Here is a 72089-nt window from a genome sequence, read left to right as displayed (position 1 = left end):
TATAAGGACAATAGGACTTCATTGAAAAGTTTATCAACTTTTGGACAAGGAAAAAAATTTATTTTAGAGAAAAGCGTCTTCTATGTTAAGCAAAATTTGCATTCGTATTTTAAAGACATGAAATCTTTGACCTCACGACAATATTTTTTTTAATGTAAGTTCCTAGTTTCCTTTAAGAGAATACTCTTTAACCTCCCTATATATTTCAAAAAAAAAAAAAAAAAACAAGTATATACGGCCGTAAGTTCGGCCAGGCAGAAACTTATGTACCCTCCACCATGGATTGCGTAGAAACTTCTACTGAAGACTGTCATCCACAAACGAATTACTTGGGTTGCGGCAACACTTGCCGATGGTAAGGTATCTTAAAACTTCCTAACACCGTAATATATACCACATAGTCCATACGTGGTATATATTAAACTAAAAAAAAAAAAGGCCGATTAAATACGTACACACAAAAAAAATATCAATTAATTTGATTGTCAATACAATTAAAATAATGTTTAAATTTGAGCTAACAACGTAATTTGTAAATACAATTACGATTTTAGTCACTTTAGCAACCAATTTTGTTATGTCAACAAATATTTTGTTATATCAACAAGAATTTAGTTGAACTTAAAAATTTCTGTAACAACAATTAATTGTTAGATCAAAAATTATAATATTATTTTCTGTGCATATAATTAAATTTAAAGTTTCTATAGAAATAAAATTTTGACAACATTTTCTATAGAAGTAAAATTTGGAAAAAATTTTCTATAGAAATAAAATTTGAAAAAAAAAAATTCTATAGAAATAAAATTTTGACAAAATTTTCTATAGAAATAAACATTTTGACAATGTTTTCTATAAAAATAAAATTTTGGTAGATTATTTTTGGCTCGAGTGGCAACCATGATTATGAACCGATATGGACCAATTTTCGTGTGATTGGGGATCGGCTATATATAACTATAGACCGATATGGACCAATTTTGGCATGGTTATTAGCGGCCTTATACTAACACCACGTTGCAAATTTCAACCGGATCGGATGAATTTTGCTCCTCCAAGAGGCTCCGGAGGTCAAATCTGGGGATCGGCTTAAATGGGGGCTATATATAATTAGGCTCCGGAGGGCCAATCTGGGGATCGGCTTATATGGGGGCTATATATAATTATGGGGCGATGTGGACCAATTTTTGCATGGTCATTAGAGAACATATACCAGCACCATGTACCCAATTTCAGCCGGATAGGATGAAATTTGGTTTTCTTAGAGGCTCCGCAAGCCAAATCGGGGAATCGGTTTATATGGGGGCTATATGTAATTATGGACCGATATGGACCAATTTTTGCTTGGTTGTTAGAGACCATATACTAACACCACTACCAAATTTCAGCCGGATCGGATGAAATTTGGTTCTCTTAGAGGCTCCGCAAGCCAATTCGGGGGATCGGTTTATATGGGGGCTATATGTAATTATGGACCGATATGGACCAATTTTTGCATGATTATTAGAGACCATATACTAACACCATGTACCAAATTTCAGCCGGATCGGATGAAATTTGCTTCTCTTAGAGCAATCGCAAGCCAAATTTGAGGGTCCGTTTATATGGGGGGCTATACATAAAAGTGGACCGATGTGGACCAATTTTTGCATGGTTGTTAGAGACCATACACTAACACCATGTACCAAATTTCAGCCGGATCGGATGAAATTTGCTTCTCTTAGAGCAAACTCAAACCAAATTTGGGGGTCCGTTTATATGGGGGCTATACGTAAAAGTGGACCGATATGGCCCATTGGCAATACCATCCGACCTACATTAATAACAACGACTTGTGCCAAGTTTCAAGTCGATAGCTTGTTTCGTTCGGAAGTTAGCGTGATTTCAACAAACGGACGGACGGACGGACATGCTCAGATCGACTCAGAATTTCACCACGACCCAGAATATACATACTTTATAGGGTCTTAGAGCAATATTTCGATGTGTTACAAACGGAATGACAAAGTTAATATACCCAGATCCTATGGTGGATGGTATAAAAAGAAAACAAAGCGGTTAAAGATGGACGTCCCCCGAACAGATATCAAAATTTAAGCTTCCTATTTACACACATAGTCATACTCGACGTTCTCTAGAAATTTGAAATAAATAGGTTCAGCCGTTTCCTAGCTTATCCTGAAAATACAAACAAATAAGTAAACATAATTCGGATTTTGTATATTATAAGATGATGGAAAGTATGATGAAGGTTGAATCCCAATTATAAAATTACAAGAACTTAAATATCGACCATTGTGGATAAGAGGAAAAAAATACAAAACACAATGATAGTTTATTTATCCCCAATCCAAGGAACGGTCCAAACGATATGAATGCTCAACTAAACAAATAAATTAAAACACCTGTCCGATAGTAAATATAAAACCCCACTGCGTTCATGTGAATTTTTGAGCTGAAAAAAATGGAGACTATTAAGGATGATTGTAATTACACTTCAAATTCCAATGGAATTCTAAGAAATGTTGAGCTATTGTCTTTTAATACAAAAACGATTAAATTTATATGAACCATTTAATCAAATAGGGACATCTCTGACCAATCCCAAAAGTCCCAAAGCAATGACAAATTATGTACACACACCTATGCAATGGTATTGGGTTAGCAGCACGGTAGATACACTAAAAAAAATGTACACAAAATCGCTGATAATTCTACCAAAAATCTACCAGATTAGAAACGAAAATAATTTTAAGTTTTTAAGGAATCTTTAGCGTTATTTTAAATTTTGATATTGATTCCGAGCCAAACATGGGGCTTCTATAAAATAAAGAAATTTTTTAGTGACCTATCTGTCTTTAAATTTAGGATTAATAAAATTTAAATTAGGATACAAATCTCATTTATAGAATTTTCATTCTCTTTTCGCAGTATATTATTCGAGCAAACAAATGCCAGTTAAACGGATATTTTAAAGTAAAAATGTTTTCTTAATTTCAAAACAAGTATATGCGGCCGTAAGTTCGGCCAGGTCGAATCCTATTTACCCTCCACCATGGATTGCGTAGAAACTTCTACTAAAGATGTCATCCACAATCGAATTACTTGGATTGCTGTAACACTTGCCGATGGCAAGGTATCTTAAAACTTCCTAACACTGTCTTCTAAATTGTAAGATAGTCCATACATGGTATATATTAAACTAAAAAAGGCCGATTACATACGCATATAATTCAGTTTCACAAAAATTTCTGACAAAATTTTCTATAGAAATAAAATTTTGACAAATTTTCTATAGACATAAAATTTTGTCAAAATTTTCTATAGAAATAAAATTTTGACAAAATTTTCTATAAAAATAAAATTTTGACAAAATTTTCAATAGAAATAAACTTTTGTCAAAATTTTCTATAGAAATAAAATTTTGACAAAATTTCTATAAAAATAAAATTTTGACAAAATTTTCTATAAAAATAAAATTTTGACAAAATTTTCTACAAAAATAAAATTTAGTCAAAATTTTCTATAGAAATAAAATTTTGACAAAATTTTCAATAGAAATAAAATTTTAACAAAATTTTCGATAGAAATAAAAAAATTTCTACAAAAATAAAATGTTGACAAAATTTTCTATAGAAATAAAATTTTGACAAAATTTTCTATAAAAATAAAATTTTGACAAAATTTTCTATAGGAATAAAATTGTGACAAAATTTTCAATAGACATAAAATTTTCTATAAAAATAAAATTTTGACAAAATTTTCTATAGAAATAAAATTTTGACAAAATTGTCTATAAAAATAAAATTTTAACAAAATTTCTATAAAAATGAAATTTTCTATAAAAATTAAATTTTGACAAAATATTCTATAGAAATAAAATTTTGACAAAATTTTCTATAGAAATAAAATTTTGACAAAAATTTCTATAGAAATAAAATTTTGACAAAATTTTCTATAAAAATAAAATTTTACAAAATTTTCTATAAAAATAAAATTTTGACAAAGTGTTCTATAGAAATAAAATGTTGACAAAATTTTCTATAAAATAAAATTTTGACAAAATTTTCTATAGGAGTCATATTTTGACAAAATTTTCTATAGAAATAAAATTTTGACAACATTTTCTATAGAAATAGAATTTTGACAAAATTATCTATAAAAATAAAATTTTGACAACATTTTCTATAGGAATAATATTTTGACAAAATTTTCTATAAAAATAAAATTTTGACAAAATTTTCAATAGAAATAAAATTTTGACAAAATTTTCTATAAAAATAAAATTTTGAAAAATTTTCTATAGACATAAAATTTTGACAACGTTTTCTATAGAAATAAAATTCTGACAAAATTTTCTATAAAAATAAAATTTAGACAAAATTGTCTATAGAAATAAAATTTTGACAAAATTTTCTATAGAAATAAAATTTTGACAAAATTTTCTATAGAAATAAAATTTTGACAAAATTTCCTATAGAAATAACATGTTGACAAAATTTTGACAAAATTTTCTATAAAAATAAAAATTTGACAAAATTTTCTATAAAAATAACATATGGACAAAATTTTCTATAGAAATAAAATTTTGACAAAATTTTCTATCGAAATAATATTTTGACAAAATTTTCTATCGAAATAAAATTTTGATAAAATTTTCTATAAAAATAAAATTTTGACAAAATTTTCTATAGGAATAAAATTGTGACAAAATTTTCAATAGACATAAAATTTTCTATAAAAATAAAATTTTGACAAAATTTTCTATAGAAATAAAATTTTGACAAAATTTTCTATAAAAATAAAATTTTAACAAAATTTCTATAAAAATGAAATTTTCTATAAAAATTAAATTTTGACAAAATATTCTATAGAAATAAAATTTTGACAAAATTTTCTATAGAAATAAAATTTTGACAAAAATTTCTATAGAAATAAAATTTTGACAAAATTTTCTATAAAAATAAAATTTTACAAAATTTTCTATAAAAATAAAATTTTGACAAAGTGTTGTATAGAAATAAAATGTTGACAAAATTTTCTATAAAAATAAAATTTTGACAAAATTTTCTATAGGAGTCATATTTTGACAAAATTTTCTATAGAAATAAAATTTTGACAAAATTTTCTATAGAAATAAAATTTTGACAAAATTATCTATAAAAATAAAATTTTGACAACATTTTCTATAGGAATAATATTTTGACAAAATTTTCTATAAAAATAAAATTTTGACAAAATTTTCAATAGAAATAAAATTTTGACAAAATTTTCTATAAAAATAAAATTTTGAAAAATTTTCTATAGACATAAAATTTTGACAACGTTTTCAATAGAAATAAAATTCTGACAAAATTTTCTATAAAAATAAAATTTAGACAAAATTGTCTATAGAAATAAAATTTTGACAAAATTTTCTATAGAAATAAAATTTTGACAAAATTTTCTATAGAAATAAAATTTTGACAAAATTTCCTATAGAAATAACATGTTGACAAAATTTTGACAAAATTTTCTATAAAAATAAAAATTTTACAAAATTTTCTATAAAAATAACATATGGACAAAATTTTCTATAGAAATAAAATTTTGACAAAATTTTCTATCGAAATAATATTTTGACAAAATTTTCTATCGAAATAAAATTTTGATAAAATTTTCTATAAAAATAAAATTTTGACAAAATTTTCTACAGAAATAAAATTTTGACAAAATATTCTATAGAAATAAAAATTTTGACAAAGTTTTCTATAGAAATAAAAATTTTGACAAAATTTTCTATAGAAATCAAATATCGACCAAATTGTCTAAAGAAATAAAATTTTGACAAAATGTTCTATCGAAATAAAATTTTGACAAAATTTTCATAGAAATAAAATTTTGACAAAATTTTCTATAGAAATAAAATTTTGACAAAATTTCCTATAGAAATAAAATTTTAACAAAATTTTCTATAGAAATAACATGTTGACAAAATTTTGACAAAATTTTCTATAAAAATAAAAATTTGACAAAATTTTCTATAAAAATAACATATGGACAAAATTTTTTATAGAAATAAAATTTTGACAAAATTTTCTATCGAAATAATATTTTGACAAAATTTTCTATCGAAATAAAATTTTGACAAAATTTTCTATAAAAATAAAATTTTGACAAAATTTTCTATAGAAATAAAATTTTGACAAAATATTCTATAGAAATAAAAATTTTGACAAAGTTTTCTATAGAAATAAAAATTTTGACAAAATTTTCTATAGAAATCAAATATCAACCAAATTGTCTAAAGAAATAAAATTTTGACAAAATGTTCTATCGAAATAATATTTTGACAAAATTTTCTATCGAAATAAAATTTTTAACAAAATTTTCTAAAAAAATAAAATTTTGACAAAATTTTCTATAGAAATAAAATTTTGACAAAATATTCTATAGAAATAAAAATTTTGACAAAGTTTTCTATAGAAATAAAAATTTTGACAAAATTTTCTATAGAAATCAAATATCAACCAAATTGTCTAAAGAAATAAAATTTTGACAAAATGTTCTATCGAAATAATATTTTGACAAAATTTTCTATCGAAATAAAATTTTTAACAAAATTTTCTAAAAAAATAAAATTTTGACAAAATTTTCTATAGAAATAAAATTTTGACAAAATATTCTATAGAAATAAAAATTTTGACAAAGTTTTCTATAGAAATAAAAATTTTGACAAAATTTTCTATAGAAATCAAATATCAACCAAATTGTCTAAAGAAATAAAATTTTGACAAAATGTTCTATCGAAATAATATTTTGACAAAATTTTCTATCGAAATAAAATTTTTAACAAAATTTTCTAAAAAAATAAAATTTTGACAAAATTTTCTATAGAAATAAAATTTTGACAAAATATTCTATAGAAATAAAAATTTTGACAAAGTTTTCTATAGAAATAAAAATTTTGACAAAATTTTCTATAGAAATCAAATATCGACCAAATTGTCTAAAGAAATAAAATTTTGACAAAATGATCTATCGAAATAAAATTTTGACAAAATGATCTATCGAAATAAAATTTTGACAAAATTTTTTATAGAAATAAAATTATGACAAAATTTTCTATATAAATAAAATTTTGACAAAATTTTCTATAGAAATAAAATTTTGACAAAATTGTCTATAGAAATAAAATTTTGACAAAATTTTCTATAGAAATAAAATTTTGACAAAATTTTCTATAGAAATAAAATGTTGACAAAATTTTCTATAGAAATAAAATTTTGACAAAATTTTCTATAGAAAAAAATTTTGACAAAATTTTCTATAGAAATAAAATTTTGGTAGATTTTTTTTGGGTCGAGTGGCAATGGACCAATTTATGTGTGATTGGGAATCGGCTTTATATAACTATAGACCGATATGGACCAATTTGGCATGGTTGTTGGCGGCCATATTCTAGAATATGGAGCCCAAGAGGCTCCGGAGTTAAAACCTGGGGATCGGTTTAGACCGATATGGACCAATTTTCGCATGGTTGTTAGATACAATCTACTTGCACCTCGTACCAAATTTCAACTGGATCGGATGAATTTTGCTCCTCCAAGAGGATCCGGAGGTCAAATCTGGGGATCGGTTTATATGGGGCTATATATAATTATGGACCGATATGGACCAGTTTTTGCATGGTTGTTAGACACCAGGGCTGTGGAGCCGAGTCGGAGTCGGAGTCGGAGTCTGAAGATTTTGCTGGAGTCGGAGTCGTAAAAATTTTCTATAGAAAAAATTCTTTAAAAAATTTGTTTATAAAAACTTTTTCCAAAATTTTATTTCTATAGAGATTTAACAAAAAAAAAAATACTGTTTTTGGTAGAATTGTAGCAGCTGTGGCAACCGTGGTGGTAATACAAATTTATTTTGTAGGTTATATACGTTGCATTTTCATGTTTTAAGATAATAAAGTACTTAGAACCATTTTTATTTTGTAAAATTTGTTTAAATTTAATGAAAAATATTGTAAGAAAAATTGTTTGGGAATGTATGGGAAAGTAGGGAACTGTTTTTGTCTTTGTAGGGTAAACCGAACATTTTCCCTGGCAACGCTGACTATGAGCTATAGTCATATTGAGACAAAGCACCCATAAACATGTACCCCTTAATTTTCTTAAATATGCAACTGCGGTTTATCTCCCAGACCTATGTCCATGTTACCCCACAAATGCTTATGATTACTAATTCAGTAAGGGTCGGCCCCGCCCGACTTTCTACTTTACTAACATGTTTCAGTGTGGGTCGGAGACCAATATTTTGATTCATAACCAACGGTATAACAATGTTAAATCCACCTCCCTTCATCCTATGGGGGATGATATAAAAAATAAAATGTAATTAGTTTTAGTATCTTAAATTATATGAATTTTTGTTTTCTATGTAAGTGGTTATTACACAAAATTTCTAAAGACCTTTATTTATATGGGAAACAAAACTTTCAAATTTACTCTATTTCCTATTTCATTTTGTTTTCGATTTCCTGTTTTTTTTTTTTTGTTTTTTTTTCATTCCAAAAACCACTAGCATGTCCCATGACAATACGACAGTAACTAAGATATGTCCTCCTTTTAGTATCTATCAAAATTGCATTTGATTCAATTTGCCCAAAGATTTGTTCAGATGACCAGAAGATTTGCTTTCTTGTTGAGGTTAAAGCCAAATTCTAACAATTAACAAGGAGGTATCCTGTTTTCGAAATTTAATTTTCTCGAAAACAACATATGCAATAATTTGCGGTCAAACCATCTGGTCCACATCTTTAGTTTCGTTGGCCACCAGCCAGTGGTAGACCAGTCAATGAGGGGTTGATGATTGGGCAAAATCTCAACTAAATTGATATAGGAACTTTTCTATACAGTCCTCTATACTAAGGAGACATATGCTATATAAGGGTCTCAATAGATTTGAAATATTACTCTTGATATGGCTTTAACCAGAGACCAAATCATCCAAACTGGTACCAATGGGAAATGTTAGATCTTTGAATATTATTAGGCCACAAGAGTAGATATGTAAATATGTGTGGGTGTGTATATGTGTGCAAGACTAAATGTATATGGATGCAACCAAGGGAACATTGTTTTATGTCTGTGTGTGTGTATGTACGTGTGGTATACATATCCTGTTTCTTTATGTCTTATAATTGTCATATGAAACTTTAAAGGACATAAATAAATGTGTCTAACTCTGTATGAATGTGATTTCTGGTGTGTATTTGTGTGTAAGCTTGTATATGAACATTATACCATATTTACTTAGATATGTATTTATTATATTTTATTTTTTCTTTGTTTGAATATTCTTTATATTTCTTGAATATGACTCTTTTTATGTTCATTCAATGTCCAAAGTCAAATACAGACACATTATTTGATTTTAAGTTTATTTAGATATCCTGGATAAACAAGGGCATTTATTTCATAGCAAACTAATTCATGGCTATTTATAATTTGCCATATTTATGAAAAGAATTTCCTACACAGAAAAAATAAAATAATTTTTTTTAATATTTCCCAACCCAATAAAATTTTCTCTATTGTCAATATTTTGTTTCTATAGAGAGTTTTGTCCACTTTTTATTTCTAAAGAAAATTTTGTTAAAAATTTATTTCTATAGAACATTTTGTCAAAATTTAATTTTTATAAAAAATTTTGTCAAAATTTTATTTCTAGAGATTATTTTTTCAAAAATTTATTTCTATTAAAAATTTTGTCCAAATTTTATTTATTATATTTCATGTTAGCCTGATACCGAAACAGGCAATTGACGTCCAAATGCATTATATCTAATTATACAATTATTTTTCGAGCTTTATGGACAGATAGACCATGTTCCTTAATCTATCTGTCCATAAAGCTCGAAAAATAATTGTATAATTAGAAATTTTATTTATATAGAACATTTTTTCAAAAATTTATTTGTATAGAACATTTTGTCAAAATTGTATTTCTATAGAAAATGTTGTCAAAATTTAATTTTTATAGCAAATTTTGTCAAAATTTTATTTCTTTAGAAAATTTTTTTCAAAAATTTATTTCTATAGAAAATTTAGTCAAAATTTTATTTCTATAGAACATTTTTTCAAAAATTTATTTCTATAGAAAATTTTGTCAAAATTTTATTTCTATAGAAAAATTCACAAATTTATTTTTATAAAAAATTTTGTCAAAATTTTATTTCTATAAAAAATTTTGTCAATATGTTATTTCTATAGAAATAATTAATTTTGGTTCTGTAGAAAATTTTTCAAAATTTTATTTCTATAAAAAATTTTGTCAAAATTTTATTTCTGTAGAAAATTTTATTTCTATAGAAAGTTTTGTCAACATTTTATTTCTACAGAAAGTTTTGTCAACATTTTATTTTTATACCCATATATTTATACCCGTAGAAAATTTTGTCAAAATTTTATTTCTACTAAATATTTTTTTAAAAATTTATTTCTGGAGATTACTTTTTCAAAAATTTATTTCTATAAAAAATTTTGTCCAAATTTTATTTATATAGAATTTTTTTTTAAATTTTTTTTTTGTATAGACATTTTGTCAAAATTGTATTTCTATAGAAAATGTTGTCAAAATTTAATTTTTATAACAAATTTTGTCAAAATTTTATTTCTATAGAACATTTTTTCAAAAATTTATTTCTATAGAAAATTTTGTCAAAATTTTATTTCTATAGAACATTTTTTCAAAAATTTATTTCTATAGAAAATTTTGTCAAAATTTTATTTCTATAGAAAAATTTTCACAATTTTATTTCTATAAAAAATTTTGTCAAAATTTTATTTCTATAGAAAAATTTTCACAATTTTATTTCTATAAAAAATTTTGTCAAAATTTTATTTCTATAGAAAAAATTTAAAAATTTTGTTTCTGTAGAAAATTTTATTTCTATAAAAAAAACTTTGTCACAATTTTATTTCTGTAGAAAATTTTGTCAACATTTTATATAGAACATTTTTTCAAAAATTTATTTCTTTAGAAAATTTTTCCAAAATTTTATTTCTATAGAAAACTTTTCAAAATTTTATTTCTATAAAAAATTTTGTCAAAATTTTATTTCTATAAAAAATTTGGCAATATTTTATTTCTATAGAAAAATTTTCAAAATTTTGTTTCTGTAGAAAATTTTATTTCTATAAAAAAATTTGTCAAAATTTTATTTCTGTAGAAAATTTTGTCAACATTTTATATAGAACATTTTTTCAAAAATTTATTTCTATAGAAAATTTTGTCAAAATTTAATTTCTATAGAAAAATTTTCAAAATTTTATTTCTATAAAAAATTTTGTCAAAATTTTATTTCTATCAAAAATTTGGCAATATTTTATTTCTATAGAAAATTTTCAAAAATTTTGTTTCTGTAGAAAATTTTATTTCTATAGAAAGTATGTCAACATTTTATATAGAACATTTTTTCAAAAATTTATTTCTATAGAAAATTTTATCAAAATTTTATTTTTCAAGAAAATTTTGTCAAAATTTTATTTCCATATAAAATTTTGTCAAAATTTTATTTCTATAGAAAAATTTTCAAAATTTTATTTCTATAGAAAAATTTTCAAAATTTTATTTCTATAAAAAATTTTGTCAAAATTTTATTTCTATAAAAAAATGTTGTCAACATTTTATTTCTATAGAAAAATTTTCAAAATTTTGTTTTTGTAGAAATTTTTATTTCTATAAAAAAATTTGTCAAAATTTTATTTCTGTAGAAAATTTTGTCAACATTTTATATAGAACATTTTTTCAAAAATTTATTTCTATAGAAAATTTTGTCAAAATTTTATTTCTATAGAAAAATTTTCAAAATTTTATTTCTATAAAAAATTTTGTCAAAATTTTATTTCTATCAAAAATTTGGCAATATTTTATTTCTATAGAAAATTTTGTCAAAATTTTATTTCTATAGAAAAATTTTCAAAATTTTATTTCTATAAAAAATTTTGTCAAAATTTTATTTCTATAAAAAAATGTTGTCAACATTTTATTTCTATAGAAAAATTTTCAAAATTTTGTTTTTGTAGAAATTTTTATTTCTATAGAAAATTTTGTCAACATTTTATTTCTATAGAAAATTTTGTCAATATTTTATTTTTATACCCACCACCATAGAATGGTGACGGGGGTATAATAAGTTTGCCATTCCGTTTGTAACACATCGAAATATCGATTTCCGACTATACAAAGTATATATATTCTTGATCAGGGAGACATTCTAAGACGATATAAGCATGTCCGTCTGTCTGTCTCTTGTAATCACGCTACAGCCTCGAATAATGGCGCTATCGTCCTGCAATTTGGCACAGATTCGTCTTTTGTTTGCAGGCAGGTCAAGTTTGAAGATGGGCTATATCGGTCAAAGATTTGATATAGCCCCCATATAAACCGACCTCCCGATTTGGGGTCTTGGGCTTATAAAAACTGTAGTTTTCATCCATTTTGCCTGAAATTGGAAATCTAGAGATATTTTAGGACCATCCAAAAGTGTACCGAAAATGGTGTCTATCGGTCCATGTTTTGGTATAACACCCATATTTTTACCGATTTTGCTTCTTGGGCGTCTAGAAAGTGTATTTTCTATCCGATTTGCCTGAAATTGGAAATCTAGAGTTATTCTAGGACCATAAAGGGGTGTGCCGAAAATGGGGCATCGGTCCATGTTTTGATATAGCCCCCATACAGACCGATCTCCCGATTTTACTTCTTGGCTTCTAGAAACCGTAGTTTTTAACCAATTTGCCTGAAATTGGAAATCTAGAGGTACTCTAGGAAAATGAAGAGATGTGCCGAAAATAGTGATTATCGATCCATGTTTTGATATAGCCCCCACATAGACCGATGTCCCGATTTTACTTCTTGGGCTTCTAGAATAGGTAGTTTTTACCCAATTTGCCTGAAATTGGAAATCTAGAGGTATTCTAGGACCATAAAGGGGTGTGCCGAATATTTTGAGTATCGGTACAGTTTTTGATATAGCCCCCTCATAAACCGGCCCTCCGATGTGAAGCCTAGATTCTAGTACTACAATTAAATGTGCTGAATACTGTGTGTATCCTTTCATGTTTTGGTATAGCCCCCGTTACACCGAACCCCCGATTTAACTCCTAGGGTTTCTAGAAATTGTAGTTTTTATCCGATTGGCCACAAATTGAAAATATAATGGCATTTTAGACCCACAACAAAGTGTATATGATTTAGTTTTATCGGTCCATTTGGTAAGGCCTCCATATAGACCGATTTCACTTATTGAGGGTATAGAAGACGCACTGATCATGAAAATTGTTTGAAACTGAATGCAAAATTTCCAGAGTCGTTTAAAAAATTGGGATGAAAATCCACAGATTTTAGATTTCAAATCAAGGCGTTATTTCATCATCTTCTTGCACACTTACAAGAGCTGTTAATGATTCCTCTAAAGCTCAAACAAAAAATGGTTCTTATGAATTCAGAATTTCATCTAGTCTTCATAGGTAAAATTTCTACATTTATCTGTGGGAAGAGTACTGGTTGAACTGATCTGCTTGGGAAAATATCTGTCATCAAACCCCCCTGAAATTTTCAAAGGAAACTATTATATTCGATTCATGGTGGTGGGTATTTAAGATTCGGCCCTGCTGAACTTACTACTGTATATACTTGTTATAGAAAATTTTGTCAAAATTTTATTTTTATAGAAGATCTTGTCAAAATTTTATTTTTATAGAAAAATTTGTCAAAATTTTATTTCTATATAAAATTTTGTGAAAAATTTATTTCTATAGAATATTTTGTGAAAACTTTATTTCTTTGGAAAATTTTGTCAAAATTTTTTATTTTTTCTATTTATTTCAAAAGTGTCTCAAAAATTAAATAAATCAAACGTGGATATAAATTTCAATGATCGTACAAATAAGTTCAATGTGAACTTAATCAGAAGAAAAATTCTTTAAGATTCACAAAAATATTAAAAAGGGCTACTATATGATTAAAATAGTCGTGCTTTGACACCACTACTTTTTATAGCCTCCACCATAGGATGGGGGTATATTCACTTTCTCATTCCATTTGTAACACATCGAAATATTGCTCTAAGACTCCATAAAGTATATAGTTATATTCTGGATGGTGGTGAAATTCTGAGTCGATCTAAGCATGTTTGTCCGACAGACTGTTGAAATCACGCTAACTTCCGAACGAAATAAGCTATAGACTTAAAACTGTGCATAAGTAGTTGTTATTGATGTAGGTCGGATGGTATTGCAAATGGGACATATTGGACCACTTTTACTTATAGCCCTCATATAAACCGCCGCCAGATTTGGCTTGCTGAGCCTCTTAGAGAAGCAAATTTCATACGATCCGGTTGAAATTTGGTACGCCGCGTTAATATATGGTCTCTAACAAATATGCAAAAATTGGTACACAATTATTATAGGGCCCATATAAACCGATCCTCAGATTTGACCCTCGGAGACTCTTGGAAGAGCAAAATTCATCCGATACGAATTAAATTTGCTATGTCGTGTAACTAAGTGGTATCTAACAACCATGCAAAAATTGGTCCTTATGGGTCCATAAATATATATAAAGCCCCCATATAAACCGATCCGCAGATTTGAACTCCGGAGCATCTTGGAGGAGCAAACTTCATCGGATCTGGTTGAAATTTGGTACGTCGTGTAAGTATATGGTATCTAACAACCACGCAAAAATTGGTTCATATCGGTCTATAATTATATATAGCCGCCATATAAACCGTTCCCCAGATTTGACCTCTGGAGCCTCTTCGAGGAGCAAAATTCATCTAATCCGGTTGATATTTGGAACGTGGTATTAGTATATGGCCGCTAACAACTATGCCAAAATTGGTCCATATCGGTCCATAGTTATATATAGCCGATCCCCAATCACACAAAAATTGGTCCATATCTGTTCATAATCATGGTCGCCAGTCGAGCTAAAATATATCTACCAAAATTTTATATGTATAGAAAATTTTGTCAAAATTTTATTTCTATAGAAAATTTTGTCAACATTTTATTGCTATAATAAATTTTGTCAAAATGTTCATATCTATAGAAAATTTTGTCAACATTTTAGTTCTATAGAAAATTTTGTCAAAATTTTATGTCTATAGAAAATTTTGTAAAAATTTTATTGGTATAGAAAATTTTGTCAAAATTTTATGTCTGCAGAAAATTTTGTCAACATTTTATTTCTATAGAAACTTTTTCAAAATTTTATTTCTATAGAAAATTTTGTCAAAATATTTTTTCTATAAAAAATTTTGTCAAAATTTTAGTTCTATAGAAAATTTCGTCAAGATTTTATTTCTATAGAAAATTTTGTCAAAATTTTAGTTCTATAGAAAATTTCGTCAAGATTTTATTTCTATAGAAAATTTTGTCAAAATTTATTTCTATAGAAAATTTTGTCAAAATTTTATTTCTATTGAAAATTTTGTCAAAATTTTATTTCTATAGAAAATGTTGTCAAAATTTTATTTCTATAAAAAATTTTGTCAACATTTTATTTCTATAGGAGATTTGCAATAGAAAATTTTGTCAACATTTTATTTATATAGCAAATTTGGTCAAAATTTTATTTCCATAGAAAATTTTCTCAAAATTTTATTTATGTAGAAAAATTGATCAAAATTTTATTTCTATAGAAAATTTTGTCAAAATTTTATCTCTATGGAAAATTTTGTCAAAATTTATTTCTATAGAAAATTTTGTCAACATTTTATTTCTATAGAAAATTTTGTCAACATTTTATTTCTTTAGAAAATTTTGTTAAAATTTTATTTCTATAGAAAATGTTTTAAAAATTTTATTTCTATAGAAAATTTTGTCAAAATTTTATTTCTATAGAAAGTTTTGTCAAAATTTCATTTCTATAGAAAATTTTGTCAAAATTTTATTTCTATAGAAAATTTTGTCAAAATTTTATTTCTATAGAAAATTTTGTTAAAATGTTATTGCTATAGAAAATTTTGTCAAAATTTTTTTTCTATAGAAAATTTTGTCAAAATGTTATTTCTATAGAAAATTTTGTCAAAATTTTATTTCTATAGAAAATTTCTTTCAAAATTTTATTTCTATAGAAAATTTTGTCAAAATTTTATTTCTATAGAAAATTTTGTCAAAATTTTATTTCTGTAGAAAATTTTGTCAAAATTTTATTTCTATAGAAAATTTTGTCAAAATTTTATTTCTATAGAACATTTTGTCAAAATTTTATTTCTATAGAAAATTTTGTCAAAATTTTATTTCTATAGAACATTTTGTCAAAATTTTATTTCTATGGAAAATTTTGTCAAAATTTTATTTCTATAGAAAATTTTGTCAAAACTTTATTTCTATAGAAAATTTTGTGAAAATTTTATTTCTATAGAAAATTTTGTCAAAATTTTATTTCTGTAGAAAATTTTGTCAAAATTTTATTTCTATAGAAAATTTTGTCAAAATTTTATTTCTAGAGAAAATTTTGTCAAAATTTTATTTCGTTTTGTTTGTTATTGTTGGCTTCTCTTCAATCGTTATTGTTGTTTTTGATCTCAGCTTAAAGCCATGCAATGACTAAACTACAAGTGTAGCTTAATCAAAAGAGGAAAAGTATGCTTGTCAAATTTATTTGGGCAAAGCCCTATAGACTGCAAGATGGTTGGATGTACAGCTGTTTCGGAATTACCACGTTCCTCATCAGCATCCTCAACTTGCAGCAAAACTATCAACCAATTATCAGAATAAATTCGCGTAATTCACTCAACCCAAAGTGAATTATACTTGAACCTTCCGAAAAAGGGTTTGATAGTCGGCTACTACCTAAACAAATTTGCAAGCATATCTCTTTTCATTTGTCAAACTTTGTTTTTGAGCGTGCATCCTCTATCTTCATTCGTTTTGTTTGTTATTTTTGGCTTCTCTTCAATCGTTATTGTTGTTTTTGATCTCAGCTTAAAGCCATGCATTGTCTAAACTACAAGTGTAGCTTAACCAAACCCTTTTTCGGAAGGTTCAAGTGTAATTCACTTTGGGTTGAGTGAATTGCCCGAATTTATTCTGATGATGCCCGAATTTATTGCTGCAAGTAGAGGATGCTGATGAGGAATGTGGTAATTCCGAAACAGCTGTACATCCAACCATCTTGCAGTCTATAGGGCTTTGCCAAAATAAATTTGACAAGCATACTTTTCCTCTTTTGGTTAAGCTACACTTGTAGTTTAGTCAATGCATGGCTTTAAGCTGAGATCAAAAACAACAATAAAAATTTTATTTCTATAGAAAATTTTGTCAAAATTTTATGTCTATAGAAAATTTTTTCAACCTTTTATTTCTGTAGAACATTTTGTCAACATTTTGTCACAGTCTTTGGTAGACGTTACTACGCAATCCGTGGTGGAGGGTACATAAGCTTCGGCCTGGCCGAACTTACGGCCGTGTATTCTTGTTTAAAACTCAATAAGGAATTTAATTGGAAAAATTTTAGTGAAATTTTTTCTGTGCAATGACTGAATAGTCTAAGTGAGCTTGGTATATGGGGCTGCCAATATACCTAACCTCACCTAGGCAGTTTAGTCTAGAATCTAAATCCGATACATCATCAATAGTAGTGACTATTATCATTTCTATTATACTATCGATTAGATATAAATATTTCTTGTCATTAACCCTGTATCACAATGGACTTAATAGTCTAAGTGAGCCTGAAATCTCGGGCTGCCACCTAACCTAACCCTGTAAAATATTTCCGTTTCCGTTTAGAGAAATGAAGGATACTATTTTGTTTCAAAAACTAAACGGGTTCATTCATTCCGTAACATAGAAGACAAGTTATAGCACTTAGCAATTAAGGTATCCGCTATAAGCATGAAGCAAACGTGAATCATAGAAATAAATGAAGTGAAAGCCAAGAGTGAATAATGTAGAAGACTAGTGGGCAAAAATCTCAGAGAAATGCAATTGGCAAAAAAAAAAAACAAAAACTACTTCTAATAAAAATGTCTGAAACAAAAAGAAAAGACATCTCATGGAACAAAGCAACATCCTATGTTCAGTTCAGAAGCTGCCCCAGATGGCATATGACTGTGACGATGGTTTTACTGTTGATGCGCTTAGTGCTGTGTGAATCTATTTGGTTACTATACACAGAGAAAAACAATAAAATTTCAATATATTTCAATATAAGCAATTACATTAAGCGTGAATCAAAATAGGAAATTTTTCTTAATAAGACCGAAAGCTAGGTTCAATTAAGTGTTACGAACTTTGCAGTACTGAGAGTTACTGAGAGCCCGTCTGGCGTGCTTGCAGTCGTATCATAGTTTCTAGCGAATATCATCATTTTTTTCACCTGTAATTAGTTTCCTCTCATAAATCCATTAAATACCAGGGCTGGAATTTTTATTTAAAAAATTATGTCGAGTATAAATACGACACTTATTTCTGCCTGCAGAATTATGTGCTTCGGCCTGGTAATCGAAATATGATCTCGATGTCCAATCCTGTACTCTCACGTCCAGTCCTTTTCAATTTTCAATCCAATGAAAATTGAAAAGGAATGGACGTGATAGTACAGGACTGGACGTGATAGTACAGGATTGGACATCGAGTTATTTCCCTCTGGTGTCTATTTTGGGGATCCAATTCTCCGAGTACCATCTTACTGGCGTCAGAATATCACACTCAGCAGCTATGGCCATCTCATGTAACATATATGATCATGGATTGTTGCGGCATCCGCCATTTCACCTATGGTTCGTCATGTTTCTTACTGTTTATTTTAATCTTATAGTAAATACATGGTAAAAATGGACAAAGCATTGGCTACTAAGGCCATCAGCTTGTTTTTACCCATTCTTCTAACATCTTCAATCTCATCGCAGCCATGGCGTCTTCGATTTTGACCTGAACCTCTATAGGTCTTAAGCCAAGTACCTTCTCCAAGGCTCTTGCTTTGTCACTCTTAGAAAAATCATGCACGGCGTGCTCATTTCAAAACGATTCGTTCATGAAAGTGAATCAATACACATGTGACACCCTGCGTTGTCGAAATAACAACCAGCGTTCACGATCTGAAAACGTTACGGTTACGAATTTATAAACAGAATAAAAACAAGTATATACGGCCGTAAGTTCGGCCAGGCCGAATCTTATGTACTCTCCACCTTGGATTGCGTAGAAACTTCTACGAAAGACTGTAATCCACAATCGAATTAATTGGGTTGTGGTATCTTAAAATTTCTTAACATCGTTTTCTAAATTGTGAGTTACTCCATACGTGGTATATATTAGACAAAAAAGGTACGTGTAGGTAAGTCTACAAATAATTACGAATCGATATGGACTTTTGCACGGTACGTAGAGAGCCAGAATTGAAATATAGGGGTCGCTTATATGTGGGATATATACAATTATGAACTTGATATGGACCGATTTTTGTGTGATTGGGGATCGATTTATCTGAGGGCTATATATAACTATAGACCGATATGGACCTAGTTAGGCATGGTTGTTAACGGCCATATACTAGCACAGTGTACCAAATTTCAACTGACTCGGATGAAATTTGCTCCTCCAAGTGGCTCCAAAACCAAATCTCGGGATCGGTTTATATGGGGGCTATATATGATTATGGACTGATATGGACCACTTTTGGCATGGTTGTTAAATATCATATACTACCACCACGTACCTAATTTCAACCAGATCGGATGAATTTTGCTTCTCCAAAAGGCACCAGAGGTCAAACCTGGGGATCGGTTTACATGGGGGCTATATATAATTATGGACCGATTTCGACCAATTTTTGCATGAGTGTTTGAGGCCATATATTAACACCACGTACCAAATTTCAACTGAATCAGATGAATTTTGGTCTTCCAAGAGGCTCCGGAGGTCAAATCTGGTGATCGGTTTATATGGGGGCTATATATAATTATGGACCGATGTGGACCAATTTTTGCGTGGTTGTTAGAGACCATATACTAATACCATGTACCAAATTTCAGCCGGATCGGATGAAAATTGCTTCTCTGAGAGGCTCGGCAAGCCAAATCGGGGGATCGGTTTAAATGGGGGCTATATATAATTATGGACCGATGTGGAACACTTTTTGCATGGTTGTTAGAGACCATATACTAACACCATGTACCAAATTTCAGCCGGGTCGGATGAAATTTGCTTCTCTTAGAGGCTCGGCAAGCCAAATCGGGGGATCGGTTTATTTGGGGGCTATATATAATTATGGACCGATGTGGACCAATTTTTGCATGGTTGTTAGAGATCATATACTAACACCATGTACAAAATTTCAGCCGGATCGGATTAAATTTGCTTCTCTCAGAGGATCGGCAAGCCAAATCTGGGGATCGGTTTATATGGGGGCTATATATAATTATGGACCGATGTGGACCAATTTTTGAATGGTTGTTAGAGACCATGTACCAAATTTCAGCCGGGTCGGATGAAATTTGCTTCTCTTAGTGGACCGATATGGCCCATTTGCAATACCATCCTACATACATCAATAACAACTACTTGTGCCAAGTTTCAAGTCGATAGCTTGTTTCGTTGGGAAGTTAGCGTGATTTCAACAGACGGACGGACGGACGGACGGACATGCTCAGATCGACTCAGAATTTCACCACGACCCAGTATATATACTTTATGGGGTCTTAGAGCAATATTTCGATGTGTTACAAATGGAATGACAAAGTTAATATACCCCCATCCTATGGTGGAGGGTATAAAAAGATTTCCGCTACCGTGACTCGAACCTGTGTTTTCTGCACCCTACGCGTTAATAGTCGCCTTAGCACATTGCACCACCGAGGGAGTTGTCATAATAACGTCTAACGATTATTTTAAGATTTTTCATGGCCAAAGAAAAACGAATGCCGTTCATGAAATCGTGAATGCCCGTTGACGAAATTGTGAACATTCCGTTTTGATTTTTTGTGAACGTTTCCGTTTCATTTTGTTACCGTCTGTTCACGACTATGGAACGTAATTTTTTCTATTAGTGGTTGTACTTTCTCTCCATTGATGTCCACCGGACTATTGACTCGTAATTCAGAATTTTCCTAATGACTCTTTTATATATCCAGTGCGTCACCTTTGGATTCAGGCTCCACATATCAAAAAAATGAGGTCTCACAAAGATGCGAACCCCAACTCCAAGCTTGGTGTGATTCCTTGTCGGGGACTTGTAACCTATATTTACATCCAATGAAGGAATAGGATGGCGCGAAAAAATGTCTTATGATTTTTTATGTGTACAGAAAAAAAACACACACACATAAAAATATCAGTAGCGATATGATGAAGGCACATACTAAAATATACCTCTATATTGTCGTTAGGTTACATTATAATAGTTTTGCTATATAGCGATGTAGCATTTCAATGCACGAATACGATTCTTGAATTAAATATCAGTTAATGCAACATGCATTTGAAGTGCACGCCGGAGTAAGAAGGACCGGTGTTAAATTTGCACATATCGATTGTACTATACGATACAAAGGACTCATACATATGTTTTATAAATATGTTTTTTTTATTTATTTATTTAATATCCATGACATACAAAGAAATGCATATGATAAGTAGTTACTTGCAACATCAAGGAAGAAGTGCATAAAGGGCTATTGGTTTTTTGTGCATATTTAAGTTAATGCCAATATAGTGCTGCATAATGTGGACTCTGGTTAAAAAAATAGGTAAGAAATGAGATTGAAAAATCTTGTGCACATCTTAAGTTAAATAAAACACAAGTAAGGAAAGTCTAAAGTCGGGCGGGGCCGACTATATTATACCCGGCACCATATTGTAGATCTACATTTTTGATATCATCTCAAATCCATCAAATGTGTTGGGTGCTATATATAAAGGTTTATGTTGCCATATACATTTATTTAAATCTGACCCGATCTGGACAAAATTTGTTAGAGTTCTAAAAAATTTATAGAGTTTAAATTTAAATCGGCTAATTCCCTAGGGAGGAACACAATGTTAGTAAAAAACAAGTAAGGAAAGTCTTAAGTCGGGAGGGCCGACTATATTATACCCTGCACCACTTTGTAGATCTAAATTTTGCGATACCATATCATATCCGTCAAATGTGTTGGGGGCTATATATAAAGGTTTGTCCCAAATACATACATTTAAAAATCATTCGATCTGGACAGAATTTGATAGACTTATACAAAATCTATAGACTCAAAATTTAAGTCGGCTAATGCACTAGGGTGGAACACAATTTTAGTAAAAAAATATGGGAAACATTTAAATCGATATATATGTATTAGAAGTTTAGGAAAATTAGAGTCATTTTCACAACTTTTCGACTAAGCAGTGGCGATTTTACAAGGAAAATGTTGGTATTTTGACCATTTTTGTCGAAATCAGAAAAACATATATATGGGAGCCATATCTAAATCTGAACCGATTTCAATCAAATTTGGCACACATGACTATATTACTAATTGTACTCCTAGTGCAAAATTTCAACCAAATTGGGCCAACACTCTGGCTTCTGGGGCCATATAAGTCCATATTGGGCGAAAAAAAAATATATATGGAAGCTATATCTAAATCTGAACCGATTTCAATCAAATTTGGCACACATGACTATACTATCAATTGTACTCCTTGTGCAAAATTTCAAGCTAATCGGGATAAAACTCTGGATTCTGGGTCCATATAAGTGCATATCGGGCGAAAGATATATATGGGAGCTATATTTAAATTTGTCACGCATAGCTACAATGCTAAATCTTCTCCCTGTGCAAAATTTCAACCAAATTGGGCCAAAACTCTGGCTTGCATGACCATATTAGTCCATATCGGGCGAAAGATATATATGGGAGCTATATCTAAATCTGAACCGATTTCAATCAAATTTTGCACACTTGACTATACTAGTAATTGTAATCCTAGTGCAAAATTTCAACCAAATTCAAAATTTCAGCCAAAAATCTGGCTTCTGGTGCCATATAAGTCCATATCGGGCGAAAGATATATATGGGAGCTACATCTAAATCTGAACCGATTTCAATCAAATTTGGCACACATGACTACTACCATTTGTACTCCTTGTGCAAAATTTCAAGCTAATCGGGATAAAACTCTGGATTCTGGGTCCATATAAGTGCATATCGGGCGAAAGATATATATGGGAGCTATATTTAAATCTGAATCGATTTCAACCAAATTTATCACGCATAGCTACAATGCTAAATCTACTCCCTGTGCAAAATTTCAACCAAATTGGGCCAAAACTCTGGCTTGTAGTACCATATTAGTCCATATCGGTCGAAAGATATATATGGGAGCTATATCTAAATCTGAACCGATTTCAATCAAATTTTGCACACTTAACTATACTACTAATTGTAATCCTAGTGCAAAATTTCAACCAAATTCGGCCAAAAATCTGGCTTCTGGGGCCATATAATCCATATCGGGCGAAAGATATATATGGGAGCTACATCTAAATCTGAACCGATTTCAAAAAAATTTTGCACACTTGACTATACGACTAAATGCTATGTTTTTACAAAATTTCACGCAAATCGGTATAAAACTCTGGCTGCTGGGTCCATATTAGTGCATATCGGGCTATATCTAAATCTGAACCGATTTCTTCTAAAATCAATAGGGTTCTATTCTGACTCAAATTAGGAACATGTGTCAAATTTGAAGGCGATTGGACTTAGATTGCGACCTAGACTTTGATCACAAAAATTTGTTCACAGACAGACGGACGGACGGACGGAGGGGCGGAGGGACGGACGGACAGACGGACATGGCTATATCGACTCAGGAGCCCACCCTGAGCATTTTTGCCAAAGATACCATGTGTCTATCTCGTCTCCTTCTGGGTGTTGCAAACATATGCGCTAACTGTTCCACAGTGTGGCGCAGGGTATAAATATAGGAAACATTTAAATCTGAAGCAATTTTCAGGCAACTTTGCAACAGTGTATTTATGATTTATCGGTCGATAGATATGTATTAGAAGTATAGGAAAATTGGAGCCATTTTTACAAGTTTTCGACTTATCAGTGACGTTTTTACAAGGAAAATGTTGGTATTTTGACCATTTTTATCGAAATCAGAAAAGCATATATATGGGAGCTATATCTAAATCTGAACCGATTTCAACCACATTTGGTATGCATAGTTACAATGTTATTTCTACTACCTGTGCAAAATTTTACGTAAATCGGATTACAACTTTGGCCACTGTTGTCATATGAGTGCATATCGGACGATAGATATACATGGGAGTTATATCTAAATCTGAACCGATTTCAACCCCAAATTTTGTATGCATGGCTAGAATATCAATTCTACTCTCTGTGCAAAATTTCAATTAAATCGGATTACAAATTTGACCTCTGGGGTCATATGAGTGTAAATCGGACGAAAGATATATATAGGAGCTATATCTAAATCTGAACCGATTTCTTCCAAAATCAATCGGGTTCTATTCTGAACCATCATATTTGAAGGTGATTGAAGTTAAACTGCGACCTAGACTTTGATCACAAAAATGTGTTCACAGACAGACGGACATAGGGACAAGGCTACACCCAGAAAAAAGGGGCTCTAATGCCAACTGAACTTTATTTTAGTTCATGAAGATTAGTTGATTTTAGTTAAATTTTGCACAATATGAGTAAATGTTCCTTTGTTGAATAATTTTTTGCTAACTTTAATGACATGAACTAAAAATAAGAAAAAAAGTTGTATACAAATATAGTGCACAATTTTACTAAAAAATAAAATAGTTCATATTTTCTTAAAATGGCAGAAGTTTGCTTAAATTGAGTTCATAAGTCTCTCAAATGAGTAAATTTTACTAAAATTGTACCTGTCATGAACTTCGTATAGCGCTAAAGACATTTTAACAATTTTTAAATCCAATTTTTTCTTTCAACATATGAAATTTTCTTAAACAAGAGAAAAAAATTTATTATTTTTAATAAATTTTCTTCAATTTGACAAAAAGTATTAACTTATTTGTAACATGTTGCAATTAGAAAACAATTTTAGTTAAAATTTTCTAAAATAAATCTACATTTTCTTCCACGCTGGGTTCACTTTTTTTTGGGTGGGACAAAAACCTCCCAGCAAAAAAAGCGTCGCCAAAAATGTAATGATGTTCTTTTTGGGCTTTATTTCACTTCCATTTTGGGACCTTATTTCTTTGATGCTTATTTCCCGGAGCCAATTTTGAGAAAATTTTCTATAGAATTAAAATAAAATTTTAAGAAAATTTTCTATAGATATAACATGTTCTATAGCAATACAATTTTGACAAATTCTTCTATAGAAATAAGTTTTTGAGAAAATTTTCTATAGAATTAAAACAAAATTTTAATATTAAAAGAAAATTTTCTATAGAAATAAAACTTTAACAAAATCTTTTATAGAAATAAAGTTTTGAAAAAATTTTCTATCGAATTAAAATAAAATTTTAATATTAAAAGAACATTTTCTATTGAAATAACATTTTGTTAAATTCTTCTATAAAAAAATTTTCTATAGAAATAAAATTTTGACAAATTCTACTATAGAAATAGCATTTTGAGAAAATTTTCTGTAGAAATAAGAATTTGACAAAATTTCCTATAGAAATAAAATTTTGACAAAATTTTCTATAGAAATAAAATTTTGACAAAATTTTCTATAGAAATAAAATTTTGACAAAATTTTCTATAGAAATAAAAATTTGACAAAATTTTCTATAAAAATAAATTTTTGACAAACTTCCTATAGAAATAAAATTTTGACAAAATTTTCTATAGAGATGGTAGTTTTGACTTGAAATCTGTACATTTGAAAAACAATGCCATTCAATAAAGGCCAATTATAAAAACAAGTATATACGGCCGCGACTTCGGTCAGGCCGAATCTTATGTACCCTCCACCATGGATTGCGTAGAAACTCTACTAAAGGCGGTCATCCACAATTGAATTACTTGGGTTGTGGTATCTTAAAACTTCTTAACATCGTTTTCTAAATTGTTAGTTAGTCCATACATGGTATATATTAGACAAAAAAGTATGTGTAGGTAAGTCGACAAATCATTACGAATTGATATGGACTTTTGTACGGTACGTAGAGAGCCAGAATTAAAATATGGGGCTCGCTTATATGGGGCCTACACGCAAAAAAATAATTCTTTCCTCACAAACGAAATTTTAGACAAACAAAGTTCGTTTCTTATTTGCTTTTCGCTGTACGGAAGTGTATTTGGAAGAAAAGTATATACTTTTTGTGATCTTTTCCAGGATGTAACAACAATTTCATATAGACTAACTAAAAAAAAAATTTTTTTCTTGCTAATTGCATTTTCCCTCACATCTTTCTCACATCCACGAGTTTTTTTAGTTCTTAACACCTTTTCCTGTAATACCAACAATGTAGAAGAAATTATACGAATTTATAAATTTTTTAAATTTTTTTACCTTTCGCCTGGACGGAGAATCGAACCGTGGACCATGCACTTTGTAATCCAACACACTAACCACTGAGCTATGTACCTGTTATGGTCATCAATAGATAATTATCCATATAAGTTATATTTATATAGCATAGCTTGCGGCGCCCACGAACCGAATAAACAAAGTTTATTTAACAGAAACAAACATTTAGTTTGGCACCGTGGAGCAGTGGTTGCTACGTCTGACTCTCATGCCAAGGGTCGTGGGTTCGATCCCTGCTTCGACCAAAGTTTTTTTTTTTTTTTTTTTTTTACATACATTCTACATATGTTCGGAAGATTCCGAAAAAAAAATGTTCAACATTACACTGTTCTATATTAAATTTTGAACTGTAAAATGTGTTTTATTAAAGACCAAAAGTCAGAAAAGAACAGTGTTTGATATAAACGAAATGGACTCTGTTGTTGTTTCAAAAATAACTTTTTTTATTGAAAAAGTAAAAACTTTGTAACAAACGAATTTTTTTGGTGATAAAAGTTTAAAATTTTCGAAGCAATTCAAAAAACTCTAATAAAAGAAAAACGTTTTCGGTACACGTTTTCCAAACGTTTTTTTCTTTGCGTGTATATACAATTATAAACTCGATATGGACCAATTTTTGTGTGATTGGGGATCGATTTATCTGAGGGCTATATATAACTATAGACCGATATGGACCTAGTTAGGCATGGTTGTTAACGGCCTTATACTAGCACAATGTACCAAATTTCAACTGACCCGGATGAAATTTGCTCCTCCAAGAGGCTCCAAAACCAAATCTCGGGATCGGTTTATATCGGGGCTATATATGATTATGGACTGATATGGACCACTATTGGCATGGTTGTTAAATATCATATACTACCACCACGTACCAAATTTCAACCAGATCGGATGAATTTTGCTTCTCCAAAAGGCACCGGAAGTCAAATCTGGGGATCGGTTTATATGGGGGATAAATATAATTATGGTCTGATATGAACCAATTCCTGCATGGTTGTTGGATACCGTACACTAACATCACGTACCAAATTTCAACCGAATCGAATGAATTTTGCTCTTCCAAGGGGCTCCGGAGGTCAAATCTGGGGTTCGGCTTATATGGGGGCTATATATAATTATGGACCGATTTCGACCAATTTTTGCATGGGTGTTTGAGGCCATATATTAACACCACGTACCAAATATCAACTGAATCAGATGAATTTTGGTCTTCCAAGAGGCTCCGGAGGTAAAATCTGGTGATCGGTTTATATGGGGGCTATATATAATTATGCACCGATGTGGACCTATTTTTGCATGGTCATTAGAGACCATATACTAACACCATGTACCAAATATCAACTGAATCATATGAATTTTGGTCTTCCAAGAGGCTCCGGATGTCAAATCTGGTGATCGGTTTATATGGGGGCTATATATAATTATGCACCGATGTGGACCTATTTTTGCATGGTCATTAGAGACCATATACTAACACCATGTCAGTCGGATCGGATGAAATTTGCTTCTCTTAGAGGGTCTGCAAGCCAAATTTTGGGGTCCGTTTATATGGGGGCTATATATAACTATGGACCAATGTGGACCCATTTCTGCATGGTTGTTAGATACCATATACCAACACCATGTACAAATTTCAGCCGGATCGGATGAAATTTGCTTTTCTTAGAGGCTCCGCAAGCCAAATCGGGGGATCGGTTTATATGGGGGCTATATATAATTATTGACCGATGTGGACCAATTTTTGCATAGTTGTTAAATACCATATACTAACATCATGTATCAAATTTCAGTCGGATCGGAAGAAATTTGCTTCTCTTAGAGGCTACGAAAGCCAAATTGGAGGATCGGTCTATATTTAGGCTATATATAATTATAAACCGATATGGACCAATTTTTGCATGGTTGTTAGACACCATATACCAACACTATGTACAAAATTTCAGGCGGATCGGATCCAATTTGTATCTCTTTGAGGCTCCGCAAGCCAAATCTGGTAATCGGTTTATATGGAGGGCTATATATACCCAGCAAAAAAATTTGGAAGTTCTTCCAGAGGAACAACTTTAAAAGCTCTTCTTTATTTTAACTACACAGGAAGTTATTTTAATTCAATTTTTGATAATTTTTTCATATTTTCATATTTTTAATGGGTAATGTTAACTTTTTTGTTTCAAATAGGTTAAAATCAGAGTAAGAATTCTTACAATGGTACAAATTATTTAATTTTTTTCGAAAAAAAAATGCTAAATCCAATCTGAAAAAATTGTGAATTTTTGAAAATATTTGAAGTCAAACGTTTCAGACAAGCGTTAGAATCTATTAAAAATTATAAAAAATTAAAAAAATTATTTATTTGACAAAATATCACAGAAATTTTTAATTTACATCCAAAACATTTAATTCGGATCACACCTAAAGAAGTGATGCAAATTCAGTGCAACGGCTGTTGAAATGGAGGACTTCCGTCCTATGACAAGCCCATGTTAAATTCATCGCTTCTGCGTCAATTTTGCACCACTTCCAGATCCAAAAAGAACATTTTAATTACTTTTTTGGCGACGCTTTTTTTGCTGGGTAATTATGGACCGATGTGGACCAATTTTTTCATGGTTGTTAGAAACCATATAACAACAAATTTCAGCCAGATCGGGTGAAATATGCTTTTCGTAGAGGCTCCACAATCCAAATTTGGGGGTCCGTTTATATGGGGGCTATACGTAAAAGTGGTCCGATATGGCCCATTTGCATTACCAACCGACCTACATCAATAACAACTATTTATGCCAAGTTTCAAGTCGATAGCTTGTTTCATTCGGAAGATAAGCGTGATTTCAACAGATGGATGGACGGACGGACATGCTTAGATCGATTCAACGATCCGGAATATATGTTCTGTACTTTATGGGGTCTTGGAGCAATATTTGGATGTGTTACAAAGGGAATGACAAAGTTAATATACCCCCCATCCTATGGTGGAGGGTATAAAAATCATTTTCTGTGACTGGCAAAAAATACTTTTTGGAATCATTGCTGTATATTGTTCACTTGATTTGGAAATAATAGGAAAATTTTTGCCAAAAAGATTGTAGATTCTATTAAGATTCACACATAGTGGATATTTCCATATTTGAATATTATCACTTTCTTTTCCCAAAACTTTTCATAATATCAAAAGGGTTATTCCTTGGAGGAATCTCCCAGAGAGAGATAGAGAGAAATCTCAATGGCCCTAAAGCAATTCACCTCATTTCCAGATTATACCTCCAAAATCCTTCAGATTCTTATACACACACACACACACCAACATACCAGTTTTTCCATACCAACTTTGAATCGAAAAATCAAAATTTTCCCTATGGTCTTTGGGCCCACTGGCGTATATCCTTGCTTTTGCTCCATTGCAATGAAACTACGAGAAGCTCATTTAAAAATTCTACAAGCATAAAAAATTATGATTTCTTTTACCTCCTTCTATATTTCTTTGCTTATGTAAGTCATTCGTTCAATATGTTTGATCCCATGAAGTTTGCTCCAATGTTCTAAAGAAGGGTGGTTGTTTGGCCATGACATAGCACGACTGCAAAGAAGGAGTTCAATCATCCATAAGTTGTTATACAAGTACTTTATGGCGGCATTATAAAACTCGGTCGATATGTTAAATCTATAAAAAAAATGTTTTCTGTTTTTTTTTTTATTTTTTTATCATGTAACGATGAATGACTTCATGTAAAGGAAGGGTTACGTGATGTAATGTTGCTTCAAGGGAAAAGTATTGCATAAGACAGTGTTCCAAATTTACAAGGAATCTTATTCTATATTCCTTTTAAAAAGACTTCTCAATGGAAAAGATGGGAAATTGTATCACTGTACACTGGAAAAGCTATTGACCTATGAAAAAATTATGCAAATATCAAGAAATATATTTTATTTTATTTATTTATTAAACTTATAGTAAATATATAAATAATAAGAGAATAATTTAGCATCACACCCTCAAAAAAAAAAATTGCTTCTGTAACATATACTCCCAAAAACACATTCTGCTTCAAGCATATATATTTTCAGGATTCGTCCAAACAAAATATTATTTGTATTGTTCAAGCATATTATGTTAGAAAAAAAAACTGTTAATGGCATATTCTTTGGGTGTATATATTTTTAAGGCGTCAATTGCACCGAAAACAAGTATATACAGCAGTAAGTTCGGCCGGACCGAATCTTAAATACCCACCAACATGAATAAATATAATAAAGGGTGGTTAAATTGTAAGGGCCGATGTTGAATGTGAACCACACCTAAACTCCAAGTTTTTTTTTTTGGAATTTTATTTGCCATTTCTCTATTTCAGACTTACTCAATTTGAACCATGGACATGGTGAATGGGCAGAATGGTTCCAAGAAATGGCAACAGTGGATGATCAATTTTCGAAGAAAATCATCTTCAGTGATGAGGCACATTTTCCCCTCAGTGGATTCGTCAATAAACAGAATTGCCGCATTTGGGCGAATGAGATCCAAGAGTGATTGTCGAAAAACCAATGTACCCACAAAGAGTGACGGTTTGGTGCGGTTTATGGGCTGGCGGTATCATCGCGCCGTATTTTTTTCCAAAATGAGGCCGGTCAGGCAGTTACAGTGAATGGTGTTCGCTATCGTGAGATGATAACGAACTTTTTATGGCCCGAATTGGAAGATATGGATGTGGACGATATGTGGTTTCAGCAGGACGGTACCACTTGCCACACAGCTAACGAAACAATGGCTCCTTTGCGCAACAAATTCAATGGCCGTGTTATCTCACGTAATGGCGATGTCAATTGGCCGCCAAGATCATGTGATTTGACACCGTTGGACTTTTTTTTTGGGGTTATTTGAAAGAAAAGGTGTACGTCGATAAGCCAGCAACAATTCAAGAGCTAAAGGATGAGATAATTCGGCACCTCCATTATACCTCAGCGTCATCGAAAATTTGGACCATCGGATGAAGGTGTTCCACCGAGGTCGCGGCGCCCATTTGTCCGATATTTTGTTCCATACATAATTGAGTAATACCAATATATCATAATAAAATAAAATTACAATAATTTCCTATTCAAAATCAACATCGGCCCTTGAAATTTTAACCATCCTTTAGTTTACTTTGAAAACTCTCCGTCGTAGCGGGTTACTTCATAATATATAGCATTTTGGGGGGTTTGATGACAAATCTTCTCCCAAGCAAATCAGTTAAACTAGTGCGCTTCCCGAAGAAAAAATTTAAAGATTCTACACGGATGAAAAAGACTGTTTCTCATATGTTTGGCTATAAACATTTTATGTTTGGAACACAAATTTTTAAACACAATATTTTTGAGTGCAAGCTATAATGTTCATAAACTAGCATAACATGTTTGGGACATATATGTTAATATGTTAGAACATATTATGTTTGGGACATAAAATGTTTGTAAATATAATATGCTTGGATGCAAACATATATTAATTTAGAAATAGCCTATAAACATATATGTGTTTAGTAGCTTGGAGCGCTATTTAACAGGGAGCGATATTGAATTAAGTTGGTGGTTGTTGCTTGTTATTACAAAATTAACATTTTATTTTTCCTTGGGCAATTGATCAGCTACTTCTTTGATCCTTACAAACTGTGTGGTCCGCTGTTCGAATCCCCGTCCGGCAAAAGGTAAAATTAAAATAAAAAAAATCATAAAATTGAATAATTTCTTCTACAATGTTTGTATTACAGAAAAAGGTGCTAAGAACTAAAAAATCTCGTAGAAGTGAGAAAGATGTCGGGGAATATACAATTGGGCAGAAACAAAATTTTGAGCATTCAGGTCGAAAACCTATGTTGTTAGCACCTATATTACCTGTTTATTTTCATAATTCATTATGATTGTAAATATATAAATAAATAAATAAAATTTTGAGCACAATATTGTTTGGGAGAATTTTTTTTAAGCATATAATATTTTTGGGTGCAAAATGCTTCCAAACATATTATATGGTCACATAATAACATATTGTTTTTTGGAAGACAACATTATTGAATTTGGATGCAAAAATACAAAATGTTTGGAACTTAGACTACCCAAACATATATTGTTTAGACCAATATGCTTTCAAACATATTATATATTGGTAGAGATCAAACATATAAATGTTTGGGCAATACCCAAAAATGTATATGCTTGAAGCAAAATATGTTTGGGAGTATATGTTACAGAAGCGATTTTTTGTGAGGGTGTATGTTGGAAAATCCAACCATAATCATCGAAATTCTTTCCAGTTATGGTCATCACCAGTCTAATATACTGACATTACAATGCAAAATACTTTTTACAATATTTATACTGAAAGTTATATTAGTTTGAGGTATCACTGTAATTTAGTGCTAAGAAATTTTATCTATTCTATATTTGTCATTACCATATTTGGTCATATTTTTTCTTAATTGAAATCATATTATTTACTCAATGCATATCAATTTGAACTCTCTCATTTTTGTTTGATTATTTAGTCAAATTACTCTCTCTTTATCACTCTCTCTATTTAATGCATGCTCAATGTTATCATACATACACTTGTATTACAACAAAAAAGAGTACTAAATCATAAAATAGCTGTACACAATAAGCTCTTTTAAATTTGTTAAACGCTCCGCTGCTACAAAAAGTTTATTGCCTCGGTCATTCCATTTGGACAGCCGAACAGATAACATCTTGTAAGACATTCAACTGAACTAGAAATTAATAAAAACCCTTTCTTCTACTTACAGCGTTTTTGTGGTTTTCTGATATCGTTTTTTTTATCTTTCTTTTCTGATCATTAATTTTTTTTTACTTTGTTTTTCTTGGGGAATTATTGAACATTCCGTTTGGTGCCGAAACCCGGGAACCTTGTTCCCAAATTAGTGAGTTATTTTCGTGGAATTAATTTTCGATATTTTTTTTGAAGTGGATATAGCGAGGTTTTTTTTAAGGTATTTTCACGTGTTGGAGAATAACAATTCAATTACCATTATGAGCGCTCTACACGAGACTATTGCGAGTCAACGTGATATAATGGAAAGGGTGAAGGAGATGTATGCTAGGTTTTTGGACAGGGATAACAGTGCCAAGTCTCGGGGATATTTGTCTACTTTGGTACAAGAGCTGGACGATATGTATCAGCAATTTAAATATCAGCACGATGAGATTATGAAATCTATCCGTGATTCTGATGTGAGTGAGGCTGACGTACCATACGTTGTGGACAAGTGTTTTTATGAGTTTTCCGATCAATATTTTTCATTTAAAGGTGCTATTGTTGACTCCATGCCTTCCAACACGACCGGTTCTCCATTTAGCAGTACCTTCGCTGTCAGCCATGGCCATGCTGATACTTCTTGTTCAATGGAAGCAAAGCTACCTAAGATTTCTCTACCGAATTTTTCCGGGGATTACATGGAGTGGTTCCCCTTCAGGGATATATATTTGTCATTAGTCCACAACAATTTTTCTCTTTCGAAAATTCAAAAGTTTTTCTACCTCAAGGGGACTCTCTCTGGTGAGGCCGCCGGACTTATCAGGACACTTTCCGTTACTGAGGCGAACTACGATACCGCTTGGACTATACTTGAGTCACGGTATCATAACAGACGAATGATTGTGGGTTCGCTCACGTCAAGATTATTCAACGTTCCAAGGAGCGACGGTTCATTTGGTAGTATTAAGGCTTTACTGGACACTACCCATGAGTGCTTGTCATCGCTTAAGAACTTGGGTATTGATACAGGGACATGGGATCCTGTTTTGATTTATGTCATATGCCAGAAACTTGATTTCCAAACTAGGCGGGATTGGGAACATTCGTTAAGGTCCTCCACGGAACTTCCGAGCAGGGATGAAATGTTTTCTTTTCTTGAGAGAAATTTTCGCACCCTTGAATCGTTGGAAGATGATAGCTCTAATTCGGGTAGGATTAAGTCGGCTAAGGTTAAGAGTAGGTCTTTTAATGCTGCTAAGTTTACTGCTCCTCGTTCTGTTTCTTGTTGCTATTGCTCGAAAAATCATTACTTATCTAAATGTTATCAGTTTCTTGCATTATCGCTGAATATGAAGAATGATTTTCTGAGGAATAGAAATATTTGCCGCAACTGTTTGTCTCTCGGGCATCACCACGATAAATGTCCCTCTCTATACCGATGTGGAACATGTAATTTACCACATCATACTGTCTTGCACAGTGACGATACCCCTTCGATTCAAAATAGGAATGAAAGTGATGAAACCCACATCACCTCTCATGGAGCCGGTGTTCTTCATGATGTGTTTTTGTACACTATTCGATTATTTGTGGAAACCTGCCATGGCAGATACCCTATGAGGGCTTTACTGGACCCTGGGTCTCAGGGTAGTTTAGTATCTGAGTCGGCTGTTCAGCTATTAGGGGTGAAGAGGAAACGTTCATTTTGCAAGGTGGTTGGGGTGGGCGATGGAAATGAAAATATTTCTAAATATTCAGTCGAAATCGATTTATGGTCTACAAAGCTGAAACCGGTACTGACATGCACAGCATTCGTGCTCAGAAACGTTTCTTCATATAGACCGAACACTTCAAGAAGGATCAGTTTCCCTGGCATTTGTATAGATGCCTTAGCAGATCCGTATTATTATAAATCGGATCCCATAGATATCATTCTGGGATCTGACGTTTGTTCTAAGATTCAAATTCCTACGGAATCGTTTATACATGATGAATTATTTTTTCAGAATACCCATTTCGGGTGGGTTTTCTCTGGGTCTCCAGTGTCGGTTTCTCCGAACGTAATTCGCTTCCACAATACTAATTTGGAAGGGATATTAAGAGCCTTTTGGGAACAGGAAGAAATCATTTCTTCAAGGCAATTAACTGATGAGGAGGAGGCTTGCGAAGATTTCTTTCTCAGAACTACCACACGATCGCCGGACGGTAGATACTGTGTACATTTGCCCTTTAGAAATATTCTCAACGAGAAACCCCTTCCAGTAATGCATAATAACCTTATTGGAGCTCTAAGTCGCTATAATCAGTTGGAAAAATCTTTCCTGAGGCGACCGTTGTACGCTGAAGCGTACCGGCAATTTATTCGTGAATACGAAATGTTGGGCCATATGTCTCGAATAGGGTATTACACTCCAAGCGTTTCTGGAAATTCTTATTTCCTACCACATCATGGAATTTTTAAGGAGGATAGTACAACCACCAAACTTAGGGTGGTGTTTGATGGCAGCAGCCATATTAAGGGTCATAAGAGTCTTAACGAGGAGCTTGCCCCTGGGCCCGCCTTACAGAACGATCTTCCCATGGTCATAACTAGATGGAGAAAGCATAGATTTGCATTTAGCGCGGACATCGAGAAGATGTTCCGCCAGATTAATGTGTGCCAGGAACATAGACCCTTTCAGCAAATTTTATGGCGGGCAAACCCCAATGAGGATATTTCAGTATATCAATTGACCACCGTCACTTATGGGACGACTTCCGCACCTTATTTGGCAATTAGGATTTTGCGAAAGCTTGCTCAAGATTATGAGAATTATTTTCCGCACGAATCGAGCATTTTGACGACCGATTCATATGTTGATGATATACTGTCTGGATCAGACTCTGTTAATGGTGTCATCTCTATGTACAAGAATTTGTCTGCTCTTTTAAGGGAAGGCGGATTTAATTTAAGGAAGTGGATCACCAATTGTCCTGAGTTGTTAAGGGAAATCCCAGAAGAGTTTAGGGAAACTTCAGTTACTTTGAATTTCGATCAGGATAATGTTGTTAAGACATTAGGTGTCCAATGGAATATAAGAACTGATACGTTTTCTTTCAGGGTATGTCTTAGTGATCCACATCCCGTATCGAAACGTTCGATTTTATCCGACACAGCCCGTCTCTATGACCCTTTGGGTTGGCTAACACCCTCTACGGTTATCGCAAAATCTTTATTTAAGAAACTTTGGGAGAATGGAGTAGGATGGGATGACCCAGTTCCACCCTTCATTGAACATGATTGGATAAAATATCGATCAGCTCTCCCTTCTTTTTCTGAATTGAAAATCCCTAGATGGTTACATTTTTCACCACACACTAAATTGGAGCTCCATTGTTTCTCTGATGCGTCGACTATAGCTTATGCGGCTGCCGTATATGTGAGAGTAGTGACATTGGATAATGTTTTCGTTAACCTACTACAGGCCAAGTCGAAAGTGACCCCCATAAAAACTGTCTCCATACCAAGATTGGAGCTGTGCGCGGCAGTTCTTGCTGCCAAGCTGCTCCATAAAGTAAAAGGTTCATTTTCGGACACTAGTATTCAGGACGTTCATTTTTGGAGTGACAGTTTTACAGTCCTAAGTTGGCTACGAAAACCGCCTACACGATGGAGTGTTTATGTCGCCAATAGGGTGGCTGAAATCCAACGGCTGAGTGATCCTTCACAATGGCGATATGTTCCGTCTGCTCTTAACCCCGCAGATTGCGCTTCTAGAGGTATGCATCCATCTGATTTGGTCGAGAATTTCAGCTGGTGGTACGGTCCCAATTTTTTGAAATTGCCTTCGCGTTATTGGCCCGAGACCTTACCGAATCTTGAGACTGATGAGGAATCTAAGTACCCCGATATTCAATGCCATCTCATATCTGACGTTGAATACCCTGTCTTATTATCACGGTATTCTGATTTAAGAAGACTACTCCGTATTACTGCTTATTGTTTGAGATTTGTTCATAATTGTAGGAATGTCACTAAACGGAAAACGGGGATGCTTCAACACGCTTGCCTCAGAGAAGCTCTTTTGACTTTGATTAGAGTAACTCAAAACATAGACTTCTCTCAGGAAATTAAGCTTCTGGTAAACAAGAGCGAGATTAAGCATAAACCGCTACTTAGACTGCTCCCTTTTATTGATGGTACGGGTATAATACGTGTTGGGGGACGCTTGCAAAATAGTGAGTTGCCTTATGACGTAAAGCATCCAATTCTACTTGCGAAGTCCAACCCATTGTCAAAATTGATTATTAGGGATGCCCATGAGAGAACTTTACATGGTGGTATTACACTTACAATGTCGTACGTAAATAGGAAATATTGGGTAATTTCTGGGAATCAATTAGCTAAAAGGATTATTAGCAATTGTATTCGATGCTTCAGATACACGGCCAGAACTTCTCGTCAAATAATGGGCAATCTTCCAGCTGTACGTACAAATATGACACGACCATTTAAACATTCTGGTGTTGATTACGCCGGACCTATATATATGAAGAACTCCACACTTAGATCTTCTGTAACCACAAAGGGCTATATATGTTTATTTATTTGTATGGTTACTAAGGCGCTACATTTGGAAGCCGTATCGGACATGACAACCAATTCATTTTTGGCGGCATTTCGACGATTTGTGTCACGAAGAGGTTCTTGTACCGATATTTACTCCGACTGCGGCACAAATTTTGTCGGTGCTTCTAAAGAGTTGAGGGCCATGATTCACAGAAGTGAAAATTCTTTGCCTGACGATATTCGCCAAAACTTGTCGGCCCTTGGCACAGATTGGCATTTTATTCCCCCAGCATCCCCAAACTTCGGCGGGCTTTGGGAAGCCGGGGTTAAATCTGTAAAATATCACCTGAAACGCATAACAGGAGATAGATTGCTAAGTTATGAAGAATTTTCGACACTTCTTTGTGAAATAGAGAGCTGCCTCAATTCACGCCCTCTTTGCCCTTTATCTTCTGACCCATCTGATATAAATGCCCTTACACCCGCTCATTTTCTTATCGGTGAGCCCAGTACATGTATTCCTGAGGAATCATTACTTGACCGGAATATAAATCGTTTATCTCGTTGGAAGAAGATTGAAATGTTAAAACAACATTTTTGGAAGAGGTGGTATAGGGAGTATATAAATCGCCTACAGGCTCGACCCAAATGGCTCACAGAAAAGAAGGATGCCAAAATTGGAGATCTTGTTATTATAGCAGACGAAAGGTGTGGACCTGCCCAATGGTTATTGGGCCGTATCCAAGAAGTTCATCCTGGACCCGACGGCCACGTTCGAGTTGTATCGATATGGTGTAAAAATAAAGTAATAAAAAGGCCTATTACTAAAATATGTTTTCTTCCTACAGATTCAACTGACGAAAATACTGAAGCTGCGATTGAAACCCCTATAGAAGAACAACAACTGAAGGATGGAGCCTTCCTGTCTTGTTGTGAGCCGGAGCACAGCCAAGTCTGCGGACTAAACTAAAAACACTCCCACCGATAGGCCGTCCTTCTAACAATTTCTTAAAAACAAGAGTTCTTCGGGGGGGACAATGTTGGAAAATCCAACCATAATCATCGAAATTCTTTCCAGTTATGGTCATCACCAGTCTAATATACTGACATTACAATGCAAAATATTTTTTACAATATTTATACTGAAAGTTATATTAGTTTGAGGTATCACTGTAATTTAGTGCTAAGAAATTTTATCTATTCTATATTTGTCATTACCATATTTGGTCATATTTTTTCTTAATTGAAATCATATTATTTACTCAATGCATATCAATTTGAACTCTCTCATTTTTGTTTGATTATTTAGTCAAATTACTCTCTCTTTATCACTCTCTCTATTTAATGCATGCTCAATGTTATCATACATACACTTGTATTACAACAAAAAAGAGTACTAAATCATAAAATAGCTGTACACAATAAGCTCTTTTAAATTTGTTAAACGCTCCGCTGCTACAAAAAGTTTATTGCCTCGGTCATTCCATTTGGACAGCCGAACAGATAACATCTTGTAAGACATTCAACTGAACTAGAAATTAATAAAAACCCTTTCTTCTACTTACAGCGTTTTTGTGGTTTTCTGATATCGTTTTTTTTATCTTTCTTTTCTGATCATTAATTTTTTTTTACTTTGTTTTTCTTGGGGAATTATTGAACAGTGTACCTATTAAGACCAGATCAGATTGTGGATTTATGAGAACCAATTATGTTTGAGTTTTAGAGAAATCATAGACATTTCGTGCATATGATGAAATAACGCCTTGATTTAAAATCTTAAATCTGTAGATTTTTCCCGCCATTAACATGTTTAAATGAATACGATGTACTTATCTGAAAATCTGAAAATTTTACTTTCAGTTTGAAGCAATTTTCATGATCAGTGCGCCTGCTATACCCTGAAAGAAGTGTTTTCTTTTCTGAGGAACGAAATTTTAGGCAAGCAAAGTTTTCTTTTGGCACAAATCGTTGAATTGCTTATCAAAAATTCGGATTAGTTTGCTCTAAACGAAAATACTTTATACGAAAGCGGAATTTCGTTTGTCTAAAATTTCATTCCGGAGGAAAATATTTTTTCTTTGGGTGTACCCTCAAGAAGTTAAATCAGTCTATATGCATGCCTTGCCAAATGGACCGGTAAAAATAAATACGATAAAAATTTTTGAGGGTGTAAAATTCCAGTATATTTAAATTTTTGTGCACATCGGATAAAAACTACGGTTTCTAGAAGACCAAGGAGTTAAATCTGGAGATCGGTCTATGTGGAGGCTATACTAAAACATGGGTCGACACACACCATATTCGGCTGACCTATTTGTGGTAAGCCGGATTCCAGAAGTCCTAGAAATAAATTCGATAATTAGGTCTATATGGGGGCTATACCAAAACATGGACCAATACTCACCACCTCTTAATGTTCCTCAAATACCTCTAGAATTCCACTTTCAGACGAATTGGGTGAAAACTACGAAATCTAGAAGCCCAAGAAGTAAAAACGGGAGATCAGTCTATATAGGGGCTATATCAAAACATGGACCGATACGAACCATTTTCGACATACCTCTTTATGGTCCTAAGATACGTCTATATATCTTATTCCGGCGAAATGGATAAAAACTACGGATTCTAGAAGGCCAATAAACAATGTCGGTAGATCGGTCTATATGGGGGCCATACCAAAATATGGACCAATAGGCACCATTTGCGACACACCTATTTGTGATCTTAAAATACCTCTAGATTTTCAATTTCAGGCAAATTGGATAAAAACTGCGGTTTTTATAAGCCCATGACCCCATATCAGGAAATCGGTTTATATGGGGACTATATCAAAACTTGGACCGATATAGCCCATCTTCGAACTTGACCTGCCTGCAGACAAAAAACGAATCTGTGCCAAATTTCAGGACGTTATCGCCATTATTAAAGGCTGTAGCGTGATTACAACAGACAGACAGACGGACATGGTTATATCGTCTTAGAATTTCTCCCTGATCAATAATATATACATTATATAGTCGGAACTCGATATTTCGATGTGTTACACACGGAATGATAAACTTATTATACCCCCATCACCATTCTATGGTGGTGGGTATAAAAAGTGAACTGTTTTATAGGAAGAATGAACTACCTCGCACGAAAATTGAACTAAATTTTACTCTACATTTTGAGATTTCCACAAAGCGTTGTTAAAACCAGAAAATTTTAATGCCCTGTTGTACTTTTTAACTGCAGTTCACGAAATTACATCATCTCATAGAAGAAAAAATTAACTAAAAGTAAAGAAGAAAATCATTGGCGCCAAATCACGACCATTTTAACCATACAGTAGTTCATTCTTACTATTTTTGGGAATCGTACGAAAATCTTCTTTTGCTTTAGTTCATATTGAACTTATGTGTACGGTCATAAAAATAATAAAATTTAACTACAAGCCAATAAATTGTTTCCAATAAAAATAACCCAGAAAAAAAATTCTAATCCAATCTGAAAAAATTGTGCATTTTTTGAAAATATTTGAGGTCAAACGTTTTCGACAAGCGTTAGAATCCATTAAAAATTATAAAAAATTATAAAAAATATTTATTTGACAAAATATCACAGAATTTTTTAATTTACATCCAAAACATTGAATTCGGATCACACCTAAAGAAGTGATGCAAATTCGGTGCAACGGCCGTTGAAATGGAGGACTTCCGTCCTATGACAAGCCCATGTTAAATTCATCGCTTCGTCAATTTTGCACCACTTCCGGATCCAAAAAGAACATTTTGACTATTTTTTGGCCGACGTTTTTTTTTGCTGGGGAGTTAAATTTAGCGTTAATTTAACTACGAAAATTTTTTTCTGTATGGTTACTTCCATTATGTTTACTTGCAGCATACTCTCTCGGTCTCTCTTTCTAAACACATATATGTTTATAGGCAACTAGCGTAACCCGGCCCGCTTCGCTGCGCCTCCCGAAGCCTATTGTCGTTAAGTAAGTCAACCATATCCTTCGATCTGAAAACAAATTCCAAAAGATTTGAACCCGTTAAAAGAGTAGGGTGAGGGGAAGTCTGGCATAAAAACTGAAGTACTGATTAATCACTCCATGGTTTCCACACACTTGTCCCGTACTTTTGAAAAAAATCGAACTAGTTATTTTTTTCGTTTATATACAGAAATAGGGCGGTAATGCAGGTGTAAAACGGACAGGTTTAACAAACGTCGGGTAGGGGTGTTCCCTTTCAACTAACTTTTTATATCCTAAATCACATAGTGGTCAGGGTATAATAAGTTTGATCTGCCAAAAAAATGTGCCTACCAGAAATATTGATTTTAGACCCCATAAAATATATACCGATCGACTCAGAATCACCTCCTGAGTCGATCTTGGTGTCCGTCCGTCCGTCTGTCCATGTACACAGTCTCACACAAGTTTACATACCCCTGAGTTCTTTACCTCTTAACTAAACCTCTTTCTTGTTGTTGTTTATAACCCACACCAAAAAAATCTTCTTGAAAATTAACAAATACTTTGTTTTTCAAATTAATTTACTAAAACTAAAGGATATATATGTATATTTTTTAAAATTTTATTATTTAAAGAAAATATAAATTTTTTTACCGTATGTAAACTTGTGTGAGACTGTGTATATGTTGTTCACAGGATTCCGGTCGCAATTATTAACCGATTTTGTTGAAATTTGGTACAGGGAGTTTTTTGGGCACAAGGACGAACGCTATTGAATTTGGAAGAAATCGGATCAAATTTAGATATAAGTTCACTACTGTGGTATCACAATGGACTGAATAGTCTAAGTGAGCCTGATACATCGGGCTGCCACATAACCTAACCTAACCTAGATATAGCTCCCATATATATGTATCGCCCGATATCGACAAATGGGGTCACGTTGCACTTTTTTACTAACCAATCGTCGTCAAATTTAGCACAAAATAATCTTCTGTATCACACTTTAAGTCTTCAATATTTCATCGAAATCGGTTCGTATTTAGATATAGCTCTCATATATATGTATCGCCCGATTTTGCCAAATTAGGTCATAAAACCCTTATTTATCGACCGATCTTACTCAAAGTTGGCTAAATGTAATCTTCTATAGCACTAACTATATGTGCAAAAAATCACCGAAATCGGTTCAGATTTAGCTATAGCTCCCATACATATGTACCGCCCGATTTTCCAAAATGTGGCCACAAACCCCTTATTTATCAACCGATAGTACTCAAAGTTGGCCAAATGTAATCTTCTATAGCACTAACTATATGTGCAAAAAATAATGGAAATCGGTTCAGATGTAGATATAGCTCTCATATATATGTATCGCCCGATTTTCCCAAATGTGGCCACAAAACCCTTATTTATCAACCGATAGTACTCAAAGTTGGCCAAATGTAATCTTCTATAGCACTAACTGTATGTGCAAAAAATCATCGAAATCGGTTTAGATTTAGCTATAGCTCCCATATATGCATTGCCCGATTTTGAAAAAAATTGCCCCTAATAACCTTATGTTTGACCATAGAGGCCTCATTTCTTAACTGATCTTACTCAAATTTTGCACAAGATAACCTTTTGTGGTACTGATCAAACCCGCAAAATATTATGCAAATTGGTTCAGATTTACATATAGCTTCCATATATATGCATCGTTAGATTTTCCCAAATTTGGCCATAATATTCTTATTTATTAACCAATGTTACTCAAATTTCAAATTTTGATGCACTAGCCGATCGTATTTATACGTACTTGTAGCTCTTACATAAGAATATTGCTCGATTTTTACAAATTTGGATTTATTACCCACACTAATTGAGCGATTTTCTCTTTTTATACCCTCCATCATAGGATGGGGGTATATTAACTTTGTCATTCCGTTTGTAACACATCGAAATATTGCTCTAAGACCCCATAAAGTATATATATTCTGGGTCGTGGTGAAATTCTGAGTCGATCTAAGCATGTCCGTCCGTCCGTCCGTCTGTTGAAATCACGCTAACTTCCGAACGAAACAAGCTTTCGACTTGAAACTTGGCACAAGTAGTTGTTATCGATGTAGGTCGGATGGTATTGAAAATGGGCCATATCGGTCCACTTTTACGTATAGCCCCCATATAAAGGGACCCTCAGATTTGGCTTGTGGAGCCTCTAACAGAAGCATATTTCATCCGATCCGGCTGAAATTTGGTATATGGTGTTGGTATATGGTATCTAACAACCATGCAAAAATTGGTTTACATCGGTCTATAATTATATATAGCCCCCATATAAACCGATCTCCAGATTTGGCTTGCGGAGCCTAAAAGAGAAGCTAATTTCATCCGATCCGGCTGAAATTTGGTACATGGTGTTGATATATGGTCTCTAACAACCATGCAAAAATTGGTTCACACCGGTCCATAATTATATATAGCCCCCATATAAACCGATCCCCAGATTTGGCTTGCGGAGCCCCAAAGAGAAGAAAATTTCATCCGATCCGGCTGAAATTTGGTACATGATGTTGGTATATGGTCTCTAACAACCATGCAAAAATTGGTCTATATCGGTCCTTAATTATATATAGCCCCCATATAAACCGATCTCCAGATTTAGCTTGTGGAGCCTCTAAGAGAAGCATATTTCATCCGATCCGGCTGAAATTTGGTACATGGTGTTGGTATATGGTCTCTAACAACCGTGCAAAAATTGGTTCACATCGGTCAATAATTATATATAGCCCCCATATAAACCGATCCCCAGATTTGGCTTGTGGAGCTTCTAAGAGAAGCATATTTCATCCGATCCGGTTGTAATTTGGAACATGGTGTTAGTATATGATCTTTAACAACCATGCCAGAATTGGTCCATATCGGTCCATAATTATATATAGCCCCCATATAAAACGTTCTCCAGATTTGACATCCGGAGCCTCTTGGAGGAGCAAAATTCATCCGATCCGGTTCAAATTAGGAACGTGGTGTTAGTATATGGTCGCTAACAACCATACCAAAATTGGTCCAATCACACAAAAATTGGTCCATATCGGTTCATAATCATGGTTGCCACTAGAGCCAAAAATAATCTACCAAAATTTTATTTCTAGAGAAAATTTTGTCAAAATTTTATTTCTATAGAAAATTTTGTCAAAATTTTATTTCTATAGAAGATTTTGTTCAAATTTTATTCGGTTCATAATCATGGTTGCCACTCGAGCCAAAAATAATCTACCAAGATTTTATTTCTATAGAAAATTTTGTCAAAAGTTTATTTCTATAGAAAATTTTGTTAAAATTTTATTTCTGTAGAAAATTTTGTCAAAATTTTCTTTCTATAGAAAATTTTGTCAAAATTTTTATTTCTATAGAAAATTTTGTGAAAATTTTATTTCTGTAGAAAATTTTGTCAAAATTTTATGTCTACTTTGTCAAACTGAATTAAAGGGTGATTCTTTTGAGGTTAGGATTTTCATGCATTAGTATTTGACAGATCACGTGGGATTTCAGACATGGTGTCAAAGAGAAAGATGCTCAGTATGCTTTGACATTTCATCATGAATAGACTTACGATCTGCCACAACGTCGAATTTTCAGTGAATGGGCCCTAGAAAAGTTGGCAGAAAATCCGCTTTTTTATCGACAAATTTTGTTCAGCGATGAGGCTCATTTCTGGTTGAATGGCTATATACGTATTGGATCGATCTTTTTTGATTTAATATATACCACGTATGGACTTACATCAATTTAGAAGATGGTGTTAGGAGGTTTTAAGATACCTTGCCATCGGCAAGCGTTACCGCAACTTAAGTAATTCGATTCTGGATGACAGTGTTTAGAAGAAGTTTCTACGCAATCCATGATGGAGGGTACATAAGCTTCGGCCTGGCCGAACTTACGGCCGTATATACTTGTTTAATAATGGGCTCAATATTAGTGGCATACTAACCCCGTAGGTGCAATATCAACTACAGCTAGTGTTGCTAGAAGTAGGGGAAATTCCCTATATGTAGGTTTTTTCTAATATTTAGCGTCTTGTAAGATGTAGGGCCACAATGTAGGGACATTTTCACTCAACACAATTTGTAATAATTTTTAGATTTTGGTGACTCTAGAAGAGGAAATGAGAAGCCGGCAAGGCTTGATCTTTAACGGTGTGTGGTAACAACAGTTACCACTCGTGCAAAAAAAATCTAATGAAATTTGAAGATTACCACAAATTATCACAATTGTACCAAACAAATATTTCTATAGAAATTTTTGTCATAACTTTATTCCTGTAGAAAATTTTGTCAACATTTTATTTCTATAGAAAATATATGTCACAATTGTATTTCTATAAATTTTTTTTTCAAAATATTATTTCTATAAAAATTTTCCCAAAATTTTATTTCTATGGAATTTTTTTCTCAAAATTTTATTTCTATAGAATTTATTATCAACATTTTATTTCTATAGAAAAATTTCTCAAAAATAAAATTGTTCATAAAAACTTTTTTCCTAAAATTTATTTCTATAGAGATTTAACAAACAAATTGCTATTTTTGGTAGAATTGTACCAACTGTGGAAACCGTCGCACAGAGGGTTGAAATCCATCAAAAGTGGCGATTAATTCAAAAGATGAACTTTAACTTTAATAACCGTATTTGGTACCGGGTGAAAGAATATAAAATTCTACATCACTACTTGCCAAAATAAAAGTTCTTAGTTGTTTACTTTATTTGCAGTGTGTCTTCAAAGTTCAATAATTATTATTATTTTTGCGCGCATTGGTTAAAAGTGAAAATTTGCATATTTCCAGTGATAATTTTTATACCCTCCATCTAGGATGGGGGTATATTAACTTTGTCATTCCGTTTGTAACACATCGAAATATTGCTCTAAGACCCCATAAAGTATATATATTCTGGGTCGTGGTGAAAATCTGAGTCGATCTAAGCATGTCCGTCCGTCCGTCCGTCCGTCCGTCCGTCTGTTGAAATCACGATAACTTCCGAACGAAAGACGCTATCGACTTGAAACTTGGCACAAGTAGTTGTTATTGATGTAGGTCGGACGGTATTGAAAATGGGCCATATCGGTCCACTTATACGTATAGCCCCATATAAAGGGACCCTCAGATTTGGCTTGTGGAGCCTCTAACAGAAGCATATTTCATCCGATCCGGCTGAAATTTGGTATATGGTGTTGGTATATGGTCTCTAACAACCATGCAAAAATTGGTCCACATCGGTCCATAATTATATATATCCCCCATATAAACCGATACCCAGATTTGGCTTGCGAAGCCTCTAAGAGATGCAAATTTCATCCGATCCGGCTGAAATTTGGCACATGGTGTTGGTATATGGTCTCTAACAACCGTGCAAAAATTGGTCCACATCGGTCCATAATTATATATAGCCCCCATATAAACCGATCCCCAGATTTGGCTTGTGGAGCCTCTAAGAGAAGCATATTTCATCCGATTTGACTAAAATTTGGTACATGGTGTTGGTATATGGTCTCCAACAATCATACAAAAATTGGTCCACATCGGTCCATAATTATATATAGCCCCCATATAAACCGATCCCCAGATTTGGCTTGCGGAGCCTCAAAGAGAAGCAAATTTCATCCGATCCGGCTGAAATTTGGTACATGGTATTGGTATATGGTCTCTAACAACCGTGTAAAAATTGGTCCACATCGGCCCATAATTATATATAGCGCCCATATAAACCGATCCCCAGATTTGACCTCCGGAGCCTCTTGGAAGAGCAAAATTCATCCGATCCGGTTCAAATTAGGAACGTGGTGTTAGTATATTGTCGCTAACAACCATACCAAAATTGGTCCAATCACACAAAAATTGGTCCATATCGGTTTATAATCATAGTTGCCACTAGAGGCAAAAATAATCTACCAAAATTTTATTTCTATAGAAAATTTTGTCAAAATTTTATTTCTATAGAAAATTTTGTTCAAATTTTATTCGGTTCATAATCATGGTTGCCACTCGAGCCAAAAATAATCTACCAAGATTTTATTTCTATAGAAAATTTTGTCACAAGTTTATTTCTATAGAAAATGTTGTTAAAATTTTATTTCTGTTGAAATTTTTGTCAAAACTTTCTTTCTACAGAAAATTTTTTGTCACGTATGGACTTACATACAATTTAGAAGATGGTGTTAGGAGGTTTTAAGATACCTTGCCATCGGCAAGCGTTACCGCAACTTAAGTGATTCGATTGTGGATGGCAGTGTTTAGAAGAAGTTTCTACGCAATCCATGATGGAGGGTACATAAGCTTCGGCCTGGCCGAACTTACGGCCGTATATACTTGTTTTAATTAAGACTTCTAAAAGTGAAAATTTTATAATGGAGCCGTCTACTTCAGGTATTTGAGCATATGATAAATATTTGTTTGTTTAGATAAATGTTTTGGAAATATTGAAAAAAAAATATAAGGAAATTGCTCCAAAAATGAGGTATTTTTGATGTTTGTATTGGATTTCAACTGAATTATCGGTGAAACTTGGTAAAACTGCTTATATTTTCTTAAAATATTAAGTTTCAGCTTATAAATTCCAAAACAACTTTTTGCCTTTTTGTTGCATTTTTTGTCTTATTAAAGTATTTGTAAAATAACTCCAGTCGCTAAAAATATATATGAAAAAATAAAACAAACAAAAAATCACTTTGACCTTATTAGCTTTTGTCTTTATATTCCGTTTAGTATTTGTTATTGTAGCTACTGAGTGTGCAGTTTATTAGAGATGGGTACGTGAGTAATTTTAAATCACGCGCACTAACGAAAAAAAAAATAATTAATTAATTCCAAATTACTTACAAAACTTCGTAAGCTAACTGAAGAATATCAGGAAGCCAGAAATAAGGACTTCAAAAGCTATAGGGAGCACCTTTCACGTAAATTCAGTCGGGAAAATACAATAGAAGAAGTCTTTAATAGATTTCTTCTAAGTTCAGATCCATTTATTTCGAGCAAGAGAAAGAGTTGCAAAATGAATATGCAGCAAATGCCTCAGACTGCATTGGAGTTACTTATTCTTACCCAAAATGAAAATGATAATGGTGACGAAGATGATGAAGATAATGAAGATGAAGATTATGTTAACGATTATGTTAAGTAAATTAATTTTATAATGGTTGTGAAGTAAATGATGATTATGAATACTTTTAAAATTAATGAAATGAAGTAAATAAAAAAACCGTACAATTATATTTTTATACCCTGCTCCACACTGTGGAACAGGGTATTATAAGTTAGTGCATATGTTTGCAACACCCAGAAGGAGACGAGATAGACACATCGTGTCTTTGGCAAAAATGCTCAGGGTGGGTTCCTGAGTCGATATAGCGATGTCCGTCTGTCCGTCTGTCCGTCTGTCCGTGAACGCATTTTTGTAATCAAAGTCTAGGTCGCAGTTTTACTGCAATCGACTTCAAATTTGGCACAAGTATGTGTTTTGGCTCAGAATAGATCCCTATTGATTTTGGAAGAAATCGGTTCAGATTTAGATATAGCTCCCATATATATATTTCGCCCGATATGGACTTATATGGCCCCAGAAGCCAGATTTTTACCCTAATTTACTTAAAATTTTGCACAAGAAGAACAATTAGTACTATAGTCAAGTGTGCTAAATTTTATTGAAATCGGTTCAGATTTAGATATAGCTCCCATATATATCTTTCGCCCGATATGGACTAATATGGTCCTAAAAGCTAAAGTTTTTACCCAATTTGGTTGAAATTTTGCACAGGGAGTAGATTTAGCATTCTAGCTATGCGTGCCAAATTTCATTGAAATCGGTTCAGATTTATATATAGCTCCCATATATAGCTTTCGCCCGATTTACACTCATATGACCACAGAGGCCAATTTTTTGCTCCGATTTAGTTGAAATTTTGCACAAGGAGTAGATTTAGCATTGTAGCTATGTGTGCCACATTTGGTTGAAATCGGTTCAGATTTAGATATAGCTTCCATATATATCTTTCGCCCGATATGCACTTATATGGACCCAGAAGACAGAGTTTTATCCCGATTAGCTTGAAATTTTGCACAAGGAGCACAATTGGTAGTATAGTCATGTGTGCCAAATCTTATTGAAATCGGTTCAGATTTAGATATAGCTTCCATATATATTTTTCGCCCGATATGGACTTATATGGCCCAGAAGCCTGAGTTTTGGCCCAATTTGGTTGAAATTTTGCACAGGGAGTAGATTTAGCATTCTAGATATGCGTGCCAAATTTGGTTGAAATCGGTTAAGATTTAGATATAGTTCCCATATATATGTTTTTCTGATTTCGACAAAAATGGTCAAAATACCAACATTTTCCTTGTAAAATCGCCACTGCTTAGTCGAAAAGTTGTAAGACTCACTCTAATTTTCCTAAACTTGTAATACATATATATCGAGCGATAAATCATAAATAAACTTTTGCGAAGTTTCCTTAAAATTGCTTCAGATTTAAATGGTTCCCATATTTTTATACCCTGCTCCACACTGTGGAACAGGGTATTATAAGTTAGTGCATATGTTTGCAACACCCAGAAGGAGACGAGATAGACACATGGTGTCTTTGGCAAAAATGCTCAGGGTGGGTTCCTGAGTCGATATAGCGATGTCCGTCTGTCCGTCTGTCCGTCTGTCCGTCTGTCCGTGAACGCATTTTTGTAATCAAAGTCTAGGTCGCAGTTTTACTGCAATCGACTTCAAATTTGGCACAAGTATGTGTTTTGGCTCAGAATAGATCCCTATTGATTTTGGAAGAAATCGGTTCAGATTTAGATATAGCTCCCATATATATATTTCGCCCGATATGGACTTATATGGCCCCAGAAGCCAGATTTTTACCCTAATTTACTTAAAATTTTGCACAAGAAGAACAATTAGTACTATAGTCAAGTGTGCTAAATTTTATTGAAATCGGTTCAGATTTAGATATAGCTCCCATATATATCTTTCGCCCGATATGGACTAATATGGTCCTAAAAGCTAAAGTTTTTACCCAATTTGGTTGAAATTTTGCACAGGGAGTAGATTTAGCATTCTAGCTATGCGTGCCAAATTTCATTGAAATCGGTTCAGATTTATATATAGCTCCCATATATAGCTTTCGCCCGATTTACACTCATATGACCACAGAGGCCAATTTTTTGCTCCGATTTAGTTGAAATTTTGCACAAGGAGTAGATTTAGCATTGTAGCTATGTGTGCAAAATTTGGTTGAAATCGGTTCAGATTTAGATATAGCTTCCATATATATCTTTCGCCCGATATGCACTTATATGGACCCAGAAGACAGAGTTTTATCCCGATTAGCTTGAAATTTTGCACAAGGAGCACAATTGGTAGTATAGTCATGTGTGCCAAATTTTATTGAAATCGGTTCAGATTTAGATATAGCTTCCATATATATTTTTCGCCCGATATGGACTTATATGGCCCAGAAGCCTGAGTTTTGGCCCAATTTGGTTGAAATTTTGCACAGGGAGTAGATTTAGCATTCTAGATATGCGTGCCAAATTTGGTTGAAATCGGTTAAGATTTAGATATAGTTCCCATATATATGTTTTTCTGATTTCGACAAAAATGGTCAAAATACCAACATTTTCCTTGTAAAATCGCCACTGCTTAGTCGAAAAGTTGTAAGACTCACTCTAATTTTCCTAAACTTGTAATACATATATATCGAGCGATAAATCATAAATAAACTTTTGCGAAGTTTCCTTAAAATTGCTTCAGATTTAAATGGTTCCCATATTTTTTTTTACTAAAATTGTGTTCCACCCTAGTGCATTAGCCAACATAAATTTTGAGTCTATAGATTTTGTAAAAGTCTATCAAATTCTGTCCAAATCAAGTGATATTTAAATGTATGTATTTGGGCGAACCTTTATATAGCACCCAACACATTTGACGGATGTGATATGGTATCGAAAATTTAGATCTACAAAGTGGTGCAGGGTATAATATAGTCGGCACCGCCCGACTTTAGACTTTCTTACTTGTTTTTTACTAAAATTGTGTTCCACCCTAGTGCATTAGCCAACATAAATTTTGAGTCTATAGATTTTGTAAAAGTCTATCAAATTCTGTCCAAATCAAGTGATATTTAAATGTATGTATTTGGGGCGAACCTTTATATAGCACCCAACACATTTGACGGATGTGATATGGTATCGAAAATTTAGATCTACAAAGTGGTGCAGGGTATAATATAGTCGGCACCGCCCGACTTTAGACTTTCTTACTTGTTTTAAATTAATTTTATACCCACCACCATAGGATGGGAGGTATATTAACTTTGTCATTCCATTTGTAACACATCGAAATATTGCTCTAAGACCCCATAAAGTATATATATTCTGGGTCGTGGTGAAATTCTGAGTCGATCTGAGCATGTCCGTCCGTCCGTCTGTTGAAATCACGCTAACTTCCGAACGAAACAAGCTATCGACTTGAAACTTGGCACAAGTAGTTGTTATTGATGTAGGTCGGATGGTATTGCAAATGGGCCATATCGGTCCACTTTTACGTATAGCCCCCATATAAACGGACCCCAAAATTTGGCTTGCGAGGCCTCTAAGCAAATTTCATCCGATCCGACTGAATTTTGGTACATGGTGTTAGTATATGGTCTCTAACAACCACGCAAAAATTGGTCCACATCGGTCCATAATTATATATAGCCCCCATATAAACCGACCCCCGATTTGGCTTGCGAGGCCTCTAAGAGAAGCAAATTTCATCCGATCCGGCTGAATTTTGGTACATGGTGTTAGTATATGGTCTCTAACAACCACGCAAAAATTGGTCCACATCGGTCTATAATTATATATAGCCCCCATATAAATAAACCGATCCCCAGATTTGACCTCCAGAGCCTCGTGGAACAGCAAAATTTAACCAATTCGATTGAAATTTGGTACGTAGTGTTAATATATGGTCTCTAACAACCATGCAAAAATTGGTCCACATCGGTCCATAATTATATATAGCCCCCACATAAACCGATCCCCAGATTTGACCTTCGGAGCCGCTTGGAAGAGCAAAATTCATCCGATTCGGTTGAAATTTGGTACGTGATGTTAGTATATGGTATTTAACAACCATGCCAAAAGTGGTCAATATCAGTCCATAATCATATATAGCGCCCATATAAACCGATCCCGAGATTTGGTTTTGGAGCCACTTGGAGGAGCAAATTTCATCCGAGTCGCTTGAAATTTGGTACATTGTGCTAGTATATAGTCGTTAACAACCATGCCTAACTAGGTCCTTATCGGTCTATAGTTATATATGGCCCTCAGATAAATCGATCCACAATCACACAAAAAATGGTCCATATCAAGTTCATAATTGTATATAGCCCCCATATAAGCGACCCCCATATTTCAATTCTGGCTCTCTACGTACAAAAAGTCCATATCGATTCGTAATTATTTGTAGACTTAACTATACATAACTTTTTTGTCTAATATATACCATGTATGGACTAAATCACAATTTAGAAAACGATGTTAAGAAGTTTTAAGATACCACATCCCAAGTAATTCGATTGTGGATGATAGTCTTTCGTAGAAGTTTCTACGCAATCCATGGTGGTGGGTACATAGATTCGGCCTGGCCGAACTTGCGGCCTTATATACTTGTTTTCCTTTAATGGTTGTTTGTTTTATTTTTATACTATGTTTTTTATGAATATTGATCAATAAGATATAATAATATTTTCTAATGTATTTTTTTTTTTTTTTTTTTTTTTAATATGTGGAATTACGGAATTTGAAGAAAAAAATCGGATTTTAATTTAAAATTTTGGGTATATAAATACAGATTAAATATTTATTAGTTTTTATTTTTTAAGAACATTTTTTTTTCTAAAAGCACATTAAATATACTCTAATTTTCAATTGCATTTCCTAATTTATCGTTTTTCTTTGAAAAGTTACAGCGAAAATTGTGATATAAGACCACTTTTTCCAAAATACAAAAAAGGCCATAAAAGATTAAAACAACAATTTTTTAAAATTTTGTTGTTGTTTCTAGTTATGCCTTTTTATGTATTTATGAATATCCATCAATAAAAAATAACAATATTTTAAAATTACGGCTTTCCTGAATTAATCGCCACATTGCCTACCACTCAACCCACTGTGCGTCGTGGTAATACAAATTTATTTTCTAGGTTATATACATTGCATTTTCATGTTTTAAGATAATAAAGTACTTAGAACCATTTTTGTTTTGTAAAATTTGTTTAAATTTAGAGAAAAATATTGTAGGGAAAATTGTTTGGGAATGTATGGGAAAGTAGGGAACTTTTTTGTCCTTGTAGGGTAAACCGAATATTTGCCCTGGCAACACTGACTATGAGCTATAGTCAGATTGAGACAAAGCACCCATAAACATGTACCCCTTAATTTTCTTAAATATGCAAATGCGGTTTATCTCCCAGACCTATATCAATGTTACCCCACAAATGCTTATGATTACTATGTTACTTCAGTAAGTGTGGTTTCGATATCTAGAGGAATTTTAGGACCAGAAATAGGTGTGCTGAAAATCGGTCCATTTTTTGGTATAGCCCCCATATAGGCCGATCTCCCGATTTGGGGCTTTTAGAAACCGTAGTTTGTATTCGATTTTCCTAAAATTGGAAATCTAAATGTATTGTATGACCACAAATAGGTGTGCAGAATGTGGCGTGCCTCGGTCCATGTTTCGGCGTAGCCACCATTTAGGCCGATCTCCCAAATTTATTTCTTGGGCTTCTATAATCCGTAGTTTTTATCCAATTTGCCAGAAATTAGAAATTTAGAGGTATTTAGGAACATAAAGAAGTGTGTCAAAAATGATCCGTATCGGTCCATGTTTTGGTATAGCTCTCTTATAGACTGATCTCTTCATTTTACTTCTTGGGCTTCTAGATTTCGTAGTTTTTACCCAATTAGTCTGAAGTTGGAATTCTAAAGGTATTTAAGGAACATTAAGAGGTGTGTCGATAATTGTGAGTATTGGTCCATGGTTTGGTATAGGCCCCATATAGACCTAATTCCCGAATTTATTTCTTGGGATGCTAGAATCTGTAGTTTTTATCCACTTTGCCTGAAAATGTAAATATACTGGTATTTTAGACCCTCGCAAATTTGCATCGCATTTATTTTACCGGTCCATTATGTAAGACATTGATCGATCGACCGATTTCACTTCTTGAGGGTATAGCAGGAGCACTGACAATAAAATTGATTGAAACTAATAGTAAAATTTCTAGATTTTACTCCTCGTTATCATTTAAATAATGGTGATAAAAATCTACAGATTTAAGATTTCAAATCAAGGCTTTATTTTATTATTTACACGATATGTTTATAATTTCTCTAAAACTCAAAGAAAATTGGTTCTTATAAATCTAGAATCTGATCTAGTCTTCATAGGTAGAATCTTTAAATTTATTTTCGTGCATGCTAGTTAAACTGATGTGCTTGGGAGAATATCTTTCATCAAATCCCCTGAAATTCTATATATTATTAAGTAGCCCGCTACGACGAAGTGTTTTCAAAGTAAAATTTTAAAGGGTGATTCTTTTGAGGTTAGGATTTTCATGCATTAGTATTTGACAGATCACGTGGGATTTCAGACATGGTGTCAAAGAGAAAGATGCTCAGTATGCTTTGACATTTCATCATGAATAGACTTACTAACGAGCCACAACGTCGAATTTTCAGTGAATGGGCCCTAGAAAAGTTGGCAGAAAATCCGCTTTTTTATCGACAAATTTTGTTCAGCGATGAGGCTCATTTCTGGTTGAATGGCTACGTAAATAAGCAAAATTGCCGCATTTGGAGTGAAGAGCAACCAGAAGCCGTTCAAGAACTGCCCATGCATCCCGAAAAATGCACTGTTTGGTGTGGTTTGTACGCTGGTGGAATCATTGGACCGTATTTTTTCAAAGATGCTGTTGGACGCAACGTTACGGTGAATGGTGATCGCTATCGTTCGATGCTAACAAACTTTTTGTTGCCAAAAATGGAAGAACTGAACTTGGTTGACATGTGGTTTCAACAAGATGGCGCTACATGCCACACAGCTCGCGATTCTATGGCCATTTTGAGGGAAAACTTCGGAGAACAATTCATCTCAAGAAATGGACCGGTAAGTTGGCCACCAAGATCATGCGATTTGACGCCTTTAGACTATTTTTTGTGGGGCTACGTCAAGTCTAAAGTCTACAGAAATAAGCCAGCAACTATTCCAGCTTTGGAAGACAACATTTCCGAAGAAATTCGGGCTATTCCGGCCGAAATGCTCGAAAAAGTTGCCCAAAATTGGACTTTCCGAATGGACCACCTAAGACGCAGCCGCGGTCAACATTTAAATGAAATTATCTTCAAAAAGTAAATGTCATGGACCAATCTAACGTTTCAAATAAAGAACCGATGAGATTTTGCAAATTTTATGCGTTTTTTTTTTTTTTTAAAGTTATCAAGCTCTTAACAAATCACCCTTTATATTTGATTCATGGTGGTGAGTATTTAAGATTCGGACCGGCCGAACTTACTACTTTATATACTTCTTTATTTTTTCAAAACGAGGATTTTAATTTTTTTCTTTCGATTTTCTTTTGTTTTCAAAACTTAGAAAAGTAGGATTTTCGTATTTTCTATTTGAAAATTGTAGAAATTTTGAATTTTCAAGTTTTCCACTTCCCTTAAATTTGGAAAAGTTTACTATTAGAATATTTGACTTATTCAAAATTTAGAAAAAATTAACTTATTTACTTTTTAAAAATTTGTAGCTGCAGTTAAAACTGCTATAAATATATTACAATAAAATTACATTTGTAGTCACCTACATGTGAATAAGGCATTAAAATAATTGTCAAAATAAATGACATCGTTTATAGATACACTACTTATTCAAGTTATTCATTAAAAGTCGATTAGTAGATTTTGACCAACACCAAAACTCAATTAGTCGATTTTCAGAAGTATCGAAAATCGATTAGTGGCATGTGAGGGCAATAAAACATGGACTTTGACTTTTCGAATTTTTTGACAAATAATCGAAAAAAAAAACAAGTATATAAGGCCGCAAGTTCGGCCAGGCCGAATCTTATGTACCCACCACCATGGATTGCGTAGAAACTTCTACGAAAGACAATCATCCACAATCGAATTACTTGGGATGTGGTATCTTAAAACTTCTTAACATCGTTTTCTAAATTGTGATTTAGTCCATACATGGAATATATTTGACAAAAAAGTTATGTATAGTTAAGTCTACAAATAATTACGAATCGATATGGACTTTTTGTACGTAGAGAGCCAGAATTGAAATATGGGGGTCGCTTATATGGGGGCTATATACAATTATGAACTTGATATGGACCATTTTTTGTGTGATTGGGGATCGATTTATCTGAGGGCCATATATAACTATAGACCGATAAGGACCTAGTTAGGCATGGTTGTTAACGACTATATACTAGCACAATGTACCAAATTTCAACTCACTCGGATTAAATTTGCTCCTCCAAGAGGTTCCAAAACCAAATCTCGGGATCGGTTTATATGGGGCTATGCACGATTATGGACTGATATGGACCATTTTTGGCATGGTTGTTAAATATCATATACTACCACCACGTACCAAATTTCAAGCAGATCGGATGAATTTTGCTTCTCCAAAAGGCACCGGAGGTCAAATCTGGGGATCGGTTTATATGGGAGCTATATATAATTATGAACTGATATGAACCAATTCCTGCATGGTTGTTGGATACCATATACCAACATCACGTACCAAATTCCAACCGAATGGGAAAAATTTTGCCCTTCCAAGGGGCTCTGGGGGTCAAATCTGGGGATCGGCTTATATGGGGCCTATATATAATTATGGACCGATATCGACCAATTTTTGCATGGGGGTTTGAGGACATATATTAACACCACGTACCAAATTTCAACTGAATCAGATGAATTTTGGTCTTCCAAGGGGTTCCGGAGGTCAAATCTGGTGATCGGTTTATATGGGGGCTATATAATTATGAACCGATGTGGACCAATTTTTGCATGGTTGTTAGAGACCATATACTAACATCACGTACTAAATTTCAGCCGGATCGGATGAAATTTGCTTCTCTTAAAGGCCTCGCAAGCCAAATCGGGGGATCGGTTTATATGGGGGCTATATATAATTATGGACCGATGTGGACCAATTTTTGCATGGTTGTTAGAGACCATATACTAACACCATGTACCAGGTTCCAAAACCAAATCTCGGGATCGGTTTATATGGGGCTATGCACGATTATGGACTGATATGGACCATTTTTGGCATGGTTGTTAAATATCATATACTACCACCACGTACCAAATTTCAAGCAGATCGGATGAATTTTGCTTCTCCAAAAGGCACCGGAGGTCAAATCTGGGGATCGGTTTATATGGGAGCTATATATAATTATGGACTGATATGAACCAATTCCTGCATGGTTGTTGGATACCATATACCAACATCACGTACCAAATTCCAACCGAATGGGAAGAATTTTGCCCTTCCAAGGGGCTCTGGGTGTCAAATCTGGGGATCGGTTTATATGGGGCCTATATATAATTATGGACCGATATCGACCAATTTTTGCATGGGAGTTTGAGGCCATATATTAACACCACGTATCAAATTTCAACTGAATCAGATGAATTTTGGTCTTCCAAGGGGTTCCGGAGGTCAAATCTGGTGATCGGTTTATATGGGGGCTATATAATTATGAACCGATGTGGACCAATTTTTGCATGGCTGTTAGAGACCATATACTAACATCACGTACCAAATTTCAGCCGGATCGGATGAAATTTGCTTCTCTTAGAGGCCTCGCAAGCCAAATCGGAGGATCGGTTTATATGGGGGCTATATATAATTATGGACCGATGTGGACCAATTTTAGCATGGTTGTTAGAGACCATATACTAACACCATGTACCAAATTTCAGCCGGAGCGGATGAAATTTGCTTCTCTTAGGGGCCTCGCAACCCAAATCGGGGGATCGGTTTATATGGGGGCTATATATAATTATGGACCGATGTGGACCAATTTTTGCATGGTTGTTAGAGACCATATACTAACACCATGTACCAAAATTCAGCCGGATCGGATGAAATTTGCTCCTCTTAGAGGCCTCGCAAGCCAAATTTTGGGGTCCGTTTATATGGGGGCTATACGTAAAAGTGGACCGATATGGCCCATTTGCAATACCATCCGACCTACATCAATAACAACTACTTGTGCCAAGTTTCAAGTCGATAGCTTGTTTCGTTCGGAAGTTAGCGTGATTTCAACAGACGGACGGACGGACGGACGGACATGCTCAGATCGACTCAGAATTTCACCAGGACCCAGAATATATATACTTTATGGGGTCTTAGAGCAATATTTCGATGTGCTACAAACGGAATGACAAAGTTAATATACCCCCCATCCTATGGTGGTGGGTATAAAAATGTTTCTTGGCATTTCGATTTTTTTTTTCTAAATATGGGACAAGTCTACATTTCGATATTTTGATTTATTCAATATTTATATAAGTCATCTTCAAGAGCTTTGGGTTTTGTTTTTTAATTTTGAAAAGTCGATCTTTTCCTTCAATTGTTCGTCGGCATGTCATGTTATACTCTGACAGCGTAAAATTTCCACATCGTCGTTCAGCACAACTTTAATCCTCATAAAAGTGTATGGAATTAGCCTTTTTAGCACATATTTGCTGCAACCAGACACTTTCGCATTAAGAAAATAAGTTGTGGCTGACAAAAGTTCCCTTGTACATCAGATTGTCTGAGATATGAATCCCATCAAATGATGCACGTATAATGATTTGTTAAGCTTTCTTTATTGTTCAGTGTGAAAATCAGGATTTCTGTTTTTTTTTGTTTCTTTCCTCGTTTTTGTTTTGAGTGTGGTATAAAAGAAAAAATTCCACGACCATCACTCGAGGGCATATACTGCATTGAGGGAGTTTGTTATGATGCTCAAATGAACTGTTGAAAATGTTTTCGAATGGAGCAGCAACAGTGAGTGATAGAGATACTTGCAGATGGATGCCATGGTAACTATGGCCAAACACAAGTTGACAAAATACCAAAATGTTGAAAATGTTTGGAAAAATCTGGCTTTTATTTCTCAAGAAGGAAATCTCACAAAATTATAAATATACAGGATAACTGATATCTATTGCAACTAATTTTAGTTTATTATGATTTTTAAATAACAGGTTGGCTGATAAGTCCCCGGTCTGACACATAGATGGCGTCGCTAGTATTAAATGCATATTATTTTTATACCCTCCATCATAGGATGGGGGTATATTAACTTTGTCATTCCGTTTGTAACACATCGAAATATTGCTCTAAGACCCCATAAAGTATATATATTCTGGGTCGTGGTGAAATTCTGAGTCGATCTAAGCATGTCCGTCCGTCCGTCCGTCTGTTGAAATCACGCTAACTTCCGAACGAAACAAGCTATCGACTTGAAACTTGGCACAAGTAGTTATTATCGATGTAGGTCGGATGGTATTGAAAATGGGCCATATCGGTCCACTTTTACGTATAGCCCCCATATAAAGGGACCCTCAGATTTGGCTTGTGGAGCCTCTAACAGAAGCATATTTCATCCGATCCGGCTGAAATTTGGTACATGGTGTTGGTATATGGTCTCTAACAACCATGCAAAAATTGGTCCACATCGGTCCATAATTATATATAGCCCCCATATAAACCGATCCCCAGATTTGGCTTGTGGAGCCCCTAAGAGAAGCATATTTTATCCAATCCGGCTGAAATTTGATACATGGTGTTGGTATATGGTCTCTAACAACCATGCAAAAATTGGTCCACATCGGTCCATAATTATATATAACCCCCATATAAACCGATCCCCAGATTTGGCTTGTGGAGCCTCTAAGAGAAGCATATTTTATCCAATCCGGCTGAAATTTGGTACATGGTGTTGGTATATGGTCTCTAACAATCATGCAAAAATTGGTCCACATCGGTCCATAATTATATATAACCCCCATATAAACCGATCCCCAGATTTGCCTTGCGGAGCCTCAAAGAGAAGCAAATTTCATCCGATCCGGCTGAAATTTGGTACATGATGTTGGTATATGGTCTCTAACAACCATGCAAAAATTGGTCCACATCGGTTCATAATTATATATAGCCCCCATATAAACCGATCCCCAGATTTGGCTTGCGAAGTCTCCAAGAGAAGCAAATTTCATCCAAGCCGGTTGTAATTTGGAACAAGGTGTTAGTATATGATCTTTAACAACCGTGCCAGAATTGGTCCATATCGGTCCATAATTATATATAGCCCCCATATAAAACGTTCTCCAGATTTGACCTCCGGAGCCTCTTGGAGGAGCAAAATTCATCCGATCCGGTTCAAATTAGGCACGTGGTGTTAGTATATGGTCGCTAACAACCATACCAAAATTGGTCCAATCACACAAAAATTGGTCCATATCGGTTCATAATCATGGTTGCCACTAGAGCCAAAAATAATTTACCAAAATTTTATTTCTATAGAAAATTTTGTCAAAATTTTATTTCTATAGAAAATGTTGTCAAAATTTTATTTCTAAAGAAAATTTTGTTAAAATTTTATTCGGTTCATAATAAAATTTTCATCATTTTCAAAATTTTATTTCTATAGAAAATTTTGTCAAAATTTTATTTCTATAGAAAATTTTGTTCAAATTTTATTCGGTTCATAATCATGGTTGCCACTCGAGCCACAAATAATCTACCAAGATTTTATTTCTAAAGAAAATGTTGTCAAAAGTTTATTTCTATAGAAAATTTTGTTAAAATTTTATTTCTGTAGAAATTTTTGTCAAAATTTTATTTCTGTAGAAAATTTTGTCAAAATTTGATGTCTACTTTGTCAAACTGAATTATATACGTATTGGATCGATCTTTTTTGATTTAATATATACCACGTATGGACTTACATACAATTTAGAAGATGGTGGTAGGAGGTGTTAAGATACCTTGCCATCGGCAAGCGTTACCGCAACTTAAGTAATTCGATTGTGGATGGCAGTGTTTAGAAGAAGTTTCTACGCAATCCATGATGGAGGATACATAAGCTTCGGCCTGGCCGAACTTACGGCCGTATATACTTGTTATATAGTACGAACCTTCAAATGATTCGTGTCAAAATTTGAGAAAGAGCGTCTTTTGTGAAGCAACTTTTTTTATTGTGAAAAAAATGGAAAAAAAGGAATTTCGTGTTTTGATAAAATACTGTTTTCTGAAGGGAAAAAATACGGTGGAAGCAAAAACTTGGCTTGATAATGAGTTTCCGGACTCTGCCCCAGGGAAATCAACAATAATTGATTGGTATGCAAAATTCAAGCGTGTTGAAATGAGCACGGAGGACGATGAACGCAGTGGACGCCCGAAAGAGGTGGTTACCGACGTAAACATCAAAAAAATCCACAAAATTATTTTGAATGACCGGAAAATGAAGTTGATCGAGATAGCAGAGGCCTTAAAGATAAAGGGTGATACGGTCAAAATTTGGTCAAGGGAAAACGCGTGTAAATCGGTGAAATCGTTTATTTAAAAAATCAAATTAAATTTTTTTTTCAAGTTCAATTAGTATAAAATTCAGGAAAAATATTCAGTTAGGCTTTCGCTTTTCCAAATCCGAATTGCCGGGCCTCACGCTTGACACCTGGCATCAGATTTTGTACAGCCACCTTGTCCACCTTCTTCGCCGCAGAAAGACAGTTTGCCTTGAACTGCTGCTCGTCCTTAGCAGTTTTTTTGGTCTTCTTTAGGTTCCGCTTGACAATAGACCAGTATTTCTCAATTGGGCGGAGCTCTGGCGTGTTGGGAGGGTTCTTGTCCTTGGGAACCACCTGCACGTTGTTGGCGGCGTACCACTCCATGGCCTTTTTACCGTAATGGCAAGATGCCAAATCCGGTCAAAACAGTACGGAACAACCGTGTTTCTTCAGGAAAGGCAGCAGATGTTTATTCAAACACTCTTTCACGTAAATTTCTTGGTTGACAGTCCCGGAAGCTATGAAAATGCTGCTTTTCAAGCCACAGGTACAGATGGCTTGCCAAACCAGATATTTCTTTACGAACTTTGACAGTTTTATGTGCTTGAAAATATCGCGATTTGGAGTCACTACCTTTTTGTAAGTCGATAGTCCGGCTCGATGCACGGTTGTATACGATACACCCAGCTTATTTGCGGCATCTCGGAGAGAGAGGTTAGGGTTTCGCTTGAAACTACCGGCAACTCTCTTTGTCGTCCCAGCGGCTTCCGGTTTTCGATTTTCCCCCGATCCAGACTTCCTGGCTGTCGACAAACGTTCCCCAAACACTTTAATTACATTTGTAACGGTTGATTTTGCAACTTTTAGCGATTTTGCCAGCTTTGCGTGCGAGTAGCTCGGATTTTCGCGATGCGCGAGCAAAATTTTGATACGCTGCTCTTCTTGCTTGGACGGCATTTTGACAACTGAAGAGTGAATTCTAAAATCAAAATAGAAGCAACATTCTACACACACACACACCTTTAAAATGAGGGGTGTTCAGGTTTTTTAAATGCAAAATTGAAAGAAATACGCCAATTTTATATTGACCAAATTTTGACCGTATCACCCTTTATCAAAGGAACGTATTGGTCATATCATTCATCAATATTTGGATATGCGGAAGCTCCGTGCAAAGTAGGTGCCGCGCGAGCTCACATTTGACCAAAAACAATAACGTGTTGATGATTCTGAGCGTTGTTTGCAGCTGTTAACTCGTAATACACCCGAGTTTTTCCATCGATATGTGACAATGAATGAAACATGGCTCCATCACTACACTCCTGAGTCCAATCGATAGTCGGCTGAGTGGACAGCGACCGGTGAACCGTCTCCGAAGCGTGGAAAGACTCAAAAGTCCGCTGGCAAAGTAATGCCCTCTGTTTTTTGGGATGCGCATGGAATAATTTTTATCGATTATCTTGAGAAGGGAAAAACCATCAACAGGGACTATTATATGACGTTATCGGAGCGTTTGAAGGTCGAAATCACGGCAAAACGGCCCCATATGAAGAAGAAAAAAGTGTTGTTCCACCAAGACAACGCACCGTGCCACAAGTCATTGGGAACGATGGCAAAAATTCATGAATTGGGCTTCGAATTGCTTCCCCATCCACCGTATTCTCCAGATCTGGCCCCCAGCGACTTTTTCTTGTTCTCAGACCTCAAAAGGATGCTCGCAGGGAAGACATTTGGCTGCAATGAAGAGGTGATCGCCGAAACTGAGGCATATTTTGAGGCAAAACCGAAGAAGTACTACCAAAATGGTATCAACAAATTGGAAGGTCCTTATAATCGTTGTATCGCTCTTGAAGGGAACTATGTTGAATAATAAAAACGAATTTTGACAAAAAATGTGTTTTTCTTTGTTAGACCGGGGACTTATCAGCCAATCTGTTATATGAGGGCTATATGTAAAAGTGGTCCATTTGCAATACCATCTGACCTACATCAATAACAAATACTTGTGCAAAGTTTCAAGTCGATAGCATATTTCGTTCGGAAGTTAGCGTTATTTCAACAGACGGACGGACGAGCGGACGGACGTGGCTAAATCGACTCAGAATTTCACCACGACCCACAATATATACATATACTTGTACTATGACTAACTTCAACAATTTGCATCTCTTCGTTTACGTTTACCAACAATTTTGACAATGGCCTCGTTCAAATGGCCTCGTTGAAAATGGCCTCGTTCAAATGGCTTCAAAGACGACATTGTTAATTTGGAAGCAACATGCATGTGCCATAATCACCCTGATAAGAGCAGACGGCTAAGGATATTTTTGTTTTTGCCATTGAACACTCGAAATGCTTGAGAAAATTTCATTGAACTAGCCGCCGTGGGTCCATAGCTATGCAATTACGAGTACAAAAGACTCCAAGGACATAGGACTGGCCCTGAAACCACATTAGAGATAGTGGCGTATCCTTTAATCTTCGATAGCCGAAAATAATGAATGCGTTCTAAAGCTTAGTGAAAATATTCTTACGTGAACGGTAAGGAATACTGGGGGCATCATATGAAAGTGGGCATGTGTAGTTGCTCTGCTACACGCAAAAAAAAGAAACATAAAACGTTTGGAAAATGGTTGTGGCAAACCTTGTTTTTTCTAAATAAAACTATTATTACTCTTACGGCCATTTTCATGTAGCTCCGTTAGACTTTAACTCCCAGTTAACAGAAAGTAAAATGAAAATATCTTATCTCCGGTTAACTTTAACTGAAATTTTTTTAGCAGTTAAGTTCCTAACTGGCATTTTGACTATATTAGCAAGATGGCTGATTTGTCCATAGTACGGTTTATAAGTTCGTTAGCTAACGTAGCACTAACGGAGCTTCATGAAAATGGGGGTTAATGGCAAACGTTATACTTTTCATGTCAACAAATGGGTTTATGCCAGGGTTGATAAAGTTGACACTTTTGTACTTTTTTTAATACATTTCGACTGTCAAAAGCACCCTGGCACGACCGCGTGTCATTTGGTACTTTTTCATCACAACTACTCTATATAGAGTTAATCTGCCCTGAATGTGAACATTTCTCAGATATCAACTCAATTCCACAAATTATAAATAGCAGACATTGAAGATATACCAAACTGAGAATATTTTAGTTTTTATGACAGGATCTTAACATTCTTAAGAGGAATATTGTCTATGCCACATTCGTCCGAAAATTGGAAGCGATATTTTCCCGTCACACTGGGGAACATAGAATTATAAGTTATGCACTATTTGAAACACCCAGAATGAGACGCAATACACACATGGTGTTTTTAGCAATAATCCTTAGAGCCGGACCCTACGCACGGTTGCCACAGTTGAGAGAATTCTACTGTGGTTGTTTGGAATATTGATAGAATTCTGGATGTTTTCATAGATTTTGCAAAAAATTTCTCTCCAACTAACACGTACTTCCCAAATTTCATCTAAAAATAAAATTTCGAAAAAAATGTCTATAGACATAAAATTTTGACAAAATTTTCTATAGACATAAAATTTTGTCAAAATTTTCTCTTGAAATACAATTTTGATAAAAGTTTCTGTAGAAATAAAATTTTGACAAAACTTTCTATAGAGATACGGGAGCCACCGTGGTACAATGGTTAGCATGCCCGCCTTGCATACACAAGGTCGTGGGTTCGATTCCTGCTTCGACCGAACACCAAAAAATTTTTCAACGGTGGATTATCCCACCTGATATTTCTGAGGGTTTCAAAGCTTCTCTAAATGGTTTCACCGCAATGTCAAACGTCGTTCGGACTCGGCTATAAAACGGAGGTCTTTTGTCATTGAGCTTAACATGGAATCGGGCAGCACTCAGTAATAAGAGAGAAGTTCACCAATATGGTATCACAATGGACTGAATAGTCTAAGTGAGCCTGATACATCGGGCTGCCACCTAACCTAACCTAACCTTCTATAGAGATAAAATTGTGACCAAATTTTCAATAGAGATAAAATTTTGACAAAGTTTCCTATACAAATAAAATTTTGACAAATAAAATTTTCTATAGAAATAAAATTTTCTATAGAAATAAAATTTTCTATAGAAATAACATTTTGACAAAATTTTCTATAAAATAAAATTTTGACATAATTTTCTCTAAAAATAAAATTTTGTCATAATTTTCTATAGAAATAAAATTTTGACAACATTTTATATAGAAATAAAAATTTTACAAAATTTTCTATAGAGATAAAATTGTGACACAATTTTCTAAAGAGATAAAATTTTGACAAAGTTTTCTATAGAAATAAAATTTTGACAAAAATTTCTATAAAATACAATTTTGACATAATTTTCTCTAGAAATAAAATTTTGACATAATTTTCTATAGAAATAAAATCTTTATAAAATTTTATATAGAAATAACATTTTTACAAAATTTTCGATAACATTAAAATTTTGACAAAATTTCCTCTAGAAAAAAAATGTTGACAAAATTACGATAAAAATATCTATAAAAATAAAATTTTGACAAAAATTTCTATAGACATAAAATTTTGACAAAGTTTTCTATAGAAATAAAATTTTGACAAAGTTTTCTATAGAAATAAAATTTTTACACAATTTTCTATAGAAAAATAAATTTTTACAACATTTTATCTGGGAATAAATTTTTTACTAAATTTTCTATAGGAATAAAATTTTGACAAAAATTTTCTATAGAAAAAAATTGTCGACAGCATTTTATCTAGAAATAAAAATTTAACAAAATTTTCTCTAGAAAAAAACTTTTGACAACATTTCCACAGAAATAAATTTTTGACAAAACTTTCTGTAGAAAAAAAGTGTTGACTAAATTTTCTCTAGAAATAAAATTTTGACAAAATTTTCTATAGAAATAAAATTTTGACAAAACTTTCTACCGATAAATCATAAATGCAACCCAGCAAAAAAGCGTCGCCAAAAAAGTATTTAAAGTATTGTTCTTTTTGGATCCGGAAGTGGTGCAAAATTTTCGTAGAAGCGATGATTTTATATAGAAATAACATTTTTACAAAATTTTCGATAACATTAAAATTTTGACAAAATTTTCTCTAGAAATAAAATTTTGACAAAATTTCCTCTAGAAATAAAATTATGATAAAAATATCTATAGAAATAAAATTTTGACAAAAATTTCTATAGAGATAAAATTTTGATAAAGTTTTCTATAGAAATAAAATTTTGATAAAGTTTTCTATAGAAATAAAATTTTTACACAATTTTCTATAGAAAAATAAATTTTTACAACATTTTATCTGGGAATAAATTTTTTACTAAATTTTCTATAGGAATAAAAGTTTGACAAAAATTTTCTATAGAAAAAAATTGTCGACAGCATTTTATCGAAAATTAAAAATTTAACAAAATTTTCTCTAGAAAAAAACTTTTGACAACATTTTCTACAGAAATAAATTTTTGACAAAACTTTCTGTAGAAAAAAGTGTTGACTAAATTTTCTCTAGAAATAAAATTTTGACAAAATTTTCTATAGAAATAAAATTTTGACAAAACTTTCAACCGATAAATCATAAATGCAACCCAGCCAAAAAGCGTCGCCAAAAAAGTATTTAAAGTATTGTTCTTTTTGGATCCGGAAGTGGTGCAAAATTTTCGTAGAAGCGATGAATTATGTTAAACATCCCAGCAAAAAAAGCGTCGCCAAAAAATAATGGAAATGTTCTTTTGGATCCGGAAGTGGTGCAAAATTGAGGCAGAAGCGATGAATATAACATGGGCTTGTCATAGGATTTAGCATTTTTTTCGACAAAATGTAAATGATTTGTACCATTTTATGAATTCTTAATCTGTTTTTAACCTATTTGAAACAAAAAAGTTAAAATTACCCATTAAAAGTATGAATAAACCAAGTTATAAAAAATTGAATTAAAAGAACTTCCTGGGTAGTTAAAATAAAGAACATCATTGGGAGTGCATCTTGTGGAAGTGCTTTTAAAGTTGTGACTTTGGAAGAACTTCCAAATTTTTTTACTGGGATGGGCTTGTCATAGGACGGATGCCCACCACTGCACTGCACTAGCATCACTTCTCAACGTGTGATGCGAATTCAGTGTTTTGGATGTGAATTAAAAAAATTTTGTGATATTTTGACAAATAAATAATTTTTAAAAATTTTTAAGAGTTTTAATGCATTCCTTCGCTTGTGTGGAACGTTTCACATCAAATATTCGCAATTTTTCTAGAGTTAATTAGTCATTTTTTCGGCAAAATTTAAATAATTTTTACCAGTTTATTAATTGTAAATCTATTTGTAACCTATTTGGAACAAAAAATTTAAAATTTTCCATTAAAAATATGAAAAAAAGAGAGTTATAAAAAATTTACTCAAATGAACTTCCTGTGCAGCTAAAATTAAGAACTTCTCTGTGAGGACACTTTTGGAAGTGCTTTTAATGTTGTGCCTTTAGAAGATCTTCCAAAATTTTTGCTGGGAAACTGTATAAAAATGGTGTTAGATTTAAATATTTCTTATATTTTTTGTAGCTGATTTAAATTTTAATTTCTAGAGCTTTTGTAGAGAATCAAAAAAAAATGTCCAAATCTGTCCAGATTTAAATATACGCCTATACTTTTACAATAGTCTTTAAATTTGTTATTATGAAATGTTAGCACCATTTCGAAAGGTATATTTTTTATAAATTTTTAGTATTACAAATAGTTTAAATATGAAAAATCTTTTGGAATTCTTCGAACAACTGTTCGAATAAATATGGAAAATTTTCTTTTTGCCCGTTTTTGTTTCACACAAAAAATTGTATCGTTTGTAGGTAGCGGACATTGACATTGGCAACTAAAGTTGTTTGTTTTCTATGTAGGAAGTTTCTTTAAATGCGGGTTGTGTGTGTATTATAAACGGATCTATAAATATATACATACACATCAGGCTAATATTTGATCAAAATGCGTGTGAAACTTTTTTCCAAGACCATTTTCGAAATATCTGGATATCGTTTTTGGAACTTATTCCACACGATATGAGCTATATATGGTTTGACTGTAGCGAGGAATACTTCTTTTTGATTTCTATCAAATGCCTGTCCAGTGTGATTGTAACACTTTTAGTAACAATCATTTTAAAGCTTGTCATAAATTCGAGTTTATAAAGAGGGGAATTTCGTTGCGTGTACTTTTGTGTCCGTTTAAAACTTCGCTGAGTTTCAATGATACCGTTAAATTGAAAATATGATATTGCTTTTTTAGTTTGGAAGCAACGTGCAAGTGCATGTCGCTGATAAGAATAAGAATGCCATTGTTCTTGGTATTCAATCGAAATGCTTGAGAAACTTTCAATGAAATTGCCTATCGATTGTTACTCTATGCAATTACAAAAGACTCCAGAGATAATTGTCTGACCTGGACCCATATTACTATTATACAGTCCTAGACAAAAATCCGAATCCAGTGAACAACAATTACATGAACAGACGGACGGAGACCAAGGACTAGATCAGGAGTTGATTCTGGGTCGATCGGTAGGTATATATTTTATGAGGTCTAAAATTAGTAATATGGTAGGCACATTTTTTGGCATATCAAAGTTATCATACTCTGACCCCTATGTGGTTGAGAAATATTTAAATCTAATGCAATTTTAGGCAACTTCGCAAAAGTGCATTTATTATTTATCGCTCGATAACAAATAGGAAAATTTTACTAATTTTTAGAAGTCTTCGTATGTTCACAGACAGACAGACGGATGGACGGACGGACGGACAAACCAACATGGCTAGATTCGCTCAGGGGCCGACCCTGAGCGTTATTGCCGAACGAAACAAGTCAGTGCCCTCTAACAACCGGGCAAAAATTAATAATTATATATAGCCCACATATAGGTTAGGCTAGGTTAGGTGTCAGCCCGATGTATGAGGCTCACTTAGACTATTCAGTCCATTGTGATACCACATTGGTGAACTTCTCTCTTATCACTGAGTGCTGCCCGATTCCATGTTAAGCTCAATGACAAGGGACCTCCATTTTATAGCCGAGTCCAAACGGCGTTCCACATTGCAGTGAAACCACATAGAGAAGTTTTGAAACCCTCAGAAACGTCACCAGTATTACTGAGGTGGGATAATCCACCGCTGAAAAACTTTTTGGTCGAAGCAGGAATCGAACCCACGACCTTGTGTATGCAAGGCAGGCATGCTAACCATTGCACCACGGTGGCTCCCCCAAATGCCCCCATATAAACCGATTGCCAGATTTGGATTGCGGATACTCTTGGATGAACAAATTGCATCCGATCCATGCGAAAATTGGTCCATATAGGTTCATAATTATATATAGCCCCCATATAAACCAATCTCCGAATTTTACTTCTGGAGCCTCATGGATTAACATAACATAACAAGGACCAGTATTTATCGATGATATGTTGAATTCAATCGAGGCCGTATTTCACTCCAAGATGAATTTCGTGAAGTTCGTTCCCATCCAAAAATAACATTTTGTTATAGGAGGTGAACATATTCCTTTTTTGCGTCTAGATTCAGTCCAGTCGAAAATTACATGTAATTCTACGTTAAGTGCATTCATCATAACTGTCGACTGGTGTAATATGTATATGAATAAAATTCACTGAACTAACATAACTGCAAAAATTTCTTCCAACAGCTTAATATCGTACAACGGTTGCTATGTTACCTACATAACACGAGGAGAAATAAAAAAACTTACAAAAATGGATAGAGAGAAAAAAAGAAGAGTATAGGAAAACGGTTAGATACGTTATTAAATGACACTTGTGGAACAAAATAACCATTGCTATCTAAACAAGTCAACTTAATAAAGTTGCATTGCATCGATGAGGATGATCCCGAAGAGGCGGTACCATCAAAACAAGTTGAACGGCCAATAAATGTCAATAATGCAAGGATGCAAGGATATTTTATGAACTCTCTTTTTAGTATATGTAGCTGTTGCTGATTTTTTAACATTTACCGTATAGGGTGTTATAGGCTTATGAAAGTAACGCCCACAAAGAACAGTTAATCACAGGTTGTTGAAACATAGTTGGTAAGGTTATGTGGAAAATTTCATTTTGGACACTACAAAGTGGCTGATATGAATTAAAAAGCAATTTCAGTTTGCTATAATTTATAAACCCCTCGTCTATTGACAGATTTATTCCACTGGAAGTTCATTTTATTGTTTACAGTCTTACAAAAGATGATTCATATTTGGCTGGAAACCCCCATGTGGCTATCATTAGGACTCTCCAGCATTTAAATGTGAATATATTTTTGTTTCTCGTACCAGTTTTGCCAGTATTTTTCTGGCTCTTGTTCTCAAATTGGGACGCTTACGTCCCAAAAAATCCTCAATTTAAATTAAAATTACTCACAAAAATCCCCAATAAATTTCTGACAAGTTTTTAAGGAGAAAAAAAAAATAGAAAAAAGAAGTATATACGGTCGTAAGTTCGGCCAGGCCGAATCTTATCTACCCTCCACCATTGATTGCATAGAAACTTCTATTACCGGCTGTCATCCACAATCGAATTACTTGGGTTGCGGTAACACTTGCCGATGGGAAGTTATCTTAAAACTTCTTAACACCGTCTTCTAAATTGTAAGTTAGTCCATACGGGCTATATATTAAACAAAAACAGGCGATTAAATATGTATATAATTCAGTTTGACAAA

At 33.2% G+C, this 72089-nt stretch overlaps 1 protein-coding gene across 1 annotated transcript; it reads left to right on the top strand.

Annotated features, from left to right (window-relative positions):
* Positions 1 to 33539: 33539 nt before the first annotated feature.
* On the top strand, positions 33540 to 48932 carry LOC142239985 (uncharacterized). The gene is made up of 3 exons (XM_075311711.1): positions 33540 to 38607; positions 38662 to 38765; positions 48645 to 48932. Exons 1-3 carry the CDS (start codon positions 33540 to 33542, stop codon positions 48930 to 48932), a joined length of 5460 nt encoding a protein of 1819 aa, XP_075167826.1.
* Positions 48933 to 72089: the final 23157 nt, after the last annotated feature.

Source organism: Haematobia irritans, chromosome 5 (assembly GCF_050003625.1).
Source record: "Haematobia irritans isolate KBUSLIRL chromosome 5, ASM5000362v1, whole genome shotgun sequence".
NCBI classification, from domain to species: Eukaryota; Metazoa; Arthropoda; class Insecta; order Diptera; family Muscidae; genus Haematobia; species Haematobia irritans.
This window is presented reverse-complemented; position numbering and strand designations above follow the sequence as displayed.

Coding starts and splice junctions, on each gene's coding strand:
- LOC142239985 (XM_075311711.1), top strand. CDS start 33,540: ATGAGCGCTCTACACGAGACTATTGCGAGTCAACGTGATATAATGGAA. Junction 38,608..38,661: donor TCGAGTTGTATCGATATGGT/GTAAAAATAAAG, acceptor TTCTTCCTACAG/ATTCAACTGACGAAAATACT. Junction 38,766..48,644: donor GTGAGCCGGAGCACAGCCAA/GTCTGCGGACTA, acceptor AAACTTCGTAAG/CTAACTGAAGAATATCAGGA.